Source organism: Papaver somniferum, chromosome 2 (genome assembly GCF_003573695.1).
Source record: "Papaver somniferum cultivar HN1 chromosome 2, ASM357369v1, whole genome shotgun sequence".
Taxonomy (NCBI): Eukaryota; Viridiplantae; Streptophyta; class Magnoliopsida; order Ranunculales; family Papaveraceae; genus Papaver; species Papaver somniferum.
Window position 1 is genome coordinate 199214614 of NC_039359.1, and position 72089 is coordinate 199286702.

At 36.7% G+C, this 72089-nt stretch overlaps 2 protein-coding genes and 1 long non-coding RNA gene across 6 annotated transcripts; 1 reads left to right on the forward strand and 2 right to left on the reverse strand.

Moving 5' to 3' along the window:
* Window positions 1–34668: 34668 nt before the first annotated feature.
* Window positions 34669–38821, reverse strand: LOC113350194. Of its 4 annotated transcripts, none has more exons than XR_003360658.1 (9): window positions 38522–38821; window positions 37931–37963; window positions 37243–37316; window positions 36980–37138; window positions 36630–36856; window positions 36332–36446; window positions 35977–36218; window positions 35766–35846; window positions 34669–35672 (listed from the first exon to the last, which is right to left on the reverse strand). It is a non-coding gene; the product is annotated as an uncharacterized LOC113350194 (long non-coding RNA). The 4 variants fall into 4 exon arrangements; XR_003360657.1 differs by having other exon boundaries at window positions 34669–35124; window positions 35526–35846; XR_003360656.1 differs by having other exon boundaries at window positions 34669–35127; window positions 35526–35846.
* A 359-nt stretch (window positions 38822–39180) lies between these two features.
* On the forward strand, window positions 39181–44020 carry LOC113350195 (vesicle-associated protein 2-2-like). Its single transcript, XM_026594297.1, has 9 exons — window positions 39181–39463; window positions 39790–39911; window positions 40820–40890; window positions 41364–41445; window positions 41797–41912; window positions 41995–42177; window positions 42476–43051; window positions 43268–43345; window positions 43606–44020. The coding sequence occupies exons 2-9, from the start codon at window positions 39863–39865 to the stop codon at window positions 43717–43719; spliced, it is 1269 nt and encodes a 422-aa protein (XP_026450082.1). The 5' UTR covers window positions 39181–39463; window positions 39790–39862; the 3' UTR covers window positions 43720–44020.
* Window positions 44021–45083: 1063 nt separating this feature from the next.
* On the reverse strand, window positions 45084–46539 carry LOC113354364. The gene is made up of 3 exons (XM_026597711.1): window positions 46332–46539; window positions 45768–46142; window positions 45084–45548 (listed from the first exon to the last, which is right to left on the reverse strand). The coding sequence occupies exons 2-3, from the start codon at window positions 46060–46062 to the stop codon at window positions 45331–45333; spliced, it is 513 nt and encodes a 170-aa protein (XP_026453496.1). The 5' UTR covers window positions 46063–46142; window positions 46332–46539; the 3' UTR covers window positions 45084–45330.
* Between the last annotated feature and the right edge of the window lie 25550 nt (window positions 46540–72089).

Genomic DNA, 72089 nt, shown 5'->3' on the forward strand with positions numbered 1-72089 from the left:
ATAATGTGTTTAGAATCAAGAAAATAGGAAGCGTATGTGGATTGGATGAAGTAGGGGTTAGTGAGTTTTCCACGGGATGTTGTTCTCTTTCTCAAGTTCGTCTATGGTTGGCACGAGGCTGGAGTATGTATGAATCATTTTATGGAAAGACAACAGCGTGTTGATCACTGACATACGCGTGAAAATCAAACCAAGCGATAAAAAGGGAAATAATATCTCGGGATGTTGCAGAGGAGTGAAGAGAGGATTATTCGCATTAAACTCAAGAGATTTGGGTGTTGTGCGCGTATATAAAGAGTTGTTTGGGGTCATAGAAGATAATTGAGAGTTTGGGGTAGAAAGTAGCGAGCACAGAAAGCTGTAGAGAGTTGTGGTCGGAGTTCCTGCACCTTCAGCCGACGAAGAAAAGACGAAGAATAGATCACTATTTGAATAAGATTGTCATCGTTTCTTTGTAATAGTCACTAATTGTGACAGTGGGTTCTGTAACGGCCATAAAGCGTTATGAATCTCTGTTCCATTATAATTCTTCAATGAAAGCACCTTTTTGAGCCATGTTTCTATTTTTTGAGTGTGTTTTGAGGATAATGAGTTAAACCCCATCACCGGGACAACAGAGGAAGCCAAGTTTCACGAATGCGGTAATTATATTAATTTCTTTTTATGACTAATTGCACAATTATTTAATTGAATTATGATTATCATTGAATAGTTGTCATTTTAATTGATGGGTTATAGCTTCTCCAATGGTGGATGTGTGTGTTTCCTAGGTGGCAATGCAAACAAGACATCCTCATTCCAATTTTTCCTTAAGTTTAGGGAGGAAAAATAGTTCATCTCCAATGGTGTTGTTTGTGATTTTTTATGGATTAAATGTAAATTTTATTTTTAGTAATTTTTTGATTTTATTAGAAATAAAAATGGTTATTTAATATATTGGAATTAATTTAGGTAAGAAAAAACTTACTAGGATAATTTGACATTGTCAAGGTGAATGTCTAAAACTTGAAATTTACCTTGACAATGTCTAACAAAAATGAAGTCATGTCATCTTCACATTGATTTAAAAAGTTGGGGTTGGAGAAGAATTTTAGGGTAAATGAATGTCTATCCTACGTGGACTTAGACATTTATGTTCACATACATTCCATTGGAAAAGCTCTTATGCTTGATTAAAGGTTTTGATATCCCATACTTTAGATTTACAACCATTACTTTCGAAATCTATTTTAGGAAATGAATTAGAGTCAATGAAACTTTATATTATGAGCTATTATTGTTTAGAATTGGTATTTAAACTACATGAAATTGAAGTCTGGTGGAATCCCGAGTCCCGGTCTCCCTTCATCCTGTGACCATATTTTGTATATATATTTTCTTATTTTTAGTATTTTTTATATTTAAGCCTAAAATCAATCTCAACAAAGTCCGAGTGAACGACAACCTTTCTTACCACTATCTAAAATTCGACCATGTATTCATCAAGGAGTTTATAAAGATACAAGAAAACCCCTACAATATTCCACAGCCGCACTCCCCACAAAGATTTAGTAATTAAGCACAAGTTCAATTAAGAACCCCCCATAAAATGTCATTCCCGAAAGACCAACAAGAGCGACCTTACTTTTACAAGAAAAGAAGGATTTCTTTGGACATTAAAAAATCACATGAAACATGAATTTATATCCAGTAAACTCAATTAAATTAACCACAAAGGAACATGAATGATTAATTTAATTGAAATGCTCTGCATAAGAAAACTTACGGAGTCATACAGTACTTTCACATAGAAATGGATCAGGGAAATATAAATAATGCAGAATTCTCAATAGGCTTAACTTTTGACAAATATGGGACAATCATAGTTCACGGACCTAAACACATATATCCGATAACATTTTTGCAATATATAAAACCAATAAAGATTAATACTGCAAAATCACCTTCCAAATAACTTAGAATTAAATAAATAAATCCAAAAACATTGCAAGATGAAAATGTTGGCAATATCTATGTGTAATCACAATATTTTCTATTCCAAACCCTAGTTATCCTTCTTAAAAACATAAGAATAAATTCTCATAAGAAGTTTCCTAGACAAAACAAGATTCAAAAACTAAAAACAACAAGCTAAAAAAAACAAAAGACCCATAAACTAACAAAACCGATCATGAACTGAAATCAAGGAGCACTTCTAGAACCCTCACAATTCTTGAGTCCTTTGAGATTGTAATTGACGGCATCCACTGCTTCTTCAGAGAAGATATCCTCATTGAGAAGATCTTTAACATGCGTCTTCATGAGAACAAGGTCAAAATTAACCTTTTTCAACTCAGTTCGTAACACATCGAGACCCTTCATAGTATTCAACGAGCTGCGGGTTTTGATTCCTCGAAGTATTTAAGAAAATCATAAACCACTTCGACCGAAACCATCTCATCATTCTCAACATCTTTATGAGTATAAGAACAGTAGCATGAGACATCAGAATAATCCTCAGGATTTTGATATTTAATATCATCAGCTTCTACCAGGGTTATTTTCTTCTTCCCTTTGGACTCGAAACCAATACCTTTATCAAGAAAACCTCTTGAAAGATCACAAGTGCGAGAAGGGGATGACATTCTTGACATGAAGAAAATAACCTATAGTACACATACATGACTCAATAGGATTGGTATTTAAATGTTTTCTTAAGGAATAACTTTAGGGTTTCTAAAAATTGGTTCGTGACAAGTCAATGTGGATACCCGTACGAAAACCAATATGGTCCCCAACAGAAAACTTAAAATAAAAAAATACTTAGGCAACGCTATCTGTAAACAGTAGTTTAACTATGAACGATAAGAAAATATATCAACTAATCAGAAAGCAATTTACCAATAAGTATACCCGATTATTAGCAAATCTTACTCAACATGATTTTTCATGAGTAAGAAATCAACCCTTGTGATTAATTAACACAAGTACGAGCTTTATGCTCATCAAATGAATATTGTTCATGGTTAATCCTCTTTTTCCTTCTAATTTTTGGAGGAAACCCTTTTAGATGTGAAAAGAGTATGATAAAACTTACTATCATCAAAGTATGAGACTAAGTTTGAATCCTTACTAAATGAAGCTTGTTTGGAGGATTTTGATAGCCTGTTGATAAGATCCTTGTATCCTTCAATCGTCAGATTAAGGTTGTCCTTCATATCTCCATTGTTTCTTCCACCTACTGGTACCTTTCTCACATAATCCTTCATTTTAGGTTGAGTAGGACCTTTCTAAAATTTCCTTGACCGATTTGTATTATGCTACAATTAGTTCGAATGTTTGATGAACAGATTGAACTGACTTTCCTAGAAGAATTCACAGGGTGAGTACTAAAACCAATAGGTTTAGACATCCGAATGTCAGTTACACCTTTGAGTACTAAATCTAAGGTGTGTTGAAGTCGACAAAAATAATTGTCATTCAACCTCAATTTTCTCTCCCTTTGAACATGTCCTTTTGAATCACAAAAGAGACATACTTTCTGATTACCGGAGTGATTAGTGTGTGTAGGATTAGCAACATCGTCAGAAGATTTCTTCCTTCAGTGAGATGTGGTGTTTCCATGATTAGTGGAATAACAAAGCACCTTTTTAGCAATATAAAGAGTTTGTGAAAAAGCGGGGGTCTAACAACCACACCCAATATTTCGCTTGGCAATCTGTATGGACTAACTCCAATATACTTTCAAGAGAATCAACTAGACAGTCATACTCAATCTTAAGAAAAGTATACAAGAGTTATATCTCGATTTCTCAATTCAATCTGCAATCAAAAAAATAGGAATTTACGAGCTCGATTGAATATAAGAAATAACTTGGACGGTATCAAAAACCAATATCCAAGTGTCAATCAATATAATCAACAACCAAAGGTTGGATTCACAATTGATTGAACTTACGCACAACCTGAAAATGTGGGGGTCTAACAACCGCGCCCAATAATTTGTTTGGCAATCTGAGAGGAGTTACTCCAATACACTTTATTGAGAATCAATTAGACAGTCAGAATCAATCTAGAATAAAGTATATCAAAGAGTTTAATATCTCTAACTCTTAATTCAATCCGCAATCAGCAAATAGAAATATGCGAGCCTGATTGAATATAAGAGGAGTTACTTGAATGGTATCAAAGACCAATGTTCAAGTGTCAAACAATGTAAATCAACAACCAAAGGTTGGATATTCTGATTGATTGATCTTAACGCACAACCTGTGATATTTTTATTATATAACAAAATATAACGCGGAAAAAAAATAACACAGACACCAAAATTTTGTTAACGAGGAAACCGCAAATGCAGAAAAACCCCGGGACCTAGTCCATATTGAACACCACACTGTATTAAGCCGCTACAGACACTAGCCTACTACCAATTAACTTCGGACTGGATTGTAGTTGAACCCTAATCAATCTCACACTGATTCAAGGTACAGTTGAGCTCCTTACGTCTCTGATCCAACAGGATACTACGCACTTGATTCCCTTAGCTGATCTCACCCACAACTAAAGCCCCATTTGGGATTGCTTTTTTTCAACCAAAAGCACTTTGTAACAAACTTTTACCAAAAATTTTGTTTGGTAAATTTTTTTCAAAGTGCTTTTGGAGAAACGCATTTTCATTTTAGGTCTGTTTTTAAAAGCTACTCAGCACTAGCTTTTAAAAGCTGGAAAAGCAGAAGTGTGTACCCACATAATTTAATTTAATTTATTCTCAATTTTAACCTTGTTATTTTATTATAAAGACAAGTTTTATCCTTGAAAATTGTACACTTATCATTATATTTTAACTTCTATTTTATTTCTCTATTTTTTATTTTAAAATAATAAATTATAATATAATATAATAATATTTTTTAAGCAAACATTATTATAATTTTTATTAAATTAAATAATAAAAAATAAATAAAATAAGAAAATAAATATTACTTATATTTTGTTAAATATATTGGAATTAAAAATATAATTTATTATAATTAAAGTGTATTTAAAACTAATTTTTTAAATATGTCCATTTTCATCTTTAACTACATCACCAGCACTTTAAAATACAAGTTTACCAAACAGAAATTACAGTTTGTTAATTTCACAGTGATTTTTAAATTGTTTACAATCTGCTTATTGCACCTTTTGTTTACATTCTGCTTTAATACTTTAATCTTTATCAAACATCTTGTCGTATCGACACAACAAACACCCATTTTGGTTACTTTCAATTTGAATCAGTTTTGGTAATACTTTAGCTTCAACTCTACACCCACCAAGTCCCTGTGGATCGACATGTGCTTGCCCTGTGTTACATATCGACACTGTGCACTTGCAGTTAATATTGTAGGAATCTCTTCCAGTCCTATCAAGTTTTTGGCGCCGCTGCCGGGGACTCGGTAGCGATATAGCCGAAGTTTCATCTTTACTTTACTGTTTTTCAGTTTAGTTTTGTATCTATGTGTTTAGACTTTTCTATTTTCTTGTTGTCATTCTTGTAACTTTGTTGTTTTGATTTATCTGAATATACACTGCATCTTAGTTCTTTACTGCCAGCTATAATTTTTAGTTGCTCCATTATTATTTACATTGCAACATCTGTTTCTTTTTCCTTCCAGTAAGTTGCCTGCATCATTATCTTATAATTTTAGCTGAGTCCTGTATTTTCTTTTACAAATTAGTGTCTTTACATTTGTTCATATATCTAAAAAAAAGAAAAAAGGATTTGGTGCTTGTACTAAACAGATAATTGATACTTGTCTTCCAGTTTGTTTGTTTTTTTTCACCGTGATTTTGACTTTAGTGCATTAGTTCAATAGCTGTACTGTATTAGATAACTAGGCATTTTTTCCCTTTAGCTTAGGAAGATCAGTCTTGTAGCTGAAGTTGGTAAATTAAGTTTGTCTGTAGCTCTTACATTTTGGTTTAAGTTATCTTTATTCTGTAGCTATTTGTCTTACTTAGTGACTTAGTGTTGTTATTTTCCAACCTTTCTTTATAGTCTAGATTTTACTTTATGTCAGTAGCTTGTGTTTGAATTCACATATGCCGCATCTTTTTCATTTTTTGTACATTCTAGCATAAACCATTGTCATGTTTTCATACTGTCTGTTCTAGAGGCTTAGTTAGTATTACCTCTCTTAGCATTTCATAGTTAATTAATATATTTAGCATCTTGTTTGTGTAGTATAGTTACCTCGTCTGCAGTTGAGCTTAAATTAGTCTAGGGTCATCTGTAGCATTTTGTCATTTCATTTTTCTATACTTAGTTCCATTTGAATAGGCTTATTTCTTGTTAGTAAACTAGTTTGTTAGAATAATCACCGTCACCCTGTAAAATATCAGCATCCCTGCATTCTGTATATTCTCGTTTCAATTTTCTAAGATGCATTCTGTAGAACCATGCTGTAAATTAGTTTCATTGTTACTGGCTGTATCGGTACTACTTTTTCTTTGCTTTTGTGTACACTTCAGGTTACTAAAAATCTCTTTTGAGCCTCCAGGTACCTGTGGTGCTGCTGCACTGCGAAATAAGGAGGACAAAGAAAGGAACAAATCTGGGAGTGCCTAAACCCGGTTTTACACCGGCGATATCGTTCTCGGACCTTAAAATTTCTGGTACCTTCCATGGTTAATTGTTGAAACTGTAGCCTCACTTTTCAGCATTGACTCTCTGAGCTGTGCAATTGCATCTTGTTTGATCAGTACTACATTTTGAACCTGTGAGCATAACTCCGAAAGCAAGCCTTTGGTTTACCTAAGCATTTTTGCCCTGAATTATGATTGCTCGACTGTCTGGGTGTTATAACATGTTGAATGGTGTGTTTGTATGCTGAACTGTGATCGTTTCTATTCAAACTGGTTGTCTAGATAGTTCGCATTAATACTGCCTTTCTGGAATCCCATTTTTAGTTATCGACATATCTATCCTAGTTTAGACAATGAGTAATGCTATGAATCAACCCTGTGCTCTCCATGAGTACATGTATCCTGACAAGAACAAGTCAGTTGTCATGTATTGTTTCCTATATTTCTAGGGGTTGATGCTGAAAACCCCTATTATCACGTAAGAGAGTTTGAAGAAATTTGCCGGGCAATGAAATTTGATCATTTACCCGATGACTCTCTAAAATTGCGTCTGTTTTTATTTTCTTTAAAGGAAAGAGCTAAAAATTGGTTTTACAGTCTGAGACCGCAGTCAATCACCACTTGGGACCAACTCACAACAGAATTTTTCAAAAAGTTCTTTCCATATCATAGAACCATTAGAATTCGTCAAAGTATTAATTGTTTTGTCCAGTTAGATGGAGAGACACTTTTTCATTATTTTGAACGGTTTAATGATTTGTTGTATGAGTGTCCTCACCATGGCTTTGAGAAGTGGAGACTGGTAGCAATTCTTTATGAAGGATTAGACTTTAATTCCCGAGTCTTGGTTGAGTCAATGTGTAATGGTGAGTTCATTGATAAAACTGTGGATGATGCATGGTCATTTCTAGCTGAAGTTGCAGAGAAAACCCATCATTGGGAATCTATTAGAGAAACTAGGACAGTATCACATGATTTGGGTTGTCTTCATGAGATAAAGTCAGATTTTGACCCAGACACAAACTTGGCATGTATAACTAGGAGAATTGAAGCTTTAGAGAGGTGTACAAATGAAAACTTTGCTGAAAATTTTGTTGCGCCTATATCATGTGCCCAAACTGAATTCCATGTTTGTATCTCTTGTGATAACACATGTCACATAATTGACAACTGCCTTGATTTGCATGCCACGAAGCAGTCTAGAGTGAGACCAGTTAATGCTTTCTATGAAACACAAAATACCTACTCGCGGACTTGCAATCCAGGATGGATAAATCCCTGTTAAAATGATGTTGATATTGAACTAAATTTTGAAAATAGTGTGTCTAGACCTACTCATGCAATTGACATTGAATATGAACCTAATTTAGAGGTAAACGAGTGGACTAAGGACACCAAGGCTGTTAATAGGTAAGAGTATGCATGTTATTCTGATGATGATATGATGTTAGGAGAGCTAGTTCTTCTTGAAGATTCAGTTTTGGAGTCGTGTGACTCCGAAAAGATAGACCACAGTGTAGAGAACTTTATTGATAATGTCTCTTCTAATGTTGTTATTCATCACAATCAATATCCTGATGATTTTGGTGCTGATTCGGGCCTTGTGCAATTATTCTGTGAAAGTGAACATCCTGCACAACTTGTGTATGACTTAGGAAAAGCTTAATTTGACACCAATAATCGTATGCATGAATATATCTTTGATTTGTCTGATTCCTTGCCTAGGTCACAATATGATGTTACTTCCAATCTTCCGATGCATGAGACCAAATTTTTCGATAATCATGATTCTGAATTTGGGCTTGATGAACTGTTCTATAAATGTGAGCATGTTGCGACACTTGTAGGTGACTTACGGGATGTTGATGTGACTGGTAATAATGGTACTTTTGATTTCATACTTGTGAGCAACATAGATGTGCTGAATTTCCTGCCTAAGTTACAAACTGATGGTCTTGCATCCAACCTAGAATTGATTTGTAACAAGATTGTAAAAAAAAAAAAATCTGAGAGTTCCCAATATAGGATTAGAACCGTGTGCTTCTCAAGTCCTTTTGGACTATTTTGCTTCTAACTATAATACCTTAGATGAGCCACAACTAGAATGTATGTCTCTGCCCGTCCCTGACAAAGTCCATTTCGAGCTAGACCTTGTGCATGCAGCACCCCTAAAATTGCAACATTTTGTGTTCAAAAACACATATGTTGACAACTTAAGATTTGGGGGTAACTCGTTTACATATGCAACCTTACTTTCACTCTCATGTTATATATGTGTAAGACTGTTGATGTTTCTGCATGTCTTCTTTTGGGTTGATCCTCAAATCTTTAGGTTGTATGTATATGGTGAAGATTTCTTGTATATAATCCAGTAGGTAATGTTTCAGTTGAGTCTTATTTTTCCTTCCCTTATATATGTGTGCTAATCCAAATGTGACTTCAGCTGAGTTCTCGTTGGATTCTATCCATGAATAATGGAGTTCAAAAAATTGCTTTCGCCGACATCTGGTAATCTCTTTCCTTTTCTCCATTCATCTTGATTCTTACGGTATGTTACAGTTATAATCATGTTTATCTTCTGAAACATTGAGGACAATACTTAGTTTAGGTTTGGGGGTGAGAAGTAGAAACCATATGACTGTTGGCATGCTATAATTGAATACATAACTCTTTCTTTTTGTTATAAAAAAAATGAAAAATTGATCTCATTTACCTTGAATTGTGATACCTGTGCATGTATGATATCTTAGGATTCTTAGTCTAGATGATGAGGCACCCCTGATTCTAGCACAATTCACATGTGATATAGAAATTTTGCACATGCACGATCAACCAAGCGTGTATAGCGTCGGTGTTTTATAGGTTAAGTAGGCTGCCAATCATCTAGAATACTGAATAAGACTTGACTAGCTTGTTCTTTGGTTGGTTGGGATAGAAGTTGGAGGATACATTAAGAAAAGCAACCATTGAATTTGACCGGGTGCATCGGAAAGGGCTACCTCTTGCTAAATGTCATGTAATTTTTCTTTTTGTTCATAAGTCAACAATGTTATCTCATATTTTTGTATTTCTATTGTTATAGTTCTCTTGAAGTATTTAATCAGTTGAAAAAAAAATTAGAAAAAGAAAAAAAGAAGTAAAGAATTAAAAAAAAAAAAACTGAAATGAAGTAAATAGGCAGTCAATGTTCCTTTTTGTATATATGAATGTAAATAGTCTTGTATTAAGCAAGGAGGGTGTAGCCATCGATGTATAACGCGGGTAAGCTGAAATATCACCAACTCTTAGGTGAACATTCACAATTCTCGTAAAGTCGGACAGCTGGCTTGTCTTTGAATGCAGTTCTTAGCCTAAAAACTATCTCTTAGTAATTGGCAGTCATAACTTCCTAGAGTAAATCATTCTCTATGCATGTCTAAGGCAGATACACTTTCCACTCTTATCACATGTCCTTAGTTGTTTCAGTGCTAGAATTGTGACTTTGAAATCTAGATTGACATATCCAATTGTTGTGAGCTAAAACTAAAATGCAGGTATCACTTTCATGGAACCTGAGCTTATATTTTGTTTTTTTGTTTACTCGAGGTCGAGCAAAATTCAGGTTTGGGGGTGTGATCGGTGCCTAATAATGCATATTTTCGGATCATTTTGTTGTCTTTTCTCGCTCATGTGCATTATCTCCATGTTTTTGTGCCAATTTATATATCTTCCTATCTAAATACTCTGAAGTAAATTTATAATTAGTAATTATTCATTTTTTATATGGCATGAGACTGAATATAATGGGATCGCATAAACGTGGAGCAAAGTGGGTGTTGCACGACAATGAATGGGCATAAGAAGGCATGCGCGGCAAGGAATTGGTGCCTGGTGGCAGAAAAGAAGAGGTTTTGCAAGCCATCGGCGCATCTAGACTTATCAATGAACCTGGATCCAAGGCCTTAATCCAAACATCATCTCTAGTTCAAAACATCAACATTGATGATACTGCCCAACACTGAGTGCTCCTCCATCTCCAAGCATCAATCTAGATGCTCCTTCCCAACATCGTCGGAAGTCTCCCCTTCTCCCATTTTCACCCGGCACCACCTCCCTCTCTCACCAAAAAACATCACCATCTCTGTTCTAGCACCTAAATCCAGATCCTAACCCTAGACTCTTCACGTGAGAGATAAGAGACTGTATCCTCTCCATTTTTCTCTGTCAAACCCATATCTTCTTCATCTTTCCCTAATCAATCAGATGTCAAATTTGTACCCCTATTGATTTATCTATTTCAAGATTACCCTAGATATCAGCAGCTGTTACTTGAGGAACAATAGGCCGGCGAATTTGTCTCCAAAGAGCAGTGAGAATGACGAAGGAAAGGTCTGAATTTCCAGTTCTCTATAACATCAACATCGTCATAAAAATATCTAGTGAATGTGATAGGGTGGCTGTATCCTGAAGACTCCATCAGTGGTGAGTCCAAGGACACCAAATCCCTAATTTATGTTGAATTCTCAAGTGTAGGTTATGTGGTGGATTCAACTGCCCAAGTTCTCTTATCTAATTTTTTACAATCTGCTTATTGCATCTTTTGCTTACATTCTGCTTTAATACTTTAATCTTTATCAAACATCTTGTCGTATCGACACAACAAACACCCATTTTGGTTACTTTCAGTTTTGGTAATACTTTAGTTTCAACTCTACACCCACCAAGTCCCTGTGGATCGATATGTGCTCGCCCTGTGTTGCATATCGACATTGTGCACTTGCAGTTAATATTATAGGCATCTCTTCCAGTCCTATCACGGCTCCACAGCCAAGCCAAGCTAAGCCAGCAGCGCCACCGCCAAGCCAAGCCGAGCCAGCAGCGCCAATGGCTCTGCGCCCTATCCGGCACCAACAACTTGCATCCTCCCAGCGCTAGCTTCTCTGCTTGATAACCGATGCACCTGCGTCCATCTCGGAGCCAACTTTTCCACTCCTGACAAGTGACATCCTCAGCCCAAGCTAACTCCAAACCGCGTCCTAGCCAATTCCCTAGCCAGCAGCGCCATGAATCATTCCTTAACCAGTAGCCAAAGATGCCGCACCGGTGCCAACATCCCATGTCCAAGACGGATTTATGCAAAAGCCAGCAACACAAGGATCACGGATTCCTCATGCCTTCCGCCAAAGGATAGTTGAATTTCCTTGGCGATCTCTTCACGTCTTTCTCTTTAAATTTTACTCTTGCCTGTCACCATCTCATGCTTACCCCACAACAATGCCACTGTTACGTGCTAAGCAGGGGACTGAATGTTGATGGCGGTTTTTATCTTAGGGTTAAAATCGTAAAACCTTGTATCTGACGTCACTCTGCAAGGAAACGGTACCGTGAGTGCTAACCTCTCTACCAACATATTTATTGAGCCATTCAATATATTTACATGAAATTTATCCAGAATGGCGAATGTAGAAATTTTCTGAAAATCAACCCAGAATCGGTTTATGTGTGCACTAGCGTAAACCGATTATAGTTGGTAACAAAACGCTTTATAAATTTCGGCACCTCGCCAATACAAGACTCACTGAGTACTTTTCTGCGCTATGTTCTCCGGCATAACCCTTAATATCGGTATGGCATGACGGATTTATGTTCACTCGCATCGGAGTAGCATGACCTCCAAGTACCAAAGTTAAGTCCATTGCACGAAATGCTCAGACGGAAAGCACACTGCATTTTGTAGATAAGTATTTTTGTGGCAGCATACAAAATCCAACCAATTATTGTGATAACTCATAAAAGCTCATAAACCTGACCAATTTGCAAAAATTAGGGTTTCGCGCCCCGCGCAGTAAACTAGACCCGTTGGTCGAAACTATGCTTATCCAAACTAGGCGATTAAGCCCGCCACGGCGCATTGGAAGTGTGGACGCGCCCTAGCTTGCCGTCCCCACTTCCCATCGACCAATCAGGTCGCTTTAAATCTGCCACAGCGCAGTGGAAGTGTTGCCACACCCTAGCTTGCCGGCCCCACTTCCCATCGACCAATCATGTCGTTTTAAATCCGCCATAGAGCACAGGAAGTGAGGCCACGCCCATGCTTGGCCGGCCCCACTTCTCATTGACCAATCAGGTCGCTCTAAACTCGCCACAGTATTGAAAAGTAGGAAACCACGCCAGATGGTCGTAAAGCCAATTGGCTTCCCAAAACCCGCGCCAAACGCGCATGCCAGGCGCACATGCCAATCGGCATGCCAAACATGCCAAGAAACATGTCAAACCCGCCTAACACGCATGTCAGGCTCACATGCCAAGCGAAATTCCAAACATGCCAAGCAGCATGCCAAACCCGCCAAACACGCATGCCAGGCGCACATGCCAATCGGCACGCCAAACATGCCAAGCAGCATGCCAAACACACATGCCAGACGCACATGCCAATCGGCATGTTAAACCCTAATTTAGACAAAGTTATCAGGCGCCGACAGAAGGTAGCCATAATCAACGACTATCCTTCCTCATGAGATGCAATCTCAACCATCCAAGTTCGCCACCGAGCTAACAGACTTGTGGAAACTTTCAGGCGACCAGCCGCCTAAAAACTAGTGTTACGCCAGGCGTTACTTGCACCACCGTGCCACTGGCATGCACAAGCCATGCCAGTCATGCCGCATTGCCACTGGCGTGCACCAAAAACGCCATTGCGCCATTATCAGGCACCAACACAAGGTAGCCATAATCAACGGCTACCCTTCCTCATGAGATGCAATCTCATCCATCCAAGTTCGCCACCGGACTGGCAGACCTGTGGTAAGTTTCAGGCGACCAACCAAGACAAACCTACTATCATCACATGTTATTTTCCTGCGGCAAGCCTCTTGATCTTAACTTGACACACGTAGCAAAGTGCTACATGTTTTCCACGAAAACACTCGAGACATCAAACATTTCACAAACTGGGGGATACTCATCAAGGTATTGGTCTAGCGGTTTACAGCGTGCAGCGTGCAATGCGCCCGTTATAATAAAGTGTCATAAAATGGGGTGGTTAGTAATGGCAAAGAGTAATGGCGTGAGCTGATCCACCTCCCTCATTATGGAAACATAAATCCCGACGTTACACGTTACTCTTCCACCACTCGATTGTTTCCACTTCCTACGAGACCAGGGTATGTTTTGTTGCGACTTGTATAAATAGGTCTCACCTATTCCCACCAAATGGAAAAGTTTTGGTCAGGAGAACAATACAACATTCAGAAATCACCTGATAGCTTTTTCATTCATCTAGGCAGTCCAATTTTATGATACAAGTCACAAAACACCCACACTTCCAGAACGATGATTCTGGTCTCAAGACTTTCTTCGCTTCCATCCCTCAAACCAACCATTCTCCTTCACTTTGTGACGGAAGCAAGTATGGAACGGCCATTTCTTGGTTTTGGCCATATTTGTACAGATTCATCTCTCGAATCAAAAGTACTCTCATGTAGTGCATTGTTTAGGGTTTAGACTCGTTTCTCATCCACACATACGAATTTACCAAAATCAGCAGAAACCGTTTTCACCCACAAACACTTACCTATCGGAGATAAATCTCGAGTAAATCTTAGAGAAGATGGTACTCAATATGATAGAACAAGTAAGATCAGAACCTGCAACTACAAAGAAAATAGTTGGGTCTGGCTTCAGAATCCCAATGAAGTCTTCAAGTCATTAACCTATAATGATTTTAGGAAGACCTAGGTTAAAGGAGAATCGATCTAGTCGAAACTAATATCACACAGGAGGTGTGGGGATTAGTTTTCCCATTTGTCAGAGTTCGCCCTTATATAGTCTTCAAATCAGGGTTTGATAACTTTGGAACAAAGCAACCAATATTCACCGTTAGATGAAACCTGATTTAAGATTCAAGCTAATATATTTCCACCGTTAGATGGTCACTAGTGGAAAAAAATCGTTTTAAGATAGTTGAAAAGTGTCGTATTGACGAGTTATACAACACTTTCGAATTGCCCCAGAAAGTGTCGTAGATTCAATGTTTTTTTCTGGAACGACATTTTCAAGTTGACTCAGAATAAATTTGATTTATAACACTTTGGAGCTGTCGCTATCTAAGACACGTAGGTCACGTCGTAGATTTAATTTTTAATATTAAAAAAAATCAAACCAGATTTTTCTGGCTGACTGCAGTCGTACTTCTGACTGGGCTGAAACAATTCTGATTCAAACTTAAGTTACACTAAAATTCAAATAATAAAAACAAGATTCATGCCATACAAAATGAAAATTCCACTGACTCATCAATTTAGTTCAAAATCATACCAAAAAAAAGGATTCAAGTCTAAAGTAGTAAGTTCAAGGTTTCTTAAATATTAGTGATACAAGTCCTAAAGATTTCAACATCAATTTCAGTGATTATGACCTGGGCACCAGCGCAACCCTTTCGAACATCTCCGTATCCATCAAAAATAACAATCTTACCAGCAATCATGACAACATCATCCCTCATGAGACCATCGAGAACTGAGTGACGATCTCCAAAAGGTTATCGAACTACATTCAGAATAAGAATAAAATGTTAGATTGTATACCCTAGGTTACATGACAATATCAAGTGACATAAATTAAATGTACCAAAATTTTGAAGCTCGCCTTCATGTCACCCATTGCAGAACAATCATAACACCACATTTAGCTTGATCTTACTCATTCATGACATATTCTGCCATCACAACATCTGCCAAGGACTTTTTTGTAAAGATATTTTCCTACAAAGTAAGAATGTAAAGCACCACATGTTATTCCCATCCGCATCTGACATAAATAAGAAAAAATAAATTAGCGCTAAAAAGCATAATGAGGTGATATGTAAGAGATGGAGTAGTTCTAGTCCTACAAATGCATCTTAGAAAACATATCACCTTACGAGCAAAGTAACCATTATTAATCTAATATGTAGTTGCTACGTGCATCAAAGAATATGTTTGTCGTAGTTGTTGCACTACAAGCAGTAGACATTGTACTTTTCCAAATGCAGCAACTTCCAGCGGTCTGGCATATAGTAAGACCCAATGTGGCAGCAACCATACATAGTTTAATATGTGAAAGCAAGATAAAAAAAAAAACTATATCAAGAGCTTCAGAAGAGTTGTATAATTTGAAACCTTCATGGATATCTTATCGCCCTGCAAGTAACTTTCAAGTTTCGGCTTGCATGCAGCATCGGTTGCAACTGACCTTCAAAGTCTAAGCCTGCTTATCAACACCCTGTCACCCTGCAATACAGAAGTTTGAAATTACAAATATACATTGACAACATACTTAACAGCTCTTGGATACATGACTGCAACAAAATTGGTAGTGATACCTACGCAAATAGACCAATTACGTAAACTAAAAGACAATTCATGTTGTTGATTACCAATGTCTCCGCGTCACGCACATCCATTATCCCCATTAAGCTGAAATACATCCAGCTAACAACCACCAATAACCCAACCCGTTAAGCTGAATTTTCAAGAAGTTAAATTGTGATTATACAAGCTAGATCCAACGATTTTCATCTTGCATGTTTTTTAGATTTATTTATTTAAATTCTAGAGTTTTTGGAAGATGAACTTGCAGTACGTAATTATTATTGGTTTAATATATTGCAAAGTCTTATGATATATATGTGTCCTTTACCTAAATTGAACTGATATCTATTATTCTCATAAGTTAAATCTATTAAGTTTTTATAAACTAAAAATAGAAAAAAAATGTTTGAGAAATTCCGTAGTATCGATCTACTTGTGATCACACTTCTGTGTTATTACGTGAGATATTATTATGTTGAGTCATACCAATTAAAATTATCTCTTTGTTCGTAAGTGGCGTTGAGATTAATTTAAATCGATGTTCTGGATACAAATCCATGTGATTTGTTAATGTCCGAAAAAATCCTTCTTTTTACAAAAGTAAGGTCACTCATGTTGTTCTCTTGGGAATGACATCAAATGGGGGAGAGTTCTTAAATAAACTTGTGTTTTATCATATATCTTTGTGGGGTGTGTGGATGTGGAATTTACATGAGATGCTTGTATCTTAAATCTTCTAGATGAGCGTTAAGTATTTCTTACTATGTGATATCATCTAAATAAAGTTGATATGTAATTCCTTTAAATATTGAAGTATCTTTTAGTTGAATTCATTAAAATCCGGTAGTTTTTGTACCTTTTCCGATTTTTATTGACAAAAAGGGGAAGAATTAATTAGTATTTTTGCACTACATACACATGGTTTACAGATCACTATGTAAGGGGGAGTGAATCAATATCTATGGTTTCACCTGTTATGCAAAAGATGTAAGTATCGATTAAGGGGGAGAAACATATCACCGTAGTATTACTTCCAGTTGTGATATAATTGAACTTTGGAGAAGATAATAATACTATGTTTTTGTATGATGATGATTGAGAATATTTTTTTGCAAAGTTGTTGTCGCTACGGATGTTCAACAACAACGATGCTGAGTTGAACACGTTCAGAATCATTGCAACTTGAGGTAACGAAAAATTCAAGGAGTTGAGGAAACCAAGGAAATAAAGCATGATGGATTCAAGCATTTTTTGAACCTTTATTTTTTTTAATCCATATGTATTGATAGTTTTGTCACTAAAATTGAGAAAGGGGAGAGATTGTTAGAGCATTGCTCGATCGAAATCATAAGTGTTGTTATACCAAGCTTGTTGTCAAATTTAGTTGATCAAAACTATATATTGATTTCTAGTCTACAATTATTCAAGTCTCGAATTAGGATAGAACTATGTAGTTGAGAATCAGACATCACTACGTTCTACCGTTTGAAGTCGAAGATCAACCGAAGCTTTTGGAGAACTTCTTCAACAAAAGGTAAGTGAAGACTGAATCACCTATTTCTTATGTTATATTCATCCTTCTTAGACTAATTAGACTATCGTAAACATATCAAGAATTTCGAGTCAAGTTTGTCTTGGTAATATCATTCTCGAAACATATATGACTAAGCCTAATGAACATTTGTTCATACTTGATGAATATCGGTTAAGAACAATTTATTGTTCATAATCTAAATCGTGATTCAAGATTATCATTCAAAAATATCCTGAAATAATGATATGTGTCATTGATGTTATTTAGGAATGTTTCGAATTGATTTAGAGAGAAATATAGAACTATTGTGTTAAAGAAATTCTCAAGTGTCATTGATGTTATAGTTCAATCGGCTATGTGTTAAAGAAAATGGTTAAGCTTATAGTTATGTGTCATTGATGTTATAGTTCAATCGACTAGTTTCGGCTAACTGTCTATAAAAAATATAATTGTACACGGTTTGGTTACGGTTTATCCTAACCATAGTGTATATCTTGATATTGTTAGAGCATTGCTCGGTCGAACTCACAAGTGTTGCTATATCAAGCTTGTTTTCAAATTTATTTTCCAAAACTATATCTTGATTTCTAGTCTACAATTAGTAAAGTCTCGGTCTAGGATAGTGGAGTTGAGAAACAAACCATTCATCATTTGCGTTCTACCGTTTGAAGGAGAAGATCAACCGAAGCTTCTGGAAGACTTCATCAACAAAAGGTAAGTGAAGACTAAACCACCTATTTCTAAAGTTATATTAACTTTTTTATCTTGGTATGATTGTCGCATAACTAATTATACTAGCTTACATAAACAAGAATTTCGAGTCAAGAACTAATTATTTAGTTTACGAATTTCTCAAAGTATAATGACTAATCTTAATGAACATTTATTCATGCTTGATCAAATTTGGTGGAGAAAAATTTATTGTTCATAACCAAACCATGATTCAAGTTTATCATTCGAAAATAGCCCGGATAGGGGTGTAAATTGGGCCTGGTCGGGCTTCCCGGCCTAATTAATAAATGGTACGGGATAGGGCGGGCAAAGGCATCTCTTACCCATCAAAATAAAAGGGTCATGCGGGCAGGGTTATACTACAAAATAAACTACCCATGATATGTCCAAGCCTGTTCAATAATATGGGTTAGGGCGGGCATGGCCGGTCGGGCCTTGCATATACAGTAATATTTATAAACCAGAAAAAGAAATATGCAACAATTTTACTCACCATTTAATACTAGAAAAAGATAACTTAGATTGTAAATTTAACTAAAATCGTCTATAATTATTCTAAGATTGAATCATCTTTTAAGAGGAAACCTTATATTTTCTTACTACAATTAGTAGAATGAAATATATGGAGAAATATACTCGGGATATACTGGTATATCGAGTATATCATAATATTGAATGAAAGAAGAAAGCGTCAGTTAGGCCGGGTAGATGGGTAAATTAAATGGAATAACATGACGGGCAATGTTGACGGGCTAACATGATGGGTATTGGGTCGGGCAAGAATTTTTAACTCATGGCATGTGCCTATCCTGTTATTTAAATGGGATAGGTCGGGCGAGCCTGTAACGAGCCACAGGAAACCATGGTCTGTCATGGGACATGGCGATTGGCACTGGGCCATGGGATGCCTGGCGAAATTTACATCTCTAATCCCGGAAGAGTGATATGTGTTATTGATGTTATTCAGGAATGTTTCGAATCGATTTAGAGAAATATAGAACTACTATATTCGGAATTTTTCTGAAGTCGTATTATATGTATGCGTACACGTAGCGGAGTAGCTATATATCGATTTTCAAATTTGTGTGATATGCATACTCGTATGTACATCATGGGAAAATCTGTTTGTTTCGTGATCCGGATAGGTATTTATATTTGTATACAAACCATTGTGGAACTGTGGTAAGGGAACCGGATTAAAATAATCAAACCGGTACACGAGCCTGTTGATGGTGGTTTTTAGTTTAGGGAGTAAACTGTAAAAGTATGTCTACCTGACCCGGCATCAGAAGTAGTAGACCTTGATATGTCTATATTTCGCAAGGAATTTGAAGAATATATCAAAATCTGATGAGTGCCTATGTCTCTCTTCATATTAAATTGGAACTCAAGCTCCTAGATGAATTGTTCAATATTATAGAGCCTAATGAGTATTTAAGCTCCTAGCTATATTATTCACTAATGTTGATGTCTGCTACATAATAAGCTCCTAGCTGCATTATTCACTAATATCGGATCCTGCTGAGTATCTATTATATGATATGTTCCCCAACTGAACTCCTGATATTGACATGACATGACAATTAATGTTCGCTCGCGGCTGAGCAACATGATTTTTCCGAAGTGTCAGGATTAAGATCTGCATGAAAGTACTCAATCGTAGGTATGCAAACAGCGCTGCTCTCTGAGAATAAAATTAGTGATTTCGAATTTGATTAATTTTGTGTCAGCTCGCAAAATTCAATTTTTTAACCTAATTTTACCAATTTACAAAAATTAGGTTTTTGCGGCCTGCGCAATATCTCGATCCCTTTTGGTCGAGACTACACCTAGGCAAGCTAGGAAATTGATCCACCATGGACTAGTAGGAGAAAAATCCTACCAAAAGTTGAAAAACAAGAAATAAAAAGGAATTTCGATAAATAAAGGCAACAGAAAAAGGGGCGCGTCCGCGCCACTTCTCCGCCCGGTTCATCCTAGCTTACACCGTCGTACCATCGGTCGTTTATGCCCATATTGCTGCCTTTCGGGCCCTCTTTTCTATCGACCAATCAAATCTCTCTAAACGCGCAGCCTACACTTTTAATTAAAGGTGTAAGTTTGCTGGTTGACACATTTAATTCCTTAAGGAATTGAATATAGGCTTCCAATGTCAGCCTTAAAACGATCACGGCCACACGATTTGGCTGGACGATTTATCAAGCTTAGCCTCCTCCTAACGCGACCGGACAAGCACCATGATACACATCGGCGGGCCCACTCATACTTCAGCCAATCGGAGCTCTTCTAACCTGCAAGTAGCATCCATGATCGCAAGCCAAAGTAGACTAGTCACGCTGTTGAAAAAAGGTATTAAACGAGTTAAGACTGGCCATGACAGTCTCAAATCCATCGTGGTCGTCCAACTTAGCCAACCTAATTGGATGGCTTAGATTTTATTTTAGGCGACCAATAAGGTGTTGGTATGCATACAGGCGACTCACCTTTAGCCTTGGCAATCACGTTGCTCACAACCTTCCAGCAGCACATCAAATCGATCACCTAAAGTAGGTTGGTCACACGGCTTTAAAAGCATCGAATTCGACTAACGGCGGTATGTAACTGCCGAAAAACGATCTCGTCCATCCAACTTGGAAATACAATTCGATAGATCTAATTTTAGGGAGCCAATGAGATGCCATCGTGACCGTCGGCCGCCCATCTTCCATGAGAGCTGATCGGCTCATCATCAATCCACCAAAGCAACTCCTGACGGCTTCCCGAAGATAGCTAGTCACGCCTCTTTTAAGACATTGAATTTTGTGGCTAACTAAAACGGTCACTGAACAACGATGCTTCATCAACATCGATTATTTTGAGTTGCTTGCTTAAAAGCGATGCTTTACGAGTATCGAATACAAGCGATATTTTATGAATATCGATTTCAAAATAACTTAATTATTTTACCTAAGAGCATTGCATGCTACTTTTTTCGGCAAGTTTCACGACTTGACTTGTCACATATGACTGCCCACAGCCTAGCTTGTGCGTAATTGGTCGAAATATTTAGGTCTTGCAAAAAAGACTCACTCAGCAACTTCCATGTAGGACTTGTTCCATTCCTCATGTAACTTGCTACATATTTTCTACAAAACACTCGAGACATTAAATATGTCACAAACTGGGGGATGTTCATAAGGGATTGGTCTGGCGGTTTATAGCGTGTGGCGTGCAACACGCCCATTACGAGAAAGTTTCAGGAAAGGCGGACAATTAGTGGCAGTAGAGAAGTAGTGGGAGTAAAACCAACCAGCTTTTACTCATAGTAGGGACGTGGTTTTCACCATTCTACACGATCCCCACTTCTCCATCACTCAACTACTTCCACTTCCTATGAGATTAGTGTGTGTTCGACTATGACTTGTATAGATAGATTTTCAATTTATTTTCAATGGACAAGTGTTATTAACACAAGTATCCAAAAAACACCAAGAACTTATATCTTACATTCCGCAAGAAAGTTCCACATTCTGATACAAGTCATAAAACAACCACATCTTCATAGTTCATTATTCTGATCTTAACACCTTTTTCGCTTCCCTCCCTAAGCACCCTTCTCCTTCATTTTGTGACCGAAGCAAGACTGGAACGTCCATTTCTTGGTTTAGGCCAGAATTGTACAGATTTATCTCTCAAATCTAAAGTACTCCTGTGCAATACATTTGTTTAGGGTTTAGATTTGTTTCTCGTCGGCACACCTAATTTACCATTTCCAGCAGAATCAGTTTTTACCCCACTACAGAGCCAAAACAGATCTATGTTATAGAACCAGTTTAGTACCAAAATCGGTACGTAAACTTAATATTCTGCGAACTACGGAACCGGCAAAGGTCCAAAGTTTGCAAACCGGTACGTGAACTAAAAAGTTCCGCAGACTCCGGAACTTTGAATTAGTTCAAAGTTTGCAAACCGGTACGTGAACTAAAAAGTTCTGTAAGAGTCCGGAACTCGGTGATTGCGTAAGCGTACAAACCAGTTTATGAACTGAGTAATTCTATTGACTCCAGAACTCGTTTATTGCATGTAAGTTTGCAAACTGGTCCACGTACTATGACCCAGCCGATTCACGAACAGTTTAAGTACTTGTACTTTGTACATTTACAAACTATGTCGATTGTGATTCAATTGCGATTAGATTATTTCCTTGAAGTAATTTGCATTTGATCAGTTCTCTAATTAATACTAGACTCATTTGATCACATAATTGCGACTCAATGTTAATGTCTTGTGAACATGAAGATGAGTGTTAATCTTTTAAGTTCAAACAGGCTAGTTTCAGCTAGTCATATTGAACATAGTCTTTATACACAGTTCTGTTACAGTTTACCTAACCATAGTGTATATCTTGTATATGTGAATAAGATTCAAAGCTTTCATCTAACAGTGAATATTGATTGCTTGGTTCCAAAGCTATCTTAGCTTAAACCTAAAGCAACCTAGGATTTGAAGTCTATATAAGGAGAACTCTTGGCAACTGAGACTTTTGAATCCTGACACTACTTTTTGGTGTGTCTTAGTTGTATCTAGAGTCGTCCTCTGTAGAAACCCTTTTAGGATTTAGCAACTACAAAGACTTCACTGGGATTCATGAAACCAGGTCTGGTTATCTTTTATCTTGATAACTTGATTATCCTTATCTTGATTGTTTGTAGAGCCTTGATCCATTAATCAAGATGGATAGTAATCAACAAAGTCTCTTCGTCTTATACTTTTTTGATTCCGCAAGATTTATACTTGTGAGGTGAATAATAATCTAGGCTGCATTTCGGGTTTCATAAGCCCGAATTTTGAGGATAGCCAGACTTTTTTCTAAGTTGCTATCGATTTCCATCACCTGGATCTATCGTTTGATCTGGTCATCCGTTTAGATCGTAAATCAGGAAGTCAATAAATAGGCTTAATTTGTGGGAGTCAGATTGGGTTTAAATTCTTCAATTGAGTTGAAGCAACTCTAAGTTGGTGTGAGACCGTCTAAAAATCAATTGCGCAGAGTCCTGTTGGGATTCAAGAGGCATAAGGAGCGCGACTGTACTTGAATCAGTGGGAAACTGAATTCGGGCTCAACTACATTCCACACCGAAGTTAATTGGTATGTAGCTGCTTAATACAGTTTTGTGTTCAATACGGACTAGGTCCCGGGGTTTTTCTGCATTTGCGGTTTCCTCGTTAACAAACTTCTGGTATCTGTGTTTTTTTTTTTCTCGTATTTATTGTTTAACGTATAATTGAAATATCATAGGTTGCGTGTTGATCAATCACAATATCTAGGTCCAACCTTGTTAATTGGAAAAAAACTTGATTGATCCTTGGACATTGGTCTTTGGTACCGTCCAAGAACTCTCTTTGTAATTAGGTTCACGAATTCAATTCTGTAAACGTTCTAACAACGAGAGAGAGAGAGAGAGAGAGAGAGAGAGAGAGAGAGAGAGAGAGACAACTCTAGGCACTTTCCATGATTGAGTTTTTACTCTCGGAGTTGTGTTGAGTTTGTCCATAAAGATTGCCTAAGAAAAAATTGGTGGTGTATATTGGTAACTCCAGCGTTTTCAAATATATTAATCACATTTCAAAGATTCATCCAACGGTGGATATTGTTTGCTTGGTTCCAAATCTATCTTAGCTTAAACCTAAAAACAACCTATACTTTGAAAGTCTATATAAGGAAGAACCTCAAGCAACTGGGACTTTTGAATCCATGACACTATTCTTTGTGTTTCCTAGTCGTCCTCTAGGGTTTAGCGACTAAAAAGACTTCACCTATGGATTCGTGAAGCCAAGTACAACTATCTTTATCCTGGTATATTGAGTATCCTGAACTTGTTTTGATTTTTTAGATGCTCACTCAAACAAGATCAATATAAATCGAAAAGTTCTCTTCTTATCAAACTTTGTGATTCCACAGGTTTAATAAAAATGAGGTGAATAATAATCTAGGCTGCTCTTTGGGAAGAATAAGTTTGGATTTGGTGGTTAGCTAGACTTTTTTCTATTACCATCGATTTCCAGTCTCACCTTAATCTTTGATCAAAAAGGAAATCACATATAGGATTATCTGTAGGAGGAAGATTGGTTTAAAGTCTTCAATTGAGTTGAAGTAACTCTTAGGCTGTAAAAGATGTCAGCTAAGGGAATAAATTGTGCGGAGTCCTGCTGGGATTCAAGAGGCGAAAGAGTGCGACCGTAACTGAATTGTTGTGAGGGTTTAATTCGGTCTCAACTACATTTCAGTGCGAAGTTATTTGTAGTAGGATGATGTATGTAGCGGCTTAATACAGTTTGGTGTTCAATATGGACTAGGTCCCGGGGTTTTTCTTCATTTGCGGTTTCTTCGTTAACAAAATTTCCGGTGTCTATGATATTTATTTTCCGCATTATATTGTTTACCATTATAATTGAAATATCACAGATTGTACATAAATCAATCAAAGTAGATATATCCATCCTTGTTTGTTGGATATGATTTGATTGATTCTTGGATATTGATCTTTGGAATCGTCCAAGAACTCTCACACATAAATCAGGTTCACAGACTTGTTTCTGTAAACTTTTTGATTGTGAGAGAAATAGATATAACTCTAAATATTATTCCTTGATTGAGATTCGTTAAATTGAAATCTCAGAATTGTATTTAAGTTTTTCCATACATGTTGCCTAAGACAACGTTAGTGGTGTATTTTGGTATTCCCGCGTTTTCACTTTTGGTTTGTGGAATTTTTCAATCCTCTCGTATTGGCACCATATGTAATTGCTAGATATACTAGAAGATACACCCAAATGTAAAACAAAGTTAAACATTAAATGCGCATAAATTAAAGGAAGCGTAAAGAAAAAATGATTTTTGTTCTATTAAATTGAAGAACCGACCCTTAACTTGGAGGTTAAGTATCCTATCTATATGGATAATGGAGATAAGATCTCTATGATCCAATGCTACTTGAAAGATACATTGTTAGAGAACTGCTCGGTCGAACTCGCATGCATTGTTATCTGAAGCATGTTTGTCAATGTTAGTGATCAAAACTATAAGTCTTGATTTCTAGTCTACTTATAGCTAAGTCTCGGACTAGGATAGAAAGTGTATTTGAGCTCTAGACTCCACGACGTTCATCATACAAAGACAAAAAACTACTCAAGGAACTGGTGGGGCTTCATCGACTAAAAGGTATGTGGAGACTTAAACTTATCTATCACTCAAAAGTCTATCTACTCTATCTCCTATCTTGAGACAAAATTCGTTTTGCTATATAGACTTTGATTATACTCATTTGCGATTTTGAGCCGAGTTTATCTCGCTTATCTATTTCTCGAAATATGTGTTGGTAAGCTTTCGTTTTGGCCAAGTTCATCTTTACTAGTGACGAAAGTTATATTAAGTTTCAATTACTTGAAAATTGTTTTGACGGAAAATAGTGTGTGAACAACAACTATACAACGTCCTCTAAGAATGTTTCAATGATTGAAATGAGAGTGTAGATTATATAACCATGGTTGTATATAAACATTGTGTGGTAACTCATACGTGTATAATTCCTTATTCCTTGAACCAAAGTATGCGTACTTTGCTGCTCAGGAAAATCGGAACTAGAGTTCGCGTACCAAGTCCGCGTACTGTTGGAGGTTCAGATCCCGTGAATTTCTGCTGGAGTTTGTGAACTTAAAACAAACTTATTCCGAGTACTTAAGTCCGCGTACCAGTATGCGTACTTAAGTTGGTTATTTTCTAAAAACAATTTTTTGTGAACTTAAACTTATATAAACTAAGGAATGCAAGTTTGCAAACCGTGGCTATAAAGTTCATGAATCGATTCGAGTGAATCGAATCGTTTTTTCTTCAATTGTGTCTTGTATACTTCTATAAGATCTACGCAATTGAACAACTATCTAACTAGTTCATTTGAGTCATTTGAGCTAGTTATGGTAAAGAAGAATATGGTTGATATAAAAGTGCTCATATGGCTAACCATTTGGTTAACTACTGTTGAACCAACTAGATATACATGTTTGGGTACGGTTACACAAACCCAGATAAATATGTATTTGATTTGTGTATAACAAGCTAAGTTTCGATCTAACGGTTGAAAGATATTATCTTGAATCTAATCAGGTTTTCGTCTAACGGTGAATATTGAATGCTTTGTTACTAAGATAAAATTGATTAAAAACCCTGATTTGAAAGAATATATAAAGGAGAACTCTAGCAACTGGGAAACCTAATCCCCACACCTCATGTGTGATACTACTTGTATTAGCTAGAGTCGATTCTCCTTTAACCTTAGGTTTATACAGAGACCCTATAGGTTAACGACTTGAAGACTTCATTGGGATTGTGAAGCCACACCGATACTACTTTTCTTGTAGTTGTGTGATCTGATCTTGTTGTTTCTATTGTACTAAGTACAATCGTAATATTGGCTTGAGATTGATTTCTCCGATAGGCAAGATATAAAAGAAGTCACAAACATCTTTGTCTCATCGTTTGTGATTCCGCAATATCTTCTTTCGCTAATCGATTAATATTATTGTGAGGTGATTGATAATTTTAGGTTGTTCCTCGGGAATATAAGTCCGGGTTATCAATTGGTTCATGTTCACCTTTATTTATCAAAAGACGGAACAAAAACTCGTAGGTATTTTTGTGGGAGACAGATTTATCTATTACCGTAGACTTTTCTGTGTGATACAGATTTGTTTATTAAAGTCTTCGACTTTGGGTCGTAGCAACTCTTAGTTGTGGGTGAGATCAGCTAAGGGAATCAAGTGCGTAGTATCATGCTGGGATCAGGGACGTAAGGAGCGCAACTGTACCTTGGATCAGTGTGAGATTGATTAGGGTTCAACTACAGTCCAGACCGAAGTTAGTTTGCAGTAGGCTAGTGTCTGTAGCGGCTTAATACAGTGTGTGTTCAATCTGGACTATGTCCCGGGGTTTTTCTGCATTTTCGGTTTCCTCATTAACAAAACTTACGGTGTCTGTGTTATTTCTTTTCCACATTATATTTTGTTATATAATTGAAATATCACAGGTTGTGCGTTGAATCGATCAATTGAGAAATCCAACCTTTGGTTGTTGATTGAAGTTGATTGATCCTTGAACATTGGTCTTTGGTACCGTTCAAGTGATTTCTCTTGTTTTCAATTAGACTCACAGATTTCTATTTGCTTGAGTAAGTATTGAATCGAGAAAGGGAGATATAACTCTTTGATATAATTTTATTAAGATTGAGTCTGACTGTCTAGTTGATTCTATTAAAAGTATATTGGGGTCAGTCCATAAAGATTACTAATCAAAATATTAGGTGTGGTTGTTAGATCTCCGCTAATATGGACGTCACTGGTATTAGACAGTGACGGAGTGAGTCAAACGCTCACATACTTTACCAACTAGTGGCATACCAAGGTTTGTTGTATAAACAGATTTATTACCTCGTCTGAATTTGGAATTTCTGGGTTTTTTATGAAAGCCTTGTTGATCATCCAGTGACGGATTCATCCTCTGCATGTTCTCCTGAAGTTTGGAAATTCTTTTTTTGTTCCTTTTGAATATCCAACACATACTTTGAACATGATTTGCATTTCCACAAAACGAACAAATCAATAAAGATTTTTTGTTTTGTTGAATTGACTTCTGTTTATCACAACATTCTTCGTACATTTTTCCAGCATTAGTCGGAACAGGAGCGTTGTTTGTGTTTACAATTTTGCTTTTAAACCGCAAACCTTTTGTGTTTCCAAAGGACTTCTGACCAAACAACATTGTTGAGATTTTGTCAGAACTTCCAGATAACCTTTGCAGGTCATTCTTAAGAGTATTAATCTCTTTTTCCTTTAGAGACACGGTTCTGATGAATTCATAATTAAAGTCTAAAGAAGCCTGGGATATCTTATAAACCGTATTTGAAGGGAATACCTGTGAAAAAGAAGCTAGGCTTCAAAACCTAAATTCTGATTGAGAAAACCTTCGTATGGCAGATGAAGATTCATTTGATGAGTTCAATCACAAAGTGTCTGAAATTGTTAATGCATCCTTTGCATTGGGTAAGACTATTCCTGAAAAGGATATTGTGATGAAGATTCTCAGATCCCTGTCATCTAGATACGATTCTAAGAAGCATGCCGTCGTTGAAGGAAATAACCTTGATGAGCTTTCCAGAAATACTCTAATTGGAAAGTTAAAAATTCTTGATCTTAATAAAAACACAGTCAGGACATCTGCGTTCAATGCTGTGACCAAGGCAAGTGAATCTTGTAACTTGTCTTGGGTTGATGAATGTTGTTCCAATCACATTGATTTTGATAAATCACTGATAACAGAAAAGATCAAGGATTTTTTAAAAAGAAGTAAAGGATGTGATAAAAATCTTTTGCCAGTTAATGCTTCAGATGATTCAATACTAGAAAAATCTTCCCTGGGTGTCAACATCTTGGATGCCTCTGATGTGTGCAATGAACTCTCATCTCTTGCAGCAGAAACCTCTATCTACTCAATTTTTGATTTAGAACTTGAGTCTGACACAGAGATTTGTGAATTCTTGAATAAAAGTAGAGAGATTCACCAACAAAATCTTCAACTAAAGGCTTTTTTGAAGAAACTTGAATCATCGCTCCAGGTGAAAAATGTTAGCATTTAAGCCGTCAGAATTTTGCTTTGCAGCAAGGATTTCTTCTGGACTATATCTACCAATATCCTTAGGTATAGATACATCGCCTTCTGTATTAACCGGAGGATCAAAATCACGAGCTTGAAGAAAAACACACATAGAAATTTTCCACCATAAGTAGTTTGAGCCATCGAATAATGGTGGTACGTTTATGGAGATAGAATTTCTGTCAATAGAGTCAGATTGCTACAAACACAGACTTATAAGTTCTTTAAACGTGTTTTCCTGCTCTGACACCAATTGAAAATGTGGGGGTCTAACGACCTCACCCAATAATTCTCTTATCAATCTGTATGGACTAACTCCAATATACTTTTAAGAGAATCAACTAGGCAGTGAGACTCAATCTTAATAAAAAGTATATTAAGGAGTTATATCTCAATTTCTCGATTCAATACTTACTCAAGCAAATAGAAATCTGCAAGTATAATTGAATACAAGAGAAATTAACTTGAACGGTACCAAAGACCAACGTTCAAGTATCAATCAATTTCAATCAACAACCAAAGGTTGGATTTACCAATTGATCGATTCAACGCACAACCTGTGATATTTCAATTATATACTCCCTCCGTCCTAGTTTACTTGCCAAAATTGAGTTTTTTTAAACAAAAGTGTATCAAAAAATTACTATATTTCCCACAAAAATTATCCAATTATCAAGAAAGAAATAAAAACTAGGATACAAAAACTTGTATATTAAACAAGTGATTTGAAAGATTGATAGTGTATGTAGAAGTAATTTGAATTTGTTTCAAGTTATTGCAAAATCCTATTTTGGCAAGTAAACTAGGACAGAGGGAGTAACAAAATATAATGCGGAAAATAATTAACAAGAACACCAGAAGTTTTGTTAACGAGGAAACCGCAAATGCAGAAAAATCCCGGGACCTAGTCCAGATTGAACACACACTGTATTAAGCCGATACATACACTAGCCTACTACAAACTAACTTTGGTATGGACTGTAGTTGAACCCCAATCAATCTCACACTGATCCAAGGTACAGTTGCACTCCTTATGTCTCTGATCCCAGCAGGATACTACGCACTTGGTTCCCTTAGCTGATCTCACCCACAACTAAGAGTTGCTACGACCCAAAGTCGAAGACTTTAATAAACAAATTTGTATCACACAGAAAAGTCTACAGGAATAGATAAATTTGTCTCCCACAGAAATACCTACGAGTTTTTGTTCCGTCTTTTAATAAATCAAGGTGAACATGAACCAATAGATAACTCGGACTTATATTACTGAAGAACAACCTAGAATTATCAATCACCTCACAATAATCTTAATCGACTAGCGAAACAAGATATTGCGGAATCACAAACGATGATACGAAGATGTTTGTGACTACTTTTCTATCTTGCCTATCGGAGAAATTAATCTCGATCCAATTTTACAATTGTACTCAATACGATAAAATAGCAAGATCAGATCACGCAACTACAGATAAAATAGTTGGGTCTGGCTTCACGATCCCAATGAAGTCTTCAAGTTGTTAACCTACAGGGTATCGATAGACACCTAAGGTTAAAGGACAATCGACTCTGGCTTATACAACTAGTATCACACATGAGTTGTGGGGATTAGGTTTCCCAATTGCTAGAGTTATCATTTATATAGTCTTCAAATCAGGGTTTGCAATCAATGCTACCTTGGTAACAAAGCATTCAATATTCACAGTTAGAGAAAACCTGATTAGATTCAATCTAATATCTTTCCACCGTTAGATCGAACTTTAGCTTGTTATACACAAATGAAATGCACGTTTATTTAGGTTTGTGTAACCATACCTAAACGTGTACACCTAGTTGGTTCAACAGTAGTTAACCAAATGGTTAGCCATATGAGCACTTTCATATCAACCATATTCATCTTCACCATAACTAGCTCAAATGACTCAAAAGAACTAGTTCGAGAGTTGTTCAATTGCTTGGATCTTGTAGAAGTATACAAGACACAATCGAAGCAAAATCGGTTTTGATTCACTCGAATCGATTCATGAACATTATAGCCACGGTTTGCAAAATTCGTTCCTTATTATATAAATGTTTTAGTCCATGAACAAACCAATTTTAGAAAGTAACACAGTTAAGTATGCGTACAGGTGTGCGTACTTAAGTAACCGGATTTGAGTTTGTTTTAGTTTTCAAACTCAACAGAAATTCACAGACGTGAACTTTCCTCCAGTATGCGTATGGGTATGTATACTTGGGTAACCGGATTGAGTTGGTTTTGATCTCCAAACTCAACAGAAATTCATGGTTATGAACTTCCGCCAGTATGCGTACGGGTACACATACTTACCCAGTCTCCATCAACCATTTAGTACACAAACAAGTATGCATACATTTGGTTCTCGATTTTGGACTTATACACTAATGTGCGAACACACTATATGATTATATCCAAAGATGGTTACATATTCCAAACTCTCTATTTCAAACATTGAAACATTCTTAGAGGATGTTATATAGAGGTTATTCACACTCTATTTTTCATCAAAGCGATTTTCAAGGGATTGAAACAATCAACATGACTTTCGCCACTTGTAAAGATGAACTTGGATAAAGCGAAAGCTTACCAACACATATCTCGAGAAATAGATAAGCGAGATAAATTCGGCTCGAAATAGCAAATGTGTATAATCGAAGTCTACATAGCAATACGACTTTTGTCTCAATATAGTAGATAGAGTAGATAGACTTTTGAGTGATAGATAAGTTCAAGTCTCCACATACCTTTTAGTCGATGAAGTTCCACCATTTCCTTGAGTAGTTTTTCGTCTTTGTATGATGAACGCCGTGGAGTCTAGAGCTCAACTACACTTTCTATTCTAGTCCGAGACTTAGCTATAAGTAGACTAGAAATCAAGACTTATAGTTTTGGCAACTAAACTTGGCAAACAAGCTTGAGATAGCAACGCTTGCGAGTTCTACCGAGCGGTGCTCTAACACTAATTGTCTAGTTAAAGCACAACTAGTCAAAGGATCGAACAACAATCAGTTAAACATGAGTTGCAGCATAGTCAACATAGTGATATTCTAACTACAATAGATACATGACATACACCGTGAAAGCGAAATTCCGAAGTGCCCAGTTTATATTTATCCAAAACATTATAGCACAACAAGAGCAATATAAAAACTTGAATTAAACTTAATAGTTTAATGGTTTCATCTAAACCTAAATATGAAATCAGAACACCATGGAGATAATGAAATCAAAAGTAAACTACTGCTTGGTGCACCAGATAATCTGGGCATGCTTTTCTCTCTACAATCTCCTCCCTATTTATACACAAATTTCTCCTTAATCATTAGAATTCGATAATTAGAGAATGCCCACTTACTCAAAACACGTTTTCTAACAAACCCCTTCTGCAAATCAGACCTGCAACTCTTGATTTGATGTTTTCTTTAGCTATTGAAGATAACCCTAACTCTATCCCTTTCAATCATAGCTTCTAAGGTTACTGTTTTGGAGAAGGAGTTATGATAGAGGCTAGGAGGTTGATTGATGGTTCTTGAGAAGGTGGCTGTGATCAGAGATTTGTCGGGGATGGAAGGATGTGAAATGAAGGTACTGGTTCTGTGAAAGAGAAAAGAGAGGTGAAGGTGATGTTTCTGGCTTCTGTTCGAGTAAAGGAAGGGAGAATGGATACTACGGTGTTGAGCAGTTGCATCAAACGTTGATGTACCGGGTTTGGATATGGGTTAGGGTTCTTTCACTTCCTCATGCCCAATGCTTCTTCAAAGCTAATATTTCAATCCCACACCTAGTTTTGGGTCTTGCAAACAAGATTCTTCACTTGCGGAGGAGGTGCAAACGACATTCTTCACTGCTTTCTAGCGCGAGTCTTTGTTGTCTCTCTTCCATTGTCTCTACTTCTCTGCTCTTTTGGCTTCTCTATTAATCTAAGCTTTATTTAGTACCTAAAAACACAAAGTTAATTAGTAAAAGTATTTGTTTTTGAAAACAATGAAAATACAGAATTTGGGATAATATATGATTTTAAAGCGCAAAAGATGAGTTAATTGCCAATAAAAAGGTGTAGAAATATGAAATATTTGGCACTCATCAGTTTGCATCACTGCAAATAACAACAGTGGGATCTTAGAAAGTTCCAATTGAGATTTTTTGAGAGCAAGAACGAAATCAAGTGGTCAGACTAACCAAAAAGGACTAGATGCATCGCTGTACATAACAACAATGGGATCATTGTTAGATTCAACCAGGTTTTGCAAAGAACAAGTATAATAACTAAGATTATCAAAATAATAGTAACCAAAAGTTTAAAATAACAATAACACAAGTATTTTTCTGAATCCGTATTAAAAGAGATCGAAATCGGGCAGAATCGGCATTGAAGTCTTGCTGATAGTTGCTGGAGCTGATGCGTAGACAAACGAACAACCATTACACGTAAAATTGTGAATCATGTTTATGCTTAAACCTATGTGCTAGATTGAACTGCTAGATTAGCCAAAAAGTGTTGACTATTTGTTAACACTCATTTGCTTGCATGTGAACTAGCAGCAAAATAGTTGCGCTGAATGGTTCAACTCCACAAAAATCACCTTTTCGCGGAATGGTTCAGCGCATCTAAATTTATTTTTTGATTTGACGGCTGAGATTAGTTGCGTTGAACCATTCAGCGTTGGGCGCTGTTTGATTCTGCGACTAACATGCTAGATTAGAACTTCCATACGACTTAGAAGGTTGTCCTAACTGACGTGGACTACTAATCTAGCTGTTAAATTAACTTCAACTACCAACTTCATATAAGAGGGAAAGGAAATGATCGTCGATTTGGTGTTTCTCGCTCATCTATACAACTACCAACTTTTTTACTTTTAGCTTTTGAGATTTGAAATAACACTAGATTTTGTGCCCGGGCGCAAACTTGGTTCACCAATTCAATCTACAACTACAAATAGAATGGCATAGTTATGCACCAACTATAAATACAATGCATCACTGCCTCTTTCTTTGAACCATATTTTTGACTTGGTAAAGCTCAGCTTCGCCTTGCCCCGTCCCAATATGATTTGATAAAACTCAGCTTTGGCTTCGCCTCATCTCGCCCCGTCCCAATTTGATGCCGATGCATTTTTGATTTGGTGTCGCCAAGTTTTTTCAGAAAATTGGGACGCCTAAATTCGGTTTCGCTAACAGTCATCGTTACAATAAGCCATCTGACTCATATCCTTAGTTCATTACACAAGACAACTTAATGTTCCAAGCATGAAAGCAATCTGACTCATATCCTTAGTTCATTACACAAAACAATTTAATGTTCCAGTTCCAAGCATGAAAGCAGGTACGTGCTTATTTGACAACTTACGTGAATACATTAATTACCTTTCATAGCATTATCACCTTAATTACATTGTTGTCTTTGTTTAGCCAATTCGTATAGAATGGTTTGAAGTTCAGCTACATGTTAGTCTTTTTGCATGCTAATATCTAAACTACCAAGAGCTAAGCTTTATTTTCCTTAGCAACAGCACCAGCCGTAGTTCGGTTTTTTAAGTAAACGCACCACCAGCCTGTCTACGAAGACATTTAGTTTTCTAAATAGGCAACATGTCCAAATATTACTGGCATGTCTAATGCCATGGTGGCTGCCTCTTCCACTAAATAAGTACGTGAACTGCAATATTTTCTAACAGTGAGAACTACAGGTTCAGATATAATAAAAATAAATTTACTAAACTACATATGATATACAGAGTCCAAATACCTACAACCCGCGGTATGGCAAATAAAGATGAATCAAATTAATCAACAAAAACTAATGACTTACATAAGTATCCATAAATTGATCAATGTTTTTCCACTCTTTAGTATTTTAAAGGAGTTGGGATTTTAAAGGAGTTAGAAGTACATGTATGCCATCAATACTCCCTGACCATTACAAATATCTTCGCTGTCTTCATGAACTTCTTTTCCAAAGCTGCCGATAGAAAATGTATCTCCCCTACCGGTTAGCGTACTCATACCATGTTCCAGTTGAATATATAACACCTAACATTACTGCTTTACTGAAATTGCTAACTGATCGGCCTACACTGATTGGAAAACGGTGTAAGCTCCTGGCGGCCACCAGCATAATGATCATAGCTACAACCGTGTTATTCATCTATCTGCTTTCAAGTGCTGTGGTTGCACATTTCCACATACCCAGAGGAGTAACATTAACGGTAACGGATCTCTACTGAACATCAACATTGTATGTAAAAATACCCATACATTCCATAAGATTCCAAAATTGAATTAAAAATAAAAACAGAAATCACAAGAGTTCTGAAATTATATCGATTTCTCTCAGCGACGGTTATAACAGTCATAACTATAAAAATTCTTTACGCAAGAGACAAAACAAAATAGTTCCATTAATACAGTAAGGGCCAGCATTTAGTATTCGCAAGAATATCATAGTCTATATATATTTGGAAGAGAGCTTCTGAGTGAGTTACAAATTTCAAAAGTTAGGTTTTTTTGTAGTTTCAAGTTATTATGCGTTTGTACATTTGGAAGATATCCTATCTTATGGAGATTATCATTTAAATTTATTATGCATATAGATAGAAGTACTAAAATATATGAGGATACCTTGAAAGCTTGTTTTTTACACAACATTTCTGAATTAGTCTCATTTTTATCTCCGAGTACTTCATCATCAGCTGCAACATCTAATCTTTCAATGCTTACCGAGTCGTCATCATCGGGACAATCCTCCATGTAGCGATACACAATGATCTTCATCAATATAAAGCGATGAGAAGGAATAAAGGTTGAATTCCCCAATAATGCATTTGAAATCCATTCCCCTTTATGTTAGGAAATAGTTACCTAAACACAATAATGCTTATCAACGTGAAGTGCCTATTAGACACTGACAGGACAATACAGTCACCCTTGCTCCAATGATAGCTGCAACAATAGAATGAAAGTGTCTTTCAATTTGTAAGGTGAATGACTAATCTATGGATTTAGTCAATGCAGTGTAACAAAACCAAAAGAATGAGTAAAATGGGTAGAGAATAAGAATAGTGCAGTTTACCAAATCCGTAATTTCGTAGTACTGTGCATTATGTTGGGATTTTGGCTAATTATTTGTTAATCCCGGCCTCGGAAAGGTGTCTCCAAGTGTCCTGGTGAGGAGACTTTCAGTTTACCAAACTCATACTCTCATGTTTTCAGGTCAACCTTGTTTTCAATTCCTTCTCCATATGCATTAACAAAGAGACAGATTCAGGATTTCCTTTTATCACGTTGAATCCTCCTTCACTAATGCTCTTAGTACTGCAAATATATCAATCACAAACCGATGTTAACCGATGTAATGAATTTGATTCATAATGTTAGGGAACTCGTCATAGAAATCAACAATAATCGATGGAATAAATGATAAATACCAGCAGTTACTGTGTCATTCTGCACCATTCTAGTCCACCCTAATCTAATCTAGAGACCAAACATGGTCTTCAGCTTCAATTGCCACACCCTGTACACCAACTTGAAACTCCTCCACTGCATCAAAATTTTGTGTGTGAGTAGCAATGGAGAATATGAAGTTAGGGACATTGAGATGGTGAACTTATGTTTTTTACTCTTTTAGTATTAAAGAAAATGAAGTTAGGGACATTGAAACTATAAATGTCAAGTTTAACACATTTTGTACTTGTAATAGCTGAATTATAGAAAAGAGGCTACCTTTTACTTCATAAGTGTAATCCTAACCGTTTTCCTTGGAAACCTTTTTTCTCTAGAAATATTGCTAGTATGCTCGTATAGGTAAGCATGGTGCTGCTGAACAGGTTGGTAATCCATTGTTTCAGGGGCATTGAGATTTTAAACCATTGTTTTTTCCTCTTTTATTAGTTACTGCAAAAATTCGTTGATCAAAGAATCCACTTGCTGAGACTTTCTTATTACACTTCCTGCAAAAGTTGTTGTAGAGGAATTTATTAAAATACAACCAAATTAGTCAGAAAACATTAACTTGGTTCACTTAAACAACAACATATGATGAAAAGAATCTAATTATTGACGTTGGTGCTTACTGATTCTCCAGAGAATCCAATTGCTGGTAATCCTTGGTTCGGCAAATGTTTAGCATTGGTGGAGGATGGGAAAATCTCAGGCTTCCCCAGTTAACCATTTTCTTTCTTTACAGCCTCCTCTAGATGATGAGTTTCTTTTGCAGTCAGTTCCAATATCATCTGTAAAATTAGACCATAGAATTGTCATTGCACAATCCAGAAAAACAATAAAAAAGAGTTTGTCGAACTATAAAAAAGAGTTTGTAGAACTATGAAAGTTATACCTTCAATACAGCTTCTTTCAAATCTATGCTATCCTGATTATCCCACAACGATAATTCTCTTTGCACCCCATGTACTATATGAGGAAGAAGCTTTTGTTTCAGATATTCAGAACCAAAGTGACTCAAAACCATGTTCCTTATGTACTTATGCATGGACTCATGTAATGCCAGTAAACCTCATTCATGGATTAGTCTATAAGCTAAGAAGTAATTTGACTTCCCAAATCTAGCATAAAAGATCATGAATCTTTTAGGTTGGATGCTCACAAATTATACAAACATGAGAAGGATCAGTTTCACCATGTTAACCAGCCACATTGATTTTTTCCAACCCAGGACATTAATGAGCTGTTCAATTAGGTCTTAAAAGTTATAAGTGTAACCAGCTGAATCGTATATATTAAATACGGTGTAACACGACCATTATCTCGTTCATATGCCACTCTTTTAATAACCCAATATGGACTATACCGTAACCACAATCAGGGCAAAATCTAAGGTTTCTTAAATCATTTTCCTAAACAGCTAAAGTTGCTCTAATTATGTACAAAATGCAGGCATATCCTGCTAAATCTGAACACCTATAGGGTATTAAGCACATGAATTAATGATAATTTAATTTGCAGAACTATCAACTGGTGTTCATCCTCATATTTTAAAGCATTTTGGACCTTAAGTACAAACTCACCAGAATAACCCCGCTAAATAGATAATCAGCTTACTGCACAAAACCAAAAAACAACAAAATGGGTAAAAAAATAAGAATCCAGAATCAGAAAAAATAGAGAAAAGGAATCACCTACAAAATCAAAATACAGCTCTGCAGAACCTTGACGTCAGTTTTACGCTTCAGCAATTACAAAAAAATAAAAAAATAGATCCTATAGTAAATTAGGGTTTCGGGATAAGGAGAAAAGATATCAAAATCAAAATCAATTTTAATCGTCCAGGTATCTGTAAATAGATATCAAAATGCACGATAAAAATAAACATTTCCATCAGATGATAAATATGAAGATTCACTAAAAATCATATAAACCCATACTTAAGATTTCAAAAAAGAAGTAAACCCTAATTAATATATGTGCGTTACATGAGCTAAGATGTTACATATATGTGCCGTGCGTTTTAGGTACTACATACCAAGTTTACCCTACGATCATTAGAACTGCTGAATCAATTTTCTTCTTGGAATCACAATAAGCATCAAAAATTTAAGAAATATAAACTATGTGATTCGTATAAAACAAATTGGGGATCGGGTAGAAGGAATAATTACCTTGTTGGGTATTCTATGATACCTGAAGGTAAATCAATGAAGAAAAGAAGAGAGGTAAACAGGGCAACGCAGATTAGGAAGAAGGTGGAGGCGTAGCTAGATCGAATAATAGAAGAGATCAGGTGGTTTGGTTCTAGGGTTTAGGTTTTTTCTTTTCTTTTTTTTTTTACGGCGCAACACATAGTTAAGCCGGGTTTTTGATTTTGTGAGAGAAAAAAGAGAAAATTTCTGAAAAATTTGGTGAGGAGAGGGAAATTTTGGAGCAATTTGCCGAGGTGGGTGGTGTTTACTTTGAATGTAGAGGGGCGATTCCAAGCGACCCGGGGTCTAATATGGTTTAGGATTTTAAAGGAGTTAGATGGTCTCACATAGCTCATCACAACAAACATATTGAGTCAGATTCAAATGAGTCAGGTGATTTCACTCAAATCCAGATGACTCAGACCTAGACGACTCAGATGAGTCAGGAGTAAACAAACATGGTGTAAGCCTTAATCCAACAAAATAAATTAACAGATGCACGACGATTAATGGGACAAAAATCGAACCCCACTGCAATCGATTCCACGGCTAAGCAACCCGATCGCAAGAAATGTTATTTTATTTTATTTTATTTATTAATTTAATGTTTTTGCTTATTGAATTAATTTTCTTTTTCCCACCAGAATTCTATTTCTTCGGTTCTACGCTCAGAGTAGACAGTCAAGTCAGTGTTTCTGAATCTCCAGACCTACCAAAACACAAACGAAAAACCGAACCCTCTTTGATAATTTCTAGGGTTTGTCTTTCCCACATTCACTTAGTCTCCCCGTGACGTTTCCGTAAAATCACCGAAAAACGTTCATACTTTTCTTCGCCTATCTATCTCTCACCATAAATTCACTCTTCAATTTCAGTTTCAGTCTTCTTCTTGTCATCATTTTTTCTCTTTCTTCGTCAACTGTAAGTCTCTCTATCTCTGCTTTCACGTCTTTTTCTGATTTTTTTTCGATTTTTTTCTTGTTGAATTTTGTGATCTTTTTTAGGTTTTACGATCTTGATCTGTGTTGAATGTAAGTACATTGATCGGTTTCGGTTAAATCCAGAAGGATCTGATTTTTGAATATTGACCGATTTTGGTCAAGTTTTAATAGAGTTTTTGAGTTGATTAACCAGGGTTTCGGATCGTTGAAGTAATTCTAGTAGTAATTTTTGAGTTTTTGATGTGACTATAGGTAGTTAATGATTTAGATCTCATTCTGTACTGATTTGGTTTATATGATCTGTAGGGAAGAAGATCCGGTCTAGTGTTTTATTCTTGATTACTGCTGTTTTGTTTAAGGCTTTGTGATTTTTAGTGAAATGGGACCAGAGCTATTGGAGATTCAGCCTCAAGAACTCAAGTTTACTTGTAAGTGTGTTTGATCAGATTATGTTTTTCTAAGTAGACTATTTGCTTACTAGTTTTGTCATTGTGTTGGTGAATTTGTTAGCTTTTGTTTGCATACATATGAGTTTTAACTGGTTGATGCGTGGAAAGTGGTATGCGGAAAATGTGGGAAAGGTTTATTTGCTGCATTTAAGCTATATGTTATCTTTTGAGAGCAAAGATTTACAGAAGCAAGGCTAAAGTCTTTGATAACCAAGTTTAGGGTTTTATATGGCAGTGAAATTACTGATAAAAAGGATTATCATCTGTAGTCTCGCTTGTTTACACTTCTGCTTTGTTACAGTTTCCGCATGTTTTAAATTCATGCTTAGTTGCTAAAAATTCTGTTAGCAGTGCCTACCTGTTGCTAAACTTTCTTGCTTGGTTGATAATAGAAAATCCAGTTTAAAAAGTTACAGATTTTTTTTGGAGTAGAATAATAAATAGCTAGTGAATCTGATGCTACAGTCTGGGTGAGAGTGTGGGTGTAGGCGAATGCACTTAGTGGTCTTGGCTTTCAGTTATATAAAGCGCCTAAAAGTATATGGTATAACCTTTGTTAACTTTGTGAAAATCGTAAAGAACACTGAACTTGTGGAGCTATTTAGTAAAAATCAAGTAACTAGTTTGTATGTTGCCTCTCTATTTAATACTCGTATGAAATATTCTCCAAGTATGTTAATCTACATCTGAGAACATTTGTTTTATCCTCCTACTGGTAGTTCTTAGTGTTCTTGTTGGCTGCACTGTCTTAATTACTTCATCGCAGGATGTGTATGCTCTGTCTTGATAGTTGTTAATTCAAATAGTAAATTCTGTTATTTCACATCATGTTTCAGACTTTTTGATGTTTCACAAGGTTATTCTGATACTACTTCCTATTTTTCTAGTTGAATTGAAGAAGCAAAGCATGTGCTCAGTTCATCTTGTCAACAACTTGGATCAATATGTGGCCTTCAAGGTGCAAACTGTGTTTATTTTGATTTTTACTTCAGGATTTTTTGGTTTCTTCTCTGAAAATGAACTTCTTATATCCTAACTAACCCTATATGAGTGACCTGGGAGCAAGTTCTTGCTTACTTTGTTAATACGTCATCCCAAGTCCCAAGTATTTGGTGGCAAAAAGGGCGGCACCAAAATCAGACGTTTTGTCTAAGTTCATTTCGGATTGTATAAAATGTTGTCCCCCTTGTTACTTCGTTATCCAGCTCCATGAGACCCCCTAGCATAATAGTAGTGTTTTATTCTTAAATTACAAAAACACTGAGTTAGAAGAAAAAGGTAATTTAAAGTTATCTCCCTTATGATCCGTACAGCATCACCATGTTGTCCCAGAAATATACTAAACTATTGATGGGTGGCTAGCCGCTTAGGCCAACATTATGTGACTGCGGTAGCATTTAGTGTAAATGCTTTTTTTTTTTTTTGGTTCAGGTTAAAACCACGTCTCCCAAGAGATATTGTGTGCGGCCAAACATTGGTGTTGTTCAACCAAGGTCTACTTGTGATTTCACAGGTATTATTACATATACTTTTCACTTTATAAAGGGCCAAAAACTCGCATATGTATACATATATGTTTTTTCCAATAATGAAGGCAAAGTGTTCAGGGTGGAGTCCTACATATATATGGTACTTAACACTGAACAAAGCGGTTGAGTAAGCACACCAGTGTCATTTTCCCTGGATACTATAATGTTCACGCTGTATCATCGCAAGTCGCTTCCATTTCCATTATTTGTAACCTTTCATATTAATAACTCAAAGGAGCATAAGTGCCCAGCCAATCGCCATGTATTTTCTGCACGTGTATGTTCAGTAGTTCTCTAATCAACTTCTAATGTTTTCCCATTTGGTTTAAATGCAGTTACTATGCAAGCACAAAAGATAACTCCTCCTGATATGCAATGCAAAGATAAATTCCTTGTTCAGAGCACAATTGTTCCATTTGGAACCACTGAAGAGGACATCACAGCTAGCATGGTAAGTTTCTCCAGTATTATTGTATGAAGGGCAAAAGGAGCAAGACTAAATTTGTCTGAGTTTCTCATTATTTTGCTGACAGTTCGCCAAAGACGACGGAAGATATATTGAAGAGAACAAATTGAGAGTGATCCTCGTAAGCCCGCCCCATTCTCCAGTGCTGTTACCAATCAATGGAAGTCCAAAACAGGACCTGACTTGTCTTGATTCAAGTGTAAAGGGTCAAATTTTGAAAGAAATGGAAAACTATCCGCTGCTTCATACGGTAAAATATCTTAACTGGCTGAAATTCTGTTTTTATCTAAACTTTCAACATCAAATTATGTCGCTCGCTTTTCTTATGACTTGTAGTATATATGCCTTCTTGTACCTATTAGGTCGACTATTTATCTACCTTGTCACTGCCTAAACTATCTTGTATGAATTTTAAATCTTTGAGCTGTATGAAAGAAAAAGGGTATATAACATGAGTAATGGCATGGGCACATATTGCTGTAGAGGTTTTATTTTACTCTTTCCATCTTGAGAGATCCTCATGCGGCAATTTCTTCTCTTTGTTTCAGTGTGAGGTAGCTAAAGTGTCTGAGGATTTAAAGCTATCTAAGTCCGCGGAAGAGTTCAAAGTAGTGAAGGATGTGCATGAATTGAAACTAGCTGAGGATGTTCAGGAGGTGAAACAAGCGAATGATGTGCAGTATTTGAAGCAATCTGAGAATGTGAAGGATTTTAACCTAGAGGAGGATGTGCAGTACATCAACCAAGCTGAGAATGTGAAGGATTTGAACTTAGCGGAGGAAGTCGACGGATTGAAAATGGCCAAGAATACTCAGGAACTGAGTCCAGATAAGAATGTGCAGGATTTGAAGCAAACCAAGGACGTACAGTATTTGAAACTGGATGATGAGTTGAAGGAGTTAAAACCAGCAAAGGATATGCAAGAGTGGAATCTGGTTGATGTTGCTCAAGAGATCAAGCTAGCCGGTGATGTTCAGGATTTGAAGCTGGCCCAGGAAGTTCAGGACTTGAAACAAGACACAGATGTAGAAAAGTTGAAATTAGCCAAGGACGTGGAGGAGTTGGAGTTAACTATAGCGAAGTTGGGATCAATGTTAAACAAATTGGAGTCCAAGCTAAGTGAGGTCAGTTTGTTTATATCTCCTTTTCTTACACCCAATAACTGCCTGAATTGTTGGATTGCAGTAACATCGCTTATTTCCATTAAATTATTGGTTCACATGCCCATTATAGTCATTTTAAGTTTAGACCAGTTTTGCTGTAGCCTAGACTGCATGTTTTGGTTCCTGTAACGGGAAATACACTATTCTGACATCTTATAGCTAATAACCATTTTGCAGGCTGAAGCTACCAACACAAAGTTAAGAAAAGAGACTAGTACAATTAGTGAAGAGAAGCTAACTTTACAACAAGAAATTGTGAGTAAACTTTTCTTTACTGCATCTACTACTTCTCCCAACTGTTTTCATTTTTTAAAAAGTTGGTCCAAGTAATAACACAAACAAATAAACATGTAGTAGAAGAAAACAATTTAATATTGAGGAACCTGGTTTCATGGTACTTGTGGCAAACTTTTTTTTTACCAAATGTACTGTTTTTCATTAAATTCGAAGATTTGAAAATTTTAATGCTTCTCGAATCCATTTATTAATTGGTTGTTTGCTGTTTCTCTGTGCAGAGCATGTTAAAAACGAAGAATGGTGTACAAAACGTTCAAAAGGGTTTCCCTTCTTTCTTTGTTTTGATGGTCGCGCTAATAAGTTTGATACTTGGATTCAAACTAAACTCTTAGTAGAAGAAGCTGAAGCTGAAAGTTTAGCCACAGATGACTGACATGTCTATAGCTAGTTAGGTACTTCCGTTTTTTGGAAAATTTAGTAGAAAAAAGTAAAAGATTTTGTTTCCTCCTGTTATATCTAAGTTCAAAAAGAGAGGATTTCTAGTTTCTGATGTTGAACTTGTTAATTTGGTGTGTGTATATAGAAGGATGTTTTCGGATTGTTTACCTCTAATTGTCTCCAATCTCGACTCCTGAATCTCTTATATAAAAACCTGAAGTGTCTGATAATCTAATTATACGTATTCAGAGTGAAGATTGGGCCACTAGGGATTCTTCTATCTAGTCACGGGTTGGTAACTTGTGGGTCACTGTTTGGGTTGGGGGGTTTGCACCCTCTTGTTTTCGTCGCCTTTTTTAGTTGTTTGTAAAAGTCGTCTTGTTTGTGTCGTTTGTAAATCATGTATGTAAATTTAGTTGCCTGCAGTATGAGTACTAGTTGTCCCTATGATGTGCTATGGGTAGGTCCAATTACTACCCAGTAGAAGGTTATGGGTTCATTTGTTGCTGTTACGTTACAACGTTTAGGGGTCTTGTATTATTGCTCTTTCGAGCTAAAGAACTTCAAATTCAATTATTCAGATCTGAAACTAGTGTAATGAAGACCAAACTGTGGCTGCAAAAGCATTTTCCTACTGCCATTTGCTACCATCACAACTGTAAACCACACACTTCAGCTAGAACTATGTAAATATTTCGTTCCAACTTTCAGTCCTAAAGGCAAACAAGAACTGAATGGACCAACCAAAAATGTAGCACTGCCCAACTCTGTCACATTTAATGTCTTTTTCATCAAAGCTTAACTTACGAAGTCCACCAAAATCACCATATGAGCTTTACATGACAGCAAAAATCTCTCCATCATATTCCATACGAGTTACAAAGAATCGAACGCTCCAAGTATCCTTCTAGCATAATAATCTCCAAACCTTCCTAATGGATATACAGACTATAAGTAACAAATTCACCGAATGAAAATCCTTGGTATCAGCAAAATCCATTGTATACTTGGTACGGAAAGTACAATAAGTCCATTCTATGTCCCAATACAGAAACTCTCCTGTTGTTTTCTCCAGATGCACCAATTTCCTGAACTTAATGTTCTAGTTAGTTGACAACTCTAATTTTTGAACTTGGAATTTGCCAAGTTACCAACTTCGGACTGAGACACAAATCAGACATTGCAAAAGCATAGAACAAACAGTCTGAAATTTGATTCTGACCAGTGTAAAATTCAGGCACTGAGTCGGCAAGATTGCTCTATAGTTTGTACAATTTAAAGTAGGTTTCATGGAATAAAAATCAAAACAGAAAATTAGTGAAACCATGAAACACACCTAAGGAAGCCGATTTCTTCTTTCTATAGACCAAAGATACAAGAGTTGGGATTTTCAACGACATTAACTTTGTATCGTGCCTAGAGCATGTTAGAATAGAAAAAGAACACTGGAATACAGAACAGAACAATGTTGGCGTTCTTATGTTTTTACACTAAAGGTGATCTAAATCACCATTTCACAAGAGAATGAGAAGCACAAGAACAACTTCCACAAGCAGATTGAACCATTACATCTTTTTTCTTTTAAAACCAGGAAAAAGGTTAGCATCATAAGTACCAAGATTGTCTATCTTCGAAATACAGTCATTCACTCTCTTTAAAACGACGGGCAGAGCAGCAACATTGCTAGAAACCTTGGCTTTAAGCTGCAATACCTTCCTTGCAGTTTCGGGATCGTCTTCTGCTAGTAATTCTACTTTACCCGACTCCAAACTCTCTGCGCCATCTGCAAGAATTTCAGTGCAATCAAGGTGCAATGAGAATTGGAGTAATTTGAGTGGACATAATATTAGTACACGTTCCTAGAACATCTGGAATGGATCAAAAGAAGGCACAAAGCATAATACCCATGCTCAGGTCACATTGTTCAGTGCTCTAAACTGAAGAAAAATCACAAATAAAAAACAAGCAACAAAAATGGCAGTAGAGATTGTTGAATTTTAACCTTGGTTTGCAGAGCCAGCTGGACTTAATATCCCAGGCACGAGCGTCTGAGATGTACACGGAGAAGGAAAACCCTCTTCTACAGGTTCTACCAACAATGGTCTCTGCGCAACAAGGAGACTGGCGAGTGATTTCTTCAACTGATCTTGGAGGGTCTGACGGTAATCGAGTATTGATTTAGCCATTTGCTTTACTTCCACCTCCAAAGCTTTTACAACCTCCTCCTCTTCCTCCTCCTCCTCATAATTATCTGCAGTGTCATTTTCAATCTCACGGACAGGAGAATCTTCCGCCATTTTCGAGTATTTTTCCAGTTAGTATATCAGATCTAAATTTCGTTTGGGTTGCTGAGACAATGTGTCGAAATTTGTAGCGACTGATACAAATGAAACCAAATTTCAGTACCAATTTAATCACATCTAAAAAACCCTAAGCTAAACCCTAATTTCAGAGAAATTGAAACCCATAACCTCAAAATTTAAATGTAATGAAATTTTGAGACCCTAATTCCTCCAAACCAAATTACTTAGCTCAAAATGAAAATAAGAGGGTTCAAGGATCTTACTTTTCATGTGTATGGAGAAGCTAGCTTTCCATTAAAAAAACTAACCATTTTTGCTAATGTTGCTTTTGTATGATCTTTACAGTGAGAGATAAAGAGATGGAGCGAAAATCTAGTCCTTCACCGAAGAAGATAAGGATTTAGTAACTGGTTCTAGGGAATTTTCAAGAAGAAGAGAGGGTTACTATTGTTTCTGCATCTAAATTCTACATGATTCGCTTAACGTCTGGGACCGGGGTCTGTTCTACTCATTAAAAATGGATTCTTGTGTGGTTAGATTCAGTCTTGACTCTGACATTAAATAAGTCAAAAGTCATTGACTTTGAGTTTGCAACCGCATCCAAGGACCAAGTTACAACTACAAGGGAAATTTCTATGGGAATTCGACGAGCTAAGTTGCACGGACACGGACACGACACGGGATGTGCGTGTACAGTTAACTTGTGTTTATTTATTGTTTTGGCTTTTTGCATTGGGGTGCTGCAGTGTGGACTTCTCGGAGGTCTGTGTGGAGTGGACTCTTCTTGTTCTTGTTGGGTGTCGTATTGATTGAAATAGGGCATTTCTTTATATATCCCCATAAAATACTAATGATACCCCTATTGACTAGTAAAGTGGTTAAAATTCGGTTACTAGAAAAATCACAAAAAAACGAAGAATTTTTTATACATCTACCCCTAACCTAATCACCACATCGATCAAGTTAATCACTAAATCAGATCATAACATTACTTTTTTACCAAAAAAAAAAAGAAAAAAGAAAATTTATCAAATTACTCCATTACCTTCGTAATGCAGTATACCTCGGTGATCAATTTCTTAATGCTTTATAATAATCGGTAGAATCAATGCTAGGCAACACAAGTAAGTAGTGATTAGGGAAAATATTGATATCGCAAAATTAATCGATGTGACACCATCAGACAATGTCAATGCTCCTAATTATCAATCAGATAGCAACCAGTTTGATTGTAAATGAGAGGGACAACAAAGGATTGAAGATTATCGTGATTGTCGAACTAGGATTGAATCCGAGATCATAATGAGGAACAACAAAGCATCATTTGATGCCCTTTCTATAGTATGATTATTGTTATTATTATTATGATGCTGGAGACAAACAGAACTCCCATGATGGATGTGAAAGAAAGTATATATTGAACCATTTTACTAATAAAAGTTGATATCTTTTCGAAAAATTAAAACTAATAAAAGTTGATCATATAAAAAGATTAGGCAAGCTTTAATTTGGTTTACTAAAAAATGAATTTAATCTCGTAACTGTCCCGGGTTTGTGTGGAGTATCGTATTTATGGTACAAGGTTTCAGGGAAGTATAATAGAGATCTGGTAGTGTGAAGATGATGGTACACTTCGAGGGTATATCAAATGCGTCAAGTTGATGGGGTGGAAAGATATATATTGTGGGTACATATATAAAGGGGTATCGTTAATATTTTATAGGATATATAAAGGAATGCCCTTGAAATAAACCCTAGACCAAACTCTCCTTAAAAAGGAAGAGCTGCCCAAATCAGCAGAATTTAAGTTGTTCAGACTATGTTATTAACAACCTAAACACCCAACCACATCTCTCATTCAACATCGAGAGTTGCGCTAATCTCATGTTCCATTGGGCGGTCAACGAAACCCTCATTCTTGATTGGCTGAAAAACAAGTTAGCCCCTTTACATTTTATGACCGTTAATTTTTAATAGGTTTGATACGATCTAATGCTCCTTATTGATCGGTATGGTTGGGATTTTCTTACACCACGTTTACATGATTAAAATAAAATCATAACCGTTGATTTTATGACACTTGATTAATTAAAAAAAGAAAAACACGAGTTGCGCCAACCAAAAAAAATTGTGACGCGTATTTAGTGAATATTTAGAATATTTCAACAATATTTAGAAGGTTCAATATTCATCGTATCTATATATGTGTGTAATTTTCCCTATATAAAATTTTTAAACTTTGTAGATCTAATTTATGTCCACTAATAAATAGTTAATATTGGAGATTTTTTTTAATAATTTTTCTAGGATTCAAATCGAGATACTTTTACATATTTTCATTACTATATTTTAGTTGAAAAATCAGAGAACTTCTGAAAATATGTTTTGGCAGACATATTTAGCAAACGAGTGATTCTTTTATCGGCAACTAATGAAAAAAGTTGGAAATTTTGTGGAGTCTAAATTTTGTCGATTCTATCAATGGTTGATGGTGACATTGGTAAGTAAGTACATTTAATAAGGTAGCACAATCTGTGAATGGTTAAATATATGATAAATATTCCTTAAATACCAAAATTTCCTTTCGCGTCCCTACATATGAACTATAAAGTATTCGAGGAAAAGCCAAATCATGTTGTTTCTCAGTCGCTTCTTTCTTCCGTGATTTTTGTTTAATCTATATTTTTTCAGGGTTTTTCTTTTGGGTTCTAAACCGTATAATGCACCTCGGGTTTAAGACTAATGCTTAGATATTTAGGTTGTTTATATCGTTTGGTTCGGTTTGGTTTTTATGATTTCCGTGTTGTTGAAGTTAATGATCTATGTTGATTTGTAGGTTTAACCATTTTTTCTAATATTTTATTGATATCCTCTATTACTCATTTTTATCGATGTTACAGGTGATAATAGGTAAACTTGAAGATTGGGTACTATCTGATTGGTAAGTTTACGTATTTTCTCTGTTTTGTTTTTTGGCATAATCTAATTTTTGTTCTTTAATACTTATAGACATTCATTAATATTTGCTTTACAATTTTAGATAAGTTCCAGTTTTGTGGCGTCTGAAAAGGTTTTATTGGCTGTGCCAAGTGCCAAAATGGTGTATAATTGTTGTGCTTTTGCAGGTGTTGATATATTGTAGTTAATTTCTTTTTCTGTTTTATCCTAGGTGTTTCTTCTTTGAAATCTGTTGGTAGTAGCTTGAGATTTAACTGATTTTTAGATTTTTGGATTGTAGTGTTTACTGGCCAAAATAATCTTTTGTTTGTGTTGAATCTGATTTTTGGATTTTGGTTACCTGGTGTTTCATTTGATGCTCAAACCACCAATTTGTAGTGCTTATTACTTTTTGTTCTCATGGCCCTATTGCTTTTTCTTGAATAAATAGCAGTTCAGAACAAAAAGGAGTTAAGGTATTTCAAAATAAAATAAAATAAAATTAGGTGAATAGAGCTTGAAAATAAGAATTGAGAACAATTTTTACTGTTGTTGTTTTACAGGGTGAAAGTAGATGAAAATTTTCCTTTAAACTAGTGTCGTTGTGTGTGATAGATAGTATGAGTTGGTGTATGTACCGGTAGTGGAAGAGAGCAGATTGTTCTAAAGGTTACCGAGATCAATTTTTTTTTGCGGAGTTCAGGTCGTGTATAATGCAAAATTTTGGTGGTTCTTATTTTTTTAAGGTTTTTCTTTATATTTTCATTGCACAACGCACACCATGAATATTTTGTTTTTTGGGCTGATTTTGCTTTAGTAAAGGGGAGATTTGACTGACTGGTGTTGTAGATATTTTATGTCACTTTTATAGTTAGTTTAACGAAAATGGTTTTGTTAATGCTTGCCATTTTTTGATTTGGAGAGATTAGTAACTGCTTGGATTAAGATAACTAAAGAAACTCCATCATCACTGTTATCTCACACAATTCCATGGCATTTTTTTGGAACGCTCAGCTGCATTCTTTGGAACACTCAGTTGCATTCAAAGGAAGCTCCATCATCGAGACACTTATGCAGAACTCAGGTTCATGTATAGGTTACCTTTAGACATGGTTATACTTTTAAGTACAGATGATTGCATATTCTAGAGGTATTTGTGTGCATTTTAATATGGTAGATAGAGATAGTACAATAGTTGAAGAGAGAATATACAAAGAGCTTCGTAGAATAACTAGAAATAACTCATGCCGTAACGGCACGATATGAGACCGAATAATTTTTGGTTAGAATGATTTTAATAATTACCACATACTATGAGGCTTAATTCGGCCCATGAGAACTTCTAGAATGAAATCTTAATCCAAATAATTATAACTTCGGTTACACTTAAATAATAGTATAATAATTCCTCACGATATTCTTTAGACTTCAAATAATAGTTTTTGATAAAAATTCTGTGTTGAACATTCTTTCAAGGACGAAATCTGGATTTCTCACGTTTTGATCGTTCATTAGTAAATCCAAAGCATTGACTTAGTTGGTCGCCATGAAATCGACATCTTCCCATTTTATGGCAACACGAAACTTGAGTACTGTAGGTTTATTTTCATCGCAATTATGTAAAAAATGATTAGAATGCGTCACTAATATTTTATTCTTTTAAACAAAATAGTTTAATTCGGATCAAAATAACAACGTACTCAAGTTTTCATCAATCGTTAGTAAATCCAAAGTAGTGACTTCGTTGGTTGCCATCAAATCGATCTCTTCCCATTTTCTCGCCATGAAACTTGAGTACTGCAGGTTTGTTTTCATCGTAATCGTGCATTCTCTAAAAGAAAGCGCACGTTTTGGGCAACGGTTTTTGTAGGGCTGCGGCTAATCATGTTTGACATGTTGATACTCTTAAGCTAAAAATTTCACCAAAAAAATAAGTTGGAATGAGTGAATGTGTGTGGTTGAAGAAATACACTCTTTTATTTATACACTGCTCATTGATAATTATAATTTGGGACACATTCAATTTTTTGGACGTTTTTTCTTTTGAATGGGTTATTACGTGCTAGTCATAAAAGAGCAGCCGTTTGCATGCATACCTTAGAGCATAGAAAGTTTTAACTTATTTATGAGTAAGCAACTCTCTTAATCGTGGGAGGATAATGGGGAGTAAATGGAGGATCCAAAGCAATTCAAAAAATTGGAATTAAAAGACGAGGAGATTTGTTTTTGGTCTAATAAAAAACATTTCCTGTTTGAGATTCTTTCATCTTTGTTTGTGTTGTGGATCACCAAAAAGAAAAAAAATTATTGATTCCATCAGAAGACATTAAACGTTTCCAGAATTCATACCACTTCCATGCCGGAAGCTCGATATCCCCCGTTTTGAAACTAAAACCGGCATAGTACGCAACCAAAAAACAATGCCGGTACAAAAGTTAATTTTTACCAAGGAATATTATACCGGGTTACTTTTTACCTACCACAGAATATTCTACGGAATATTATACCGACATGGTTAAATTCTAAGGTTACCATGCCGGTACTGCATGAAAAACATACAGGAAGCAGTGTCTTCCAAAGCCAAATACCGACATAGTGATTCAATTAACTACCATGCCGGAACTGAGTACCGGCGTAAAACCATAGATAACGAGCATGTCAGCACTGTCGCCGTCATTGCTAAATTTTAACGTTACCATGCTGGTACCTTCAAAAAAAACATACAGGAAGGATTGTTTTCCAAAGCTAAAAACCGGCATGGTATATTATATATTGGTTACGCCGGAATCATATACTGACGTAGTCCCTTAGATTACGAGCATGCCGACACTTGTGTTTCCGGCACTGATTTCAGATAAAATATTTATGACGGAAGCGTATCAAAATTGTCTTCAGTTTCGGTGTTGTTCGACTATGTCGGGACTGTGATCGAGCATGCCGACATAGTATTTGATTTTATTTTTTGGACCTAATTTATTTTCTTTTCGTTTGATCCTTAGGTTGTGACATATATTGATCCAACAAATGCAAAACCGCTCGGTCGGGATACATCGGAATACTATAAAATGCCCCCGGTATGTTGCCAAAGAATTCTTTTCACCTAGTATCTTGAATATTGCTTGTAATGAACCTTATAATCTCCCATTGTTATCCTTATGTAGGGAATAAAAGATCCAAAGGAAGCAATTTCTTGGGCTAAAGAGACGGCTCTTAAGAACATGTGTGTGTTGGTGAGGAATACCCAAGGTTCAAAACGCCATTTTGAGATGGTTTGTGAGAGAAGTGGGCAATACAAGGCGAAGAATATCCACAAGATAAAGGATTATGTATATCCAAAGCAGACTAACAGGGTATACAAGACTCGTACGAGGAAGGATAATTGCCCCTTTAAGCTTGTATTCCAATTAAATGACAAGAACAAAGAATGGGATTGTGCGGTTTGGTTCGGCCGTCATTACCACCGAGATTCGAAAGTTTTTGTTGGTCACTCCCTAGTTGAGAAGCTAAAACCTCATGAAATGGAGGATGTAAAGAGATTGACCAAAGCATTTATCAAACCGAGACAAATTCTCAGAGGCTTCAAAGAAAAGGATGATACAAACGTGTCTTCTCTAAGTACAATTTATAGCGTACAAGCAAGTATTAGAAGGGTGGAATGGGAAGGGAGGAGCGTTATGCAAGAATTTGAGAAGATAGTTTGGGATCACAACTACACGCGTATCATTAAAATAGGGTTGGAAAAAAAACCCCTTCAAATATTCATTTCGCATCCTTTGCTTTCACAATTGGCTCGTACATTTTATGGTGTTCTTATGATGGATTGCACCTACAAGACAAACAAATACAATATGTCGTTGTTCAACATTGTGGAGCACACATCGGACAAGGTAACATTCACATTGGCTTGGTGTTTAATGGAAAACGAGAGGGACTATAATTATCATTGGGAATTACGTCAATTGAAAAGATTCTTCCGGGAAAATCAACTTTCGAGGGTCATCATAAGCGATCAAGATGACGCATTGATGAATGCAATATCCGACGTCTTCCCGGATACACAAAATTTCCTATGTACATACCATATACATATTTGATAAAAACATGTCATGCCTTGTTCAAACCCACAAAGGTGGATATTAAGAAGAGAATGATTGTTCAACTAGAGGAAGATGTTCGCAAGAACAAACTATCACCCGAAGAAGAAGAAGATGAGAGAGGCAAGATCAAAGAGCGAGTGAACAAAGAACATGAGGAAAATCATAAAAAGTGGTTGGAATTTCTAAGAGATTGGGAGAAAGTTTATTGGTCTCTTACTGAGGATATGTATGAAAAGTGATTGGACAAGTTTATTGCCGATTGGAACGAAGTTTATCCGACTGCCGTCTGGTATTGTCAGACTCAATGGTTGGATAAGTTCAAGGAAAAATTTGTGTGTGCATGGACAAACCGGTATAGACACTACGGGAATGAAGCAACTAGTATAACGGAGTCCGCCCATGGGAGATTTAAATATCTCATCCGGTTCGGCCAAGGAAATGTGGTTACGGTCACCGAGGCAATGGAGCAATACCTTAAGAGTGATATCGATAGGATCAAGAAGGCTTTTGAGAAAAGCTCAATGGAAAAGATGACTCAATTTCTTCAGTATGGTAAATTTCTCCAAGGAATAGAGTCAAACGTCTCTCATTGGGAAATAAAACATATAATGAGACAAATGATACGGGAGATAAACTACGTTAAACCGGGTGATGTGTGTATTTGTCCCGACATGTCTTCGTTGGGGATTCCGTGTCGTCATATGCTTGTGAAGTATGAAGAAGTGATACCTATTGAGGTTATCGATCCGTTTTGCAAGCAACTATCGTTCGACCCTCCTCCTACGGAAGATCCCGTACAATCACCTTGGGATACGAACGAAGCAAAGGAATTCTACGAAGCTTACTCACGTAGCAACTCGGTTAGCCGAAAAGTCTTGTTGAGCCAACTAAGGCTAATTACACGCCCATGGACAGCTCAAAGTGAAGATCCAACAAATGGAGATCCTCCCGATAGACCACAAACCAAAACGGCAAGGAGAAAACAAAAGAAATAATTGAGTGAACGTGAAAATGAACTCCATGCAAGTAAGAAACGAGATCTAACCGGATGTGAGATTTCGGAAGAAAGGTTCGCGGAAGCGCCGGTTCCAAATAAAAGGGGTAGGCCGGGGAAAGAACCGGTATCAAGTCAACAACAAACGAAATATTCCGTATCCACACCAAAATCCGATGGATTGGAGGTTCCAAAGAAAATGGGTAGGCCGCAAAAAGTACTAACATCAAGCTACCGAGAACAACAAGGTGAGCATTCCGTATCCACACCTATAATTGATGTAGCAGAGGTTCCAAAGAAAAGGGGTAAGCCGCCAAAGGTACCAACATTGAGCTACCAAGAACAACAAGGTGATGAGGCGGCGGTGCCAAACAAAAAGGGAAGGCTGAATAAGGAACCTACATCAAGTCAAGAACATGAAGGTGAAAACTCCGAAGGCCCGCCTAAAATAAGTGATAGCAAATTTAAGCGAACCATACCTAGTCAACAACAACACCATGGTGAAAACTCCGTTGGCACGACCAAAGTTGATGTACTTTCGGTTCCAAGGAAGGGGTAGGCCAAGGAAGTACGGACTCCCAACACATACTGAAGACATTGCAAATGTAGAGATTACAGAGGATGGATTGGATATAATTAAGCTACAAAAGGGTAATATGAAGATGTATAAGGATCCCAAAACAGGTAATACCATTAGAAGTTATCATACCAAGATACAGTCTTACATAGACCAACTTCCTGAGGTTATTCGCGAGTATATTGTATATACGAATGATGTCGATGGAGATGGAAATTGTGGCTATTATGCTGTGACCAAACAATTAGGAATCTTTGAGACGGCGGTTAGTAAAAGGATGCCACCATGCCGATATGCTAGAATGAGGATGGACGAACAACTTGTGAAAAAGAGGAGCTTGTATGAGCAATTAGTTGGTGAAGGCGGGGGGTTTGATAATATGTATGCTCAAGTGTTATGGCCCGAGCATGAAATGGAGTTCCTTCCTTCTCAATATTGGATGAGAATGTTGCTTTGTGGGCATCTAATGGCGGATACATTTAGATGTGTTGTTCATTATTTTACCCCCACCATAGAAGTAACATTTACACCAAAGTGGAAAAAATGCAAAGGATCCCTTAGGAAGAGGAGAGTTGTTTTGGCGTTCGTGAACGGTAATCATTTCGTTATTCTAAAACTCAAATAAAATTGTTCATTGCCACCTGTTTGTGGGATGATTAAAAACAAGGATCTAGATCCCAATATCTGGAAGGGATGGATAGCATTGTATGAGGAGAATCACCAATTTTGGGAGAAGACGCAACTTCATACGTGTGGAAGCGATGAGGAGTAATTTGGATATATGTGGTTCTTCATTAATACGCAACATTTTGTTTTTTTTTGGAAGTGTAATTTGTAAAAATTAAATCATATATTGATGCCAATGCTGGAAAGATTGTGTTTCAATATTACAAGGCCGTAAACAGGTACCGGCATAGAACTTAAATTTTGAATCAATGCCGGGAATTTAGGAAAAATATCCAGAGAAATTGGTAAATGTACCGGCTTTGAAATCAAAATATAATCAATGCCCGTATTCTGTAGTTTCTTTGATTTTGAAAATTTAGAATTCCGACATGGCCTTTACGCTTTTCGACCATGCCGGTTCCCCAAGAAAAACTCTGTAATTTATTTGATCTTGGCACATTCAAACTATGTAAGGGAAGAGAGGTAATTTGACACTGGTTTATCAACATAATAAATCAAATAACAACATTAGATTGTTTAAAATAACAAATTCCAAAGTTAAGAGCTTCCAAACTAAAAACAAATCAAACATAAACCAAATCAAGTAAATAGTTTAGCAAGACACAGAAACAAACACATTGTTTTCAAGACACACAAACAAACATAAACCAACACTAGATTGTTCAAGACCAAACTAATACTATAGAAGAAATACATGATCACTCGGTCCTTGGTTTCTTGTGTGCCCTCTTCTTCCTTTCGGCCCACAAGTCTTTTTCCTCTAGATCTTCAATTTTATCAAGATGTTCCTCGACTGTCTCCATTTCTTTCAGGGTCAACACATCTCCGTTCTTGTTCTTCTTCTTAAAGAACTTTGACAAACTTCCTATCCGCTGATGCTGTTTTCAAAAATTTTAAACATGTACTTAGTATGTACACTTATATGAGTTCATAGTTATAAATTAAAAGAATAGTAAGTGAACAAGAAGTACGTACCAACAACGTAAGGATCTTTTTTATTCTAGGTACAGTATTTTCAGCCTGAGTTGTGGAGGGAGGATCTGGTTGTGGAGGAACTTGTACAGTAGCCGGGCGTACAATATAAGGATGCGAGTACTTCTGATGACCTCTCAGAAATGTTGGTTCGGTATCATAACCGTTTTCCGCCAATTCCCAACCAACCCTATCCAACACGAGTCCTCGTTCTTCCCTTTCCCTCCAATGTGCAAGAATGGGATCTGGGTTGTAAACTACCAGAGTATGGTTCTCATTTTCTTGGCATTTAGGAAAGTCATGAGAGAATTTCTTATAAGATGTATCTGTAAGATCTTTCTGCTTGTACCCAAGTTGGCGCATTACATGGCGAGGGTGGTGCATAACAAATCCTTTTGGATGAAATAACGGTCTGCTGTAAAATGAAACATTGACGCGCCTTGAAAAGTGAACTCCTATGGCATTCCTATATGGGTCAAACACAACATCTTGGATAACCACGGAGTCCAAAACTGTTTTATGTTATTGGGCTTCGGGGTAATGTCGAAGAAGTACTTCTGAGCTAGAGCTTGATGTTGTTGATAATCATACATTAAATTCAACCCTTTGTACCGCGTGAACAATGTTGGGAAGTGTTTAGAAGCCCACACCTAGGCCAATGAAAGATCGTTCCAATGAAACTAACAAAATTAATGACAAAGATGACAAAATAAATAGTTCACTATACCTGAATTAAAGTGAAATAACCATTAAATTGACGGGTGTTTGGTAGGCTTCTAAGAATCCTACAAATGATAACCGCAAGTGCACGGTGTCGATTGAAGCTAATGTGCAAATACGGGTCGATCCACAGAGACTTGTGTGTGTAGTTGAAGTTTCCTAAGCTAAGCAGTGACAGTAAGTGACAGTGGCAGTGAGCCAAAGATGCAAAGATTGACAGTGGCAAAGAATCAAAGGCAATGAGCCTAAAGCAGTGAGAAATAAAGAACCAAGGAAGTAATGGCAGTGAAGCACTAGAACAAAGAAATAAAGAATTAGGGATTGAATCCACCACTAACTTAAGTTAAGTCATCCTAGTTCCATTATGTTCTTGTCCCTGGTGTAGATATCAGTGAGCTTTTAGGCTTGCTGACTATCTAGATGGCAGTGAAGGTTCAAGCCTGCTGCTCATCAAAGGGTTGTTTCAGGAGGATGGTTTAGTATCACTAAGATAATTATCTAATCCTAGTATTAGCTGTCCTCTCACAAAACAAACTAACCGCAGATCAATCACTTAGATGAGTAAGCAATCCTGAAGGATAATTTCAATCCTAGCATTCTTAGCACAACAAGACTATAACAAAACTTGAACTGAACTTAACAATGAATTAATGGTTTCATCTAACCCTAGCAGTGAACTCAGAACATAATTAACATTAAAATGGAACTAAACATGAAATTGCAAATAAACTGAATTATGAAATTGAAACAACATGAAATTAACCCAATTAGGGGGTTTCTCGGATGACCCAAGAAAAAGTTTTGCATTCTCTACAGCTTCCCTTTTATAGCTTACAACAAAATCCCTAATTTCTCAAAACCCTAAATTTGCAAACCCTAACTTTTGGGGAAAATCAAATTCGACATACCCATGTGTGAATTCTGCTCGACCCATGCTTCTTGATGTCCCTCTGATGCTCTTCCTGCTCTTGTTGCGCTGTTGGCCTAGCTCTAGACTTCTGTGAACCCTAGCTTCTCTCACTGTCGAGTTTGTAGCATCAGGACTCGATGCCACAGACGAGAAAGGAAGAGACAAGGGTGGTGATGGAATACTGAGTTTGTCGGGGGAAGGTGGTAGTGGTGGTGTTCGAGGTGGAGATGGAAGAGATGGTGGTGATGGAGATGGCAGAGTTTTCTCTGCAGACGGAGTGGAGGAGAAGAACTCGATGTTTGGGAAGAAGGGGGTGTTTGGCTTGAGGTCGATGGGTTCGATGGCTAAGGTGTTGAGCGGAATCATCTGAAGTTGATGCGCAGCGAGGAGATCCGTTGGATAATCACTTACTAATTGAATCGAACGGCACGATGTAAACAAGCTCTGAGCGACCGTTGGATTAAGTGATACAACGAAGCTGACGGCTCCAGATGGAGTTAGGTGCTGTAGTGTTAGACAGGAGCTTCAGACTTTGATGTACGGCGATGCTGCGACCGTAGGATGCTGAGATGATCCAATCTGACGGCTAGAAAGGGAAACGGGTATGGATAATGGAAATGGATTTGGGTAAGGGTTTTGGGCCTTGGGTATGCCAAGCCCATATCTTCTTTAAGAACAATTCTTCCTCTTCAAGCCCACTTCTAGTTGATCCGGCTCTTGCAAACATCATTCTTCGCTTCCTCTTAGCAGGAGTCTTTGCCGTTTATTTGCTCTTTTTGCTCCCTGAGTTAACCAGGCTTTATTTAGTACCTAAAAATGCAAAATTAATTAAGAAAAATATTTATTCTTGAAAACAATGAAAATACAGAATATGGGATAAAATGTAGAATTAATGCACAAAAGATGAGTTAAATGCCAAGAAAAATATATAGAAATATGCACTTTTTAGGACTCATCAGTGTTCGACTTAGAAGATCTACGCATTTCCGCCAAAAAATATGCCAAGAAAGCAGTGCCTCATGAGTACTCATGGACCCTATCCAAGGGATCCAAGTATTGTAGATCGTTCATATGCACCTTGTTACCATTAGCTTCAGGGAATATAACGGTGCCCAAAGTGAACAACAGATAAGCAGCGGCAGTTTGCCGAACTTGTTCATGATTCAATTCCTTGTCATTCGTATTCCCAAAAAATTGAACGAGATTGAAAAATGTGATAGTCTTTGTCCGGGAACGGTTTGTCTCGTACATATTTTCCATAGTCATTTCCTTGTCCCATCCAAACAAATTTTTAGTCATCTCATATATCTTGTCCCGTCCTAGGTCTTTACAGTGATCTCCTTCCTTAACGGCTTTCCCAAGAACCTCTAGACCTAGTATTCTTTGGACATCTTCAGGGATAATGGTCATATCGCCAAAAGGAAAATGCATGGTCTCAGTTTCACCAAAAAACCTCTCCAAAAAGCAGTTGGCCGTGAGGGGATCAATGGCCACATAATTTTTCACCGCGGGATACAACCCAGATGCTCTGACTATTGCTTGAACTTCGGGACACTCTAACTCCAAAGGCCATATTTCACTTGATTGATGGCGGCTAACACGGAATGCTTTCTTGTGGTCCTATAAAAAGACACCAAAATAAATTAAATTCACTTGATCACAGATAAATAATATAATAACAAGATGCAAACGTCTTACATAAGTTTGATAAATCCAACGAGCCCAAGAGTGCTTGTAATCAAAAGAGTTGCGGGTTTATCGGTTGACCCCACTGTTTTCCATCATTGAGGTCTGGAATCATGTCATATGTGGTAGGAAGGTGGGCATGGGGTCCCTTTTCTTTTTTCTTAGGGGATTCATTTCCGACATCAGGTTGTTCTAAGCCACCTGCTCTGGCCGGTTCAGGAAATTTTTCCCACTCATCATCATCATCACTGCTGGTTGTGTCCCCCATAGGCTCCTGAATGACGACCTTAGCACGATCCGGATCAGAACGACTACGTCGAGGCCGAGAAAACTTTGGTTTGGCTCCTTCAACATCTTTTCCCTTGCCTTTATTAATTTGTGCTTCTTTAGACCTACGTCCCAACATGTCAAATGAGTTATGTACATAAATCCGGCATGGAAATTAAATAAAACAACACTGCCAGTACCGCTGCCGGCGTTGTGAATCACAAATAAACCATGCCGGTAATATGTGAAACATGTACAAAGACTGAAAAAAGTAGGAAATCAAAACCGGCATGGAATTTAAACAAAACGAAACTGCCGGTACCAGATCCGGCGTTGGTAATCACAGAAAAACAATGACGGAAATATGTGAAACATGTACAAAGACTGAAGGACAGTAGGAAATAAAAACCGGCATGGATTTATGAAACATACAAATCCGACACTTGGTACCAACATTGTATTCAATCCAATTTTTATGCCGGTTGTTTCATGCAATAAAAGGGAGATACAAGACATACAATCAGGCATGGTTTTCAAATTGAATTCTACAGCAAAACAAACATGTAACTGAATTTTAGTTGGAATTTCAGAATTTTCTTTTAGTGTAGTTGAAAGACTAAACAACCAAGTTTCAATTTGTGTATGGGATAAACCCTAAAAATACTTCTGTTCATCATAGACACCACTTAACGCATTAAATGTGTTATATCCTCCTCACCAACAGACTCCTCAGGCACTTGTGGCGCTTTTGATTTCGATTTTACCACCATCATCAACAGATTCTTCAGGATTGGGTTTGGGTTTGGGTTTGCGACGCCCCATTGTCTTTGGTATAGAAGATGAAACAAAAATGGATATTGAATGCAAAGAGAGATTGGTTTTCTCTACTTTAGGAGAAATTGGTGAAGATACTTTGGTTTTCTTTAAGCGTCTGAAGAATTGCTTAATTATCAATGATGCTAGTAGCGGCTTGGGTAGTTTTATTTTTCATAGATTAGTCATTGTTATTCAAAGGGGAGTTGGAGCCCAGCTTGTTGCTAGGTTACCAACCAAAAAATAATTGTAATTCATTTGTTATGTATTTAGATCATCAAGAGAGATTTAATAATTTACTATCTATAACCTCCATTTAAATAGAATTATAGAGTATGTAACTGACGCATAAATGGTATTAAGGAATTTGTAACCGTCACATGAGTGGGATAAAGGAGTTTGTAACCATCACATAAGTGGAATTAAGGAGTTTGTAACTTCCACATAACTTGAGTTTGTAACGGTCAGAATGCCGGCATAGAAATATGGTAAAATGAAATGCCGCAAATATAACCAAAAGTTTAAATTGAGTTTACGGTACCGGAATTGTATGTTGATCACAATCAACGCCGGTACTGTTGTCGGAATTGTCCTTCGTTATTTTATGATGTCGGCATTCTGACGATCAGTATAAATTGAGTCCAAAGGTTTAAACAAGCAAACTTACCCAAACTGGAATTCATATTAATCTTACGAAAATAAACTTAAAAACATTAACCACATTAACAACGTTACACATGAAATGAAAGATCTTAAGTTAATTGCAACTAACATCATTTCTTGTAACGAGATTCAACAAACAAAGCGGCTTCGAAATGCCTAAAAGGATCTTTTCTCCACTTGGTATATGCGACCTGAGCTTGCCACCTATTCCTTCTGTATCTTGCGAGAAACTCGTTGTATTTGCGACATAATTTTATGAGGGCAATTGTTCGATTCGCTACAAAATCATCCCCATAATCCATTTTGCATTTCTTGCATTTACCGTCCTCAAACCTCGACATAAAAGGACCATCCGTAACAAGACCCCAAAAAAGGTTTAAAAGGCGGTGATCTTCCGGCAGATCCGATACTATGAAGAAATTTTTAATCCATTCGGTTTCTTCCTCAACATCCGCTTATATCTTCGCTTGTTTTACACGTTCGTATATTTCCTTAGTTTCTTTGCGATATTTTGCTTCTATTGCGGCTTTTCTTCTTCTCTTTTCCTTTTAAGTATCTCTTCTTCCATTGAGGTAATTGACGGTGGTTTCTTCCTTCCTTTTAAGTTTTTCTTGTATAATGGCAAATGAGTTGGTGGTGGATGATGATTGATTACCTATCGGAGTGAATAATTTGTTCTTCTCAAGTTTTTCTTTTTCCATGGCAATGATGAAATCGGTAGTTGGTGTTGGATTTTCCATTGGATATATGTGTTCGAGCTTAGTTTTTTTTTTGATTTTTTTTGAGGTATGAAGTGCAATGGGTTTATCCAATGCTTAAAATAGATGAGGACACAACGACTCTGTAAGGACCCTCAAGGAAGTCAACACTATTTGACCGGTCAAGAGTCGATCTAGCAATGATCAAGAGACGATTCAACCGATAATGACTCGATTAGTTTAACTCGAATGTTAATTAATGGAAATTAATCTAACAACGATCTAGATACCAAACTAGTACCATTAGATAGATCTCGAAAAGTTATGCGGAATGGAATACTCGAATGTGTCAATCGGATACCAGATGAAGAAATAATCATCAGTTTTTCTGAAGGGAAAATAGTCATCTTGTAGTTTAGCCGCCTTGGCTTCCCGTATCAAGTTTCGTGTGCCTTTAGCATTTTCGTTGGTCTTATCCCCAGACTGAGAAGATAAACTCTTGTTTTCTTTTTCTTCTTCATTATATTTTCCTTCTTCTCTTTCTTCTCTTCTTCCTGTTCTTCTTCTGTGTGTGGCATGAGGATCGAAATTATGAATTCTGTGATCGAGATATGAGAAGAATATTAGGTAACGACTATTGTTGATGGTGTTGAAGATGAATTATCATTGGATGAAGAAGAAATTACGAATGCATAATCCCATGGAAGTGATGGACACTACACCCTTTGTGCCGAAAACGAACAAGACACAGAATGTGTCAAGGATTTGTCCTTACCTTCGGGTGGGTTGCGCCTCGGCGTGCTGGCATCCGGTGTAAAAACTTCGCGACATTTATGGAGAGACCTATCATTGCGCGATACTATCTCTGCTCGACCCGGTACTTGCTACTGGACAAGAGATTTGGTTTTGGTTTTGGTTTTGGAAGAAGAAATTACGAATTGAAGAGAATTGAAGTTAGGGTTTCTGAGTAATGATTTTAGTTGAAGATTTATGTGTTATTGAAGATGAAATTTAGTAATTGGTGATGGGTATAGAGAGTTGAGAACAAAGAAGAAGAATGGTCAACTGATTTACATTTCACAATGAGGAAATCAGTGAGTTAGGTTTTGTATGAATTCCAGAGAAGGTGTAGAAGAGAAGTTGAGAGTTTAGTGGAAAGATTTGAGATGGGTTTCGATCAATTAAATGAATTAAGGTTAAATAATAAGAGTAATTTGAGATTGAAGAAATTAGGGTTCTTAACTTCAAATCGAACGTTTACAGAATTTTGAAAGAGTAATTTGATTAAGAAGAAACAGATGGAGCTGAGGTAGGTATGGTGGTGACTGAATCCGAATCAGGTGGAGGTTAAAAAATCACAAAGGAATATGACTGGTGCCTAAAGTAATTCTTTTTAGGTAATTGAATCTCTTATTAAGATGTGTTATCAATTTGAAGAAATTGTTGTATTAGTCATGAATTGAAATATGGTGTCGTGGTTGTTAATAATTTTAGAATATTTGGTTGATAAAAGTTGCAGGTGGTGATTGTGAAAAGAATTACTCTAGAATTGTAGCTGAAATCGTTGTTACAGCCGAAGCTTAGGTTGTGGTTTGAATTTAGGTTGAGTTATTGAGGACTGAAGTGATGTGATCTGGAATTATAATTGTGATTGAAATATATATGAAATACAGGTTATGAGAATTGGTGTTGAGATGAAGTTCCAGGTTCTGAGGTTGTTAGTGAGTTACAAGGAATTGTTGAATGTTGAATTGAGTTATAGTTAGTAGAAATATGTACATGAATGAATCAGAAAGTGTGGTGTTGAGGTGAATTTCAAATCATGGTGTTATACTGAGGTCGACTTTGAAGTATAAATGTGGAATTGAGTTTGGTTCAGAGTATAATGGAACTGTAAGAGTTATATTGGTTGGTTGATGCAGTGAAGAACTAGTGGTGATTTAATGTGTTACAGAACTTTTGAGATGGTTGTAGAATTGAATAGGTAATGATATGGATTGTAGTTGTATGTGTGAAGTGGCTACAATTTGTGATGTTGCTGAGTTTAAGTCACAATGGTTATGGCTGAGATAAAATGAATAAAATGGAGATGGTGGTATGCAATTACAGTGGTATTGCAGGACATGTGGTGTTATTTGCAGATTGTACAGGAAATAATGAAATGATTTAGAATGGATGAATGATTGGAGTTATATTAGAAGTGGACAGTGATGTTGTTAAGGTTAGTGGTGTGAATTAGGCTGAGTCCATGGAAGGGAGATTGTCAGTAATAGATGGAATGACTAAAGTTTTGTGATTCAGTGTAGGCTGGCTTAGTACTGCAATTGAAGGTAAAACTTAGATTATAATTGTATATTGAATTCTATTTGAATAAATGAAATGTTTAGTAATTGTATAAACTTCCGTTCTTGAATATTAGGCCTGTTAGTCATCCTAGTCAGATTATTGATTAGGTTTTTATCTGACTTAGATCATCTCACTGAATTGAATCAGTCTAACCCTGAGTTGATTCATTAACCAGACCTGACTCAGTGAACCTTGACTGAGTTGGACCGTTGACTTAGTTGACCTTGACTTGACCTTGGACGGACGTGGACTGTTAGTTGACCCTTTAACCATCAGTGACTGTTAGTTGACCCAGTTGGGTCAGACCTTGTGCTAATGGGCCGAGTCTAGTGTACTTGGGCTTAGACCTAGTATTTCTATTTTGACTGTTTGGACCCCTTATGGTATGGATTAGCCTTTAGATTCTTCTACAGAGTTGTAGATAATCATAAAACTTAGCTAATGGACTATAGACCCAACCTAATCGAATTAGTAAACCTTAAATATGTTAAAGATAGATAATAAAAAGGTGTAAAGTCATAAATGGGCTTAGAACCATTAGATAGACTTGTATGAGCCTTGTATGATCCTTTTGGGTAAATTCTTAGAGTGCTTGTGTGATTAACAGTTAGTCTATTTAACAACGATCGATTCAAAGGATGAACCGGTGGATTGTGGATCTCGAGGTAGGCGTGGCTTTTCATCAAAAGAGGTGGGAATACTTTTGACTCTCTTGTAACCATTGATGTTTTCTTTTACAAAGATTTATGTTTATCAAATTTATGATTTGCCTAGTTGTGCATTCCGTGCTTTGTTTAAATTGCATTGCGATAATTCTGCTGTTTATGTTAATCTTTCCATGGTTTGGAAAGCACTTGTAATGTTTTGTTGTCAATATGAATTGTTATGGGAAATGAGAATTTCCACGTGTGGTTTATAGATTACGCTCCTTCACATATATATCTACATGAATTCTGCTTTTATGCTTACTATTGGTCAACATGGGTGATATCAATAGCTACTAGGTGTGTAACTGGTTGACATCATATTATACATTGTTTGAAGAAGGAGTTTGTCCATATACATGTTTGCTTATTTCAGTGACTTGGTCACTTTTTAATGTTTTGGAAAACATCATTGTTTTCCAAATCTTGCCATGATTACTTGAAAGTTAGATGTTATTCCTATTGGGCACCCCTTTTAGGGATGATGTGCTCACCCGTTCCCACGTTCAGTTTCAGAGACAGATCAGAGTTGTGCAGCGAAAGCTTAAAGGTTGAGTTCACTAGTTGGTTAACTTCGGCGATGTTTATTATGTTGTATATTTTATTTGTAAACTAAACGACTATTGTATATGTATCATTTGAGAGGAGTTCTTGTATATATATATTTCTGAGCGGGGCTAGTTTTGGGTTAAGTTTTGTAGATGGTTTTTTAATTGAATTTCTAAATAAATGATTTAGATTCTTAGTGCCTCTTTATTTAGTTAATCTCTTGGATTAGTCAGCTGCTAGATTAGGGGGCGCTACAGACTCTTTTTCCACTTTATCATGCCGGCATTGTCAGTGACCTAACATCCACGCCGGCAGTTCTCTTTACAGGTATAACGTTTGAAAAAATAGTCGTTGGACATTGAATGTTTAATGCCGGCGTTGTGCGGAGGACAAACAGAATTCTGTTAGTTGGTGCCGGCATGCGGACGTACAAACATTCTATGTCGGAATGTGGTTAATTGTACACAGAAACCATAACATTTTGACACTCAATTTCGACATAGGATTATATATAATATATATATCGGCACCTTAACGACATTGAATTATGTTAACATAGTAAGCCGGAACTACAATTTATTTCAAATATAATCCTTGTCGCAGGAAGTACGGATGCACTTAACACGTGCATCAAGCCTTTAAACCACTTGGTGACCCAAGTGGACGAGTTATAGTCTCGTGAGGGTTTACATAGAGACCTACCCACAAAAGCTTACCAAAAACTACCCTAAAAAACTAACCAAAAACCACTAATACTATCAATCTTTTTAAGAAGAGCTCGTCTCCGATTCGCCCACCTGGTGGTACTCCGTGACTTTGGTTACCATGTGGTTGACGTTTTCATCAAACATGAATGCTTCCCCCTTTTCCTGTAAGTAACGCGCTTTCACGGCTTCATGCTACAAAAAAAACACGCAAATTTAGTTTGTTACATAAAAATTGAAAATAGTGGATTGTGTCGAATTAATCATCAAGATACTTACGAGTTATTGAGGGGACAATCTATTGTAGGTAGCGTGCGAGATCCGGTGTTTGATTTTTAAATACTCAACCATCACATCTAGGATGATGTCGTGCCATTGCTCTATTTGTTGAGCAGTTCTTCATTTCGGGTTATCATAATCGTGAGTAAATTTGTTAAAAATCTTCAACCACATGGAACCCCGCGTACTTTTATCTATAGTTGAAGGACGAGTTTCGGCGTACCATGCCTGGCTGATAGCTATATCTTCCTCGGAGTCAAACGATGCCATTTGTTATATGTGGGGGTAGGTTCTATACTAGGTTATTTATATATGGCTCTTCTATGGTTTAGGGTTTCATAAGAACACACGAGTTTTGGGAAATTGAGTCCAAGTAGTAGCTCTCTTTATATAGAGAAAAACCTCAACGGCTAGTTTTTTTGAATTCAAATGTATCGCCATTGTCTCTAATATGAACTACGACGCCGGAACCTGATACCGATATTGTCGACTGTTACTAATCAATGCCGGTACTAGACATTTTCTTTACAGAGACTAAGACAAATCTGCAGTTTATGCCGGCACCGATTTAACAACATCTAACAACGCCGACACATACTACTGGCAGTGAGTGTAAATCTGCGACAATGCCAGTATATGTGAATCTAAAAAAAACGGCTAGTTTTTTGAAAAATAAGACCGTTGGAAACAATCTCGGCGCTGTAGAAACTAAACGTTTCAATGTCGGCACCTCTGGTGTAAAGAAAACTTGCAAAGAAAATATTATACTAGAAATCTAAACATGTTCAACATAAACCAAACAACTGGATTGTGCTTAAATGTTCTTAATCCAGGTATCATAAATCAAAAGTAAACCAAACAACTAAAGAGTTAACCATGATTTACAAACAAAAACAAGTTCAGAGTTGTTCAAGACGTAACAACCGCCATCCATATAAAGAAACACAACTAAAGAGTTAATCACTTAGTCTTTTGCTTCTTTTGGGCTGGTATCTTCCTCTTTTCCCGGAACAAAGCTTTTGCACTTGGGTCTTCAATTCTATCAATATTTTCCTCAACTTTCTTCATTTCTTCAAGTGATAGCACCTCTCCTTTCTCGTACTTGCAACCAATCATCTTCTTCAACTTGCCAAGCCGACGCCGCTAGGTTCATACATCCAACACATAATTAGTATATATATGATAATATAAGATTATGTGTACATTAAACAACTAAGCAATTAACAATACTTACTATTAATCCAACGGTGTTATTAAGTTGGGCCATCGTAGGTGGTGTCTCTGTAGGAGATGGAACTGGAGGGTTTTTCTGGGGTGGAACTTGGATGTCATTCGGGCGCACAACATAAGGATGTGACCATTCCAGGTAATCAGACATGTAGTCGGCATCAACTTCATCACAGTTTTTCGCAATCACCCACTTACTAATATCTACCAAACAACGTGGTTCCCTATCCCTCCAATGTGTTGGTTCAGGATTTGGGTAATACTCTACCTGCAACTTTGTGGGAGTTGAAATGCACCGAGAAAGGACAAGAACATAACCTTGAAGAGAGTCCGTCTCAAAATGTGATAATTGCTTATATCCAAGTTGCCACATCACACGTCGAGGATCATCCATAACGTATCCCTTTGGGTGGAACAACGGCCCATTGTAAAATGCAATGTTACCGAACCTCAAAAGTTGGTGGTTTCCTTTAGCCTACATGTAAGGGTCGAACACAACATCTTTGGTACTCATTGCGTCCAGAGCCAATCTCATATCGATCACTCGGTGATTGTTACCGGTCTTCGGGATATTATTGAACTCGTATCTCTTGGCTCTAGGCTCCTCGGGATCGTCAATGTGTGTGATCTTCAAGAAGGGGCAGTCCTTGAACAATGTTGGGAAGTGTTCATAATCCCACACCTATACCAATGTGGAATGATATATATAAGAAACAATAAATTTTGTTTCTAAGTTCATGATAAGGGTACATGTGAACAATATACATAAGAACATAAGTTTAAAAACAAAATCACATGGAGTAGAGTGAAATTCCTGAAAAATTGGTTTTTTTTAGCCTTAGAGGCCCTTCTCATCTCCGCGTGAGAAGGCGAAGGTACCCAAATATACCTCAAGCTAAAACTTTTCCTACCTATAAGTCCTTTCTCCAAAATTGATTGTCTATGGACTGAGTCGAGACAATACAACTAATCGATTCATACTTCGTGTGATCGTCTATGGATACGAGATCGAGACAATACAACAACGAAGTATGTTTACTTGATACAAATGTTCGGACTTAACCAAACACAATAGGATTGCTTATCAAGTAAATAGGAATTAACATTTGTGTAATTTAATTATAATAAAACAATTATAATGCGGAGTATAAAAGTAAATGAAACAGCAAGATTTTGTTAACGAGAAAACCGCAAATGCAAGAAAACCCCGGGACATAGTCCAGAATTGAATACTCTCAGGATTAAGCCGCTACACAAAATTACACTAACTTCGTATAGTTGAGACCAAGTAACTAACCCTATAGTTCACCTAGTTCCTTCTGTATTCCACACCTCCAACTTATAAATAAGTCACGTACTTAGAACAATTCATTTGGTTCGTATTCCAAACAGTAAAGGAACAACAAATCTGTTTGGTATCAACTCTATTCAACCAAGTGATATGAGTCGGACAAATGCTCTTCCGTTTATCTCAACATAAACTCCTTCGTCAGGTCCTTATATCTATCTTATATTCAATCACCCAAAGGTAATCGATTAAGATTAACCCAACAACACCTTTAATCCGAAGAACCGTGTTGATGCCGATCTACTCAATTAATCAATCCAATCTACCACAAGGATAAACCGATTATTAATTGGATCCTCTTTTACCAAAACAAGTATTGTGCACACCAAAGATTATAAAACCCAAGTCAGGTCTTCAATATCTTCTTTGTCTTCAAATCTTCTTAAATCTTTAATAAAAACTTGCACACAATCACTTGAATCTCTTGTGATCAATCACGCGCAGAACGGAGTCTGTTAATAATGGATTATCACAAGATCGTCTTTAGAACTAACAACTCTAAAGATCCCTGTCGAAACTCTGAACTAGTTTGAGTGAATCTTATATCAGAAGAGAAGATTCTCAAGAATAAACAAAGTAGGTGCAATTAGATTTCAACTACTGTTAGTCAATCAAATCAATCAAAAATAAAAGATAAACCGCAATTATCTAGTTTCCCACTAACGGGTCGCGCTAAAGCTTCTCAATCCCAAAGAAGACTTTAAACTAAGTGGCCGTAAGAGATTTCGCCTAATTAGGTTACTGGCTACACCAGTAACAACAACAAAAGAGTAAATCTGTTGTTACAAAGGATTAGTTTGTTAGAAAGGCAAACTTCGAGTATTTATAGAAAAGGAAGTTTGGACACCAAGGAATTTCAAAAAATGAAAGTATTCTCAAAGTATTCATTAAAGCAAAAATCGGTTTCCATAATTCCTGGAAATGCTCTGTCCAAAAATAACGATCGAAATCTCTCGGAAAATCTAATTAGGAAATGCACATTACTAATTCTGTAATTTCCCTACAAAATGAAATTAATAACCTTAATTAAAAGATTCTTAACTTACTTATGTTTCGATCCTGGGATTCTCTTCCCTTAGCCGTTAAGGAATATCTTTGAACAATTAAAGAAATAAACATTCACAGCACGTGTTCAAAGTTTGTCGACATCTTAACTTTGTAAGTTCTCTTTCACACTTACAACCTTGAAACCGATTTGCCACACTTCCAAACAAGTTTAGAATTGGTTCATATGACTTTCAAGAACTATGTGATTGATCAAACCAACATTCAATCACAATCATGGGTTTACGGTTCTACCAAAACAAGTTTCGGTTCTACCTCCATGTGAGTATTGTGCATAGTCACACTAGCTTTCCAAAAATTCGGTTGATTAGCTACTAGGATCGGTTCCCCACATATATATGGTATCTAACTTATATGTGTTTCACATGTCCATAGGATCGGTTTCCCTTTGCCTAAAAACGTATTACACATGTCCATAGGATCGGTTCCCCTTTCTGCTATAAACCTTGCTGCACCCCATACAAGGATCGGTTCTATTTGATGTACTGCACCCCTTACAAGGATCGGTTCCTCCTTTCTTTTTAATTGGTCATACATACAAAATCAGATCATATCACAGGTGATTACTTAAGATCGGTTTTACTAATAAAAGTTATTGATGAGTGCTAAAAAGTGCATATATTTATCCCTTTTTGTTGGCATTTAACTCATCCTTTGTGCATTAATTCTACATTTTATCCCATATTCTGTATTTTCATTGTTTTCAAGAATAAATATTTTTCTTACTTAATTTTATATTTTTAGGTAATAAATAAAGTTTGGATGAATTGCGGAGCGGAATAGAGTATAAAAGTAGAATGTTGAATGTTGCTTGAATTATCATACTCAATGAATGTTATTGCTAGTTACATGTTTAGCATGAGCTAAACTGCATTAGGCTGAGGCTCAGATGAAGCCTAGTGCATTGTCAAATGGTGAATTGCTAGGATAGTTATCCTGATGTCTGTTTTGATTGAGCAATGGGAAGAGATTGATGCTCATAGTGCCTGTGATTGATTGTTCTGTCAAAAGACAGTCAATGCTAGGGGCAAACTAGTGAGCAAATTAGTTTTCCTCCCATTCTAGATGTATGCATAGGATTTTCAACTCAACCTAGGATCACATTGCTTGGCTAGGACACAAAGGTGGATTCTAAGCCCTTAGCTTAGCCACAATCCATTTTACAGTCACTTAAATTCAGTTCTGTTTTGCTTCCTGTTCAGTTTATCTCCTTACCTGTTTTGCTTGTTTAATTTCTTGCAATTTGTAGCTGTTGTGCACTGAAATCAGTGCACAAACTCCCCCTGCCCTTGGCTTACAGCCTTGGTTCCCTGCTATTTTTATTTTATATCCTCTGCCATTTAATCTTTGCTGTTTTGCCATCTTGTGTTAACTGCTTTGGTTTGTTAACTGTTTTGGTTCTTTGCATCTGCCATATTACCTTGCCTTGCTCACTGCCATAGTGCTTTGCACCCATTGATAGCTTAGGATAATTTCTTGTATGCTCCCACTCCCTGTGGACTGATCCCATTCTTACTTTCTATACTAAAACTTGACCTTGTATACTTGCAAGTCTTTTTGTGTGTCGTTCCCAAGCACACCAAGTTTTTGGCGCCGCTGCCGGGGAGTGGTGCTTGCTGCTGCTGATTTCCTTTGCTGTCCTGACCTGCAATCATTGCACTGAGTTGTCTGAGCTTCATCACTATCATTGCAGGTGCCACTGAGTTGCTGCAGAGCTGTGTTGCTGGCCACCTGAGCTGCTGCTGCTGCTGGAACCTTGGCTGCTGCTGTTGCTGTTG

Bases quoted from the DNA above. Each gene is read 5' to 3' on its own strand.
- LOC113350195 (XM_026594297.1), top strand. From the start codon at position 39,863: ATGGGACCAGAGCTATTGGAGATTCAGCCTCAAGAACTCAAGTTTACT. The intron at 40,891-41,363 runs GTGCAAACTGTG...TTTTTGGTTCAG, and splicing joins ATCAATATGTGGCCTTCAAG to GTTAAAACCACGTCTCCCAA. The intron at 41,446-41,796 runs GTATTATTACAT...GTTTAAATGCAG, and splicing joins GTCTACTTGTGATTTCACAG to TTACTATGCAAGCACAAAAG.
- LOC113354364 (XM_026597711.1), bottom strand. From the start codon at position 46,062: ATGGCGGAAGATTCTCCTGTCCGTGAGATTGAAAATGACACTGCAGAT. The intron at 45,549-45,767 runs GTTAAAATTCAA...AAATTCTTGCAG, and splicing joins AGCTGGCTCTGCAAACCAAG to ATGGCGCAGAGAGTTTGGAG.